At 39.3% G+C, this 72,089-nt stretch overlaps 1 long non-coding RNA gene across 1 annotated transcript; it reads right to left on the bottom strand.

Annotated features, from left to right (window-relative positions):
• Window positions 1-49,577: 49,577 nt before the first annotated feature.
• Window positions 49,578-70,080, bottom strand: LOC118501120. Its single transcript, XR_004903713.1, has 3 exons — window positions 68,352-70,080; window positions 67,597-67,663; window positions 49,578-49,592 (listed from the first exon to the last, which is right to left on the bottom strand). It is a non-coding gene; the product is annotated as an uncharacterized LOC118501120 (long non-coding RNA).
• Window positions 70,081-72,089: the final 2,009 nt, after the last annotated feature.

Here is a 72,089-nt window from a genome sequence, read left to right as displayed (position 1 = left end):
TGCTTTTATACATGAAAAATACCAAAGAATCTATTTTAAAGCTCCTAGAAATAATAAATGAGTTCAGCAAAGTTTCAAGATACTAGGTCAATAAACAAAAAAAAACTGTATTTTTGGTAGTCACAAAATACTCACAGGGATATAAAGCACAGCATAGGGAAAATAGTCAATGATATTGTAATAATAATGTGCAGTACCAAATTGGGACCTGAAATATTGGGGGGACCACTTTGTAAAGTATATGATTGCCTAACCACTATGCTGTACACCTGAAACTAATATGAAATAATATTGATTAACTGTAATTGAGAAAATAAAAATAAGTAAATCAATTATATTTCTATATCCTAGCATTGAACAATTAGAACAGAATTTTTTCAAAACATTACCTATTACAATAGCTCAAAAAATAAAATTCTGAATATAAACATAAGCAAATATCAGAATCTGTATGCTGAAATCTATAAAATACTGATTAAATAATCAAATAAAAGCTAAGTACTATAACTAGAAAGATAGGCTAATATGGACACTTTAATGGGGGTGGGCTGGGATGGGAGTAAAACACAGAAAACTGTACTTGAACAACAATTAAAATTTAAAAAATGAAAAAAAAAAACAGAAAAAACACAATAAGGCATTAAATCTCCAAAAATTGACCTATAGATTCAATGTTTTATAGTTTTGGCTCACACGTTTCCTAGGCATTACCAAAGTGGGGACCAATTTCAACTCTCCACAACAATAAAAATGTGGAAAATCATCTAACTACATGCCATACTTTTTAGGTTTACCTCTATATAGCTTGACTTCAGTTTATCAAGCTGTTATTCACTGAGATTTATCAGCCTCTTCAAGTTTATTATTAGGATCATCTGGCAGGAATATACTACCTGCCACAGCACAACCTCGGTGGTTTCCAAGGTTCTAAATTTTTCTGTCTTGTTAATTGAAAACTTGTCTTCAGTAGCTGTGGGGAAGTTTATGCTCCAAGTATGTTTACATTATTTAATATTTAAAAGGAAAATGAAGAATAACATGTAAATGCCAAATTCTAGAATCACCAGTTTTTTGTATTACTAAGAAACTCACTGCGAAGGGAAATACAACTATGTATAGTAACAGGTTTGTAAACAGATATTTGAAATTATAGCAGAAACTTGAACAAGTGTGTGGAACACATTTTGTATGTGTAAAATCAAATTTAAATACACTAGCTCTCAGAGGACAAATTTATATTTCCAAGATGCTAGCCATGCAACCTTCCTGGGACCAATCACCCTTCTGGGTGGTTATATGAGGAGAAAGAATGCTTGCCCAACGAACCTATGTCATTAGTTCCATGTCCTCCCCCAAAGTCATCCTTAGTTCTTTTTGATGGGTCTATAACACTAGCAGTAATAAGAGGATAATGCCCAACTACTAAACATTTAGTACTGTGCAGCTATTCCCTATGCTTTTGTGAAGAATTCAAATTGTCTGACATGGAAAATGAAACTCTGCTAACTTTTTCTATATATACAAAACCACTTTTACTCCCCCAAATTTTTCTCTCAAAGGCTCAGATAAGATTGATTCTTCTGGGCACATCGCCATGTTTATCCCGTAGCATTACACAACACCGAGCTCTTCCTACTCAGCACACCACCCAATCTCCAGGGGGCTCTTGGGTCAACATTAGAAGCAAAGTGATACTCCACACTTCAGTGACAGATGCCTGATTTCATGTTCAACCACATCATTAAGATGCCCAGTGAGTCATGATTAAATATCTCAAATAGCACATCAATAAATTTCTATGCAATATCATATAAAGGCATTTGGTTTCCAAAGTGAGATAGGAATAAAAGTAACTCTAAAAAGATTCAGTTGTTGAGGCAAAAATTACTTTCAATACATTTTTAATGAAATCTATAAGGGAGAGAGATTTTTGACATGTTTGTAAAATCAATAATTGAAAAGCTTTGCACATCAAGTATATATGTGTATGTATTTTGCCTAATTGACAAATAAGTTCATACTGAATATGCATTGCCCTAAAACCAGCACACACTACAATGAAGGGTCAAAACAGGAACACCAATAAGGTACATTAGAGGTTACATGACAAGGCATCTGTGAGTAGATACATGGGAAGTAATTACAACTTATTTTAAGAGATATTTTCTATGCTCATGTTAATGTTTTTTTCTGCCCTGTGATTACTGAAAGCTTTAATTTTGTAACTTTGTTTCCCTTTAGTTTTCTCTTTTCTATTCACTTTGCAAACTTTAAAAATAGCACCCTCCCTTTTGCCATTTTATTGTAAAAATGCCCTCATTGTTAATTACTAAGATATAACTCCTTTTGTTCCCTTGCCTTGTATCTTTCCACCCAACTTTTCACTGCTTTCCTCAAGGTTGACCAAAGGTTAATGTCAGACTTCCCCCTAAGAATTGCACCTGCTCTGATTGTGTCTCACTGACTCTTATCCCTAGTGCTTTCCCTGGGCACCTCAAGTCCTTGTCAGGCCAAAGATGTGACTGACGACTGAAGACAGGAGCAGGCCACAGGCAATGGAGACACAAGAAGTACTCCTCTGGTTTTCCCACAACACATCTCAACAACTAAGGGCAATTGCTTTATAGCTGCCCACATCTTCTTGCTTCTACCCTTCTCTTGGCTTCAGAAAACATGATTTAGCTATCTATGCCTCGAACGCCTCAGGAACTACTTACAGATGTCCATCCAATTTGTTCCTATATCATTGTTCTAAGCTATCCATGATATAGCCTACAAATCGGCCCCTTCCTTTCATCTGGCATTCCTCAGTAGTGATCTGAGCCCTTTCCTTTCAAAGCATCTTCCCATGAGACGGAGATCAGACAATTCCTCTTAGTCACAAATTGACTGCTGTGTCTTCTGTCTTCAAACTCATGGCAAACTCTCTTGCACCTCCACCTGCAATAAATCAAGAGCATCAGAGACTCACTTGATAGCCCTGCCTCTAGTCATTACCAGCATATTCAAGATAAAATAAAAACAGCAATACATTTCTGATTACAAATGAAATGAAGTGGACACATTTTTTTCCTATTCCTCCTAGTAAAGATAGCTCAAATTCTCAAATGTTACACATAAAACAAGCATAAGAAAGCTTTGAAAGGTGGAGAAAAGAACCGGCTAGGGTACCTGAGACTCAGGAACCGACATGGCAGTGTGTTCCCTGCATGTTCTTTTTGCCTCGTCCATGTCCCGGATGGAGTACTTGAGAAGTCTGTAATACAGTGTAGCTACACTGGAAAAAAGTTCTGGCAGTTGCTTATAAAACTATACATGTATGCCTACCCTGTGACACCTCAATTCCTATCCTAGATATTTATAAAAGAGAAATTAAATCATATTGTCACAAAGGGCTTATAAAATAATGTTCATTGCAGTTTGATTCATAACAGCCCAAAACGTGGAACTGTCCATGTGTTCATTAATATAAGAATGAATAAACAAACTGTGATTTATTCATACAAGGGAATGCTACTCATCAATAAAAATGCATAAACTCTCAATACATGCAACAGTGTCAATAAATCTTAAAGATGTCATGCTGAGTCAATGAAACTAGACTCACGAGTAGAACATACTGTATGATTCTAATTATAAAAATTCTAGAACATGCAAAAATCTATAGTAAAAAATCTGTATTGTTGACTCTGAGGAATAGGAAAAACATTGGCTGGGAATAGGCATGACAAAACTTTCTGGTATAATGGAACTATTCTACAATTTGATAGAAGGTGGTGTTACATAGCAGTATGTATTTGCCGAATTTCAGCAACTGTAGAAATAATTGTTCATTTTATTGTGTATAAATTTTATATCAGAAATAAAAAACTGTAAAGAAATATTGAACTCTTGTTAATGCTATTTATGTTGACATATTTTGAAGGAAGTATAATAGCATTTCATCTGTAATTTACTTTCAAATGCAACAACAACAATAATGGTGGAATAGATGAATAAGCATATAATAAGCAAGCACTGTTAAGTGATACTGGTAGAATCTAGGTGGTGAGTATAAGTATTCACTGTAAACTTCTTTCAACTCTGCTTTATGTTTGAAATTTTTCATATTAAAAGGTTAAGGGGGAAATTGACGATATTTGTGTGTATGTATGTGTCATATTTGTATGTGACGATATTTGACTGTTAATTCTATTGATTGTTTATCCCTTAGTTAATACCACACTGTTTTACTTACTCTAGCTTCTATTATATTCTTCTCCAAGATCATCTCATTTCTGGCCCTCTGCTTTGACTATAAATTTTAGAATCAGCTTGTCAATTTCTACAACAGTTCTGAGGTTTTGATTGGGGTTGAATTGAATCTACAGATCAATTTTGAACAAATTAACATATTTACAATATTGGATCTTTAATGTGTGAACATACTCTGTTCCTATATTGATCTCTTTAATAGCTCTCAATAACATTCTGAAACTTTCTGTATAGATATATTGAAACTCTTTTTGGTACATTTTCTTCTAGGTACTGGAAAATTTATTCTGCTGAAGTGTTATTTTATTTTGTATTTGCAATACATAAAAATACAATTAAAGGACCAAGGAGAAATGCCTAATTCTAGGAATGGGGTGAGAAATATAAGTGATGACCCTGGAAGTACTTAGAGTGCCAGGAAGTAGGAAAGTGCTAAAAAAAACATTAATGAGAGTTTGTCAAAGAGACACATGAGACAACTGCAAGGGCTCCCAATGGCCAAAGCTGGAACAAATGGGGTAATAAAATAAAGCAGTATTGGATTAATACCTAAAGCATAAAGTAAATACCCATGTGTTCATACTTATGCCAATGAATGCAGAGTAAATAAATTAGGGGGAAAAGACAAATCTGTCATACAGAAGAGTTAAAAATAATTTATGTAGCTATCCAGTACTCAACAAGAAGATCATAAATTCCCATTCTTTAAGTGTGGGCTCCCCATGGTGACTTTCACCCAAACAGTACAACAGAGAAGGGGGAGGGGTTATGACTTTACAGTGAGTGCAGAAACCTAACAAATATTCTCAGACAAGTGATCAAGGTCAAATCAACAGTGTTCAATTGTGTCAATAGTGTGTGCCCTTGACATGTGATTAAAATAGCAGCTTGCCTCTGTGGTCTTCCTTCCCAAAAGCCATAATCCAAGTCTAATCAGGAGAAAATCATGAGCCAAATTCCAGTACGTAAGTTGTCTACAAAACACCTTACCAATATTCCTCAAACTTTCATAGTTGTGAAAAACAAGGAACATTAGAGAAATTGTTGTAGTCACAACAAGCCTTAAAGAAACATGACATATAAATGTAACATGATTATCCTGAACGGAATCCTAGGACTGTGAACATTTTCTATTTCATCTTGTGTCAGGTCCGTATGTTGTGCATTTTTAGTAATTAATTTAATCTGATTCTTCATTCTTATTGTTTTTGATACCTAAAGAAACTCTAACAATGTCTTCTTTTTAATTCTTGATATTGGTAATTTATAATTAGTCTTTTTTTCTTAATCAAATTTACTACAAGTTTATCAATTTTTTTTTAAGATTTAGCTTGTGGTTACTATATGACATTACCAAATCTGGTTGAATGGCTATGAGAAATACAAGGTCTGCCCAGAAAAACTCCAGCCATTGTTAATATAATGAGAATGGCTTGTATAACATCAATATAAACTGGCAGCCAAAGACAGTGGACTGGAATGTACATGTGTGAACAATGATGACTTCACTGTACTAGTCAGTGGGGGTAGCAGACACTGGGGAGTGAGCATGCATACTGTGTGACCCATTACATTCAAAATGACTGAGCAAGTAGAGCAACAAAACTGCACCAAATTTTTCATTAAGCTTGAACATTCCTCCACAGAAACTATTTCAGTGATTTAGAAGACTTCAGCTACAGGCAAGTGGTGATTGGCAGGTTCATCACAACAAGGTGCCTGCTCATACATCATGTCTCATGCAGAAGTTTCTGGTGAAACATCAAATCACTCAGGTGACTCAGCCCCCTTACAGCCCAGATTTGGTGTCCTATGACTTCTGACTTTCCCCAAAACTAAAATCACCTTTGAAAGGAAAGAGATTTCAGACCATCAATATGATTCAGGAGAATACAGTGGAGCAGCTGTGTGAGGTCCCAAGGTGCCTACTTTGAAGGGGAAGGAGGTGTCATTGTCCTGCATACAATGTTTCTTGTATCTTGCTTCTTCCTCAATAAATGTCTCTATTTTTCATATTAGATGTCTGGGTACCTTCTGGACAGACTTCATATATCATTTTCCATATCCAGCATCATAGAATTCCAAGTACTCATATGCAAAACAACAATAGAGTTTTGTAAGAGACACTAAGAATTAAAATCAAATCAATAAAATCCTTTCTAACATTGAGCATTTATATAGAGCTAGCACTGAGCACTTATATAGAGAGTAGTAGAAGACATGGGAAGAAAAAGACTAGGCAGAGAGTGTATTTGAAACTCATATGCTTTGAGGTAATAAAGGATGATATTTAGTAAAGATGTTTTCTTGCAGGTTGTCCAGTGATCCCTCTGTGCTTCACCTGATGTGAGATGGTCTGGCCAGGAAACCACAGATACTCCTCAACTTACTGTGGGGTGACTACCCAATAATGCCATCATAAACTGAAAATCTTCTGAGTTGAAATACATTGCATACTACACAGTAGAGTGTGGTTGTTTGCCCCGGTGACAGTGGCTGACTGGGAGCTGAGTCTAGCTTCCACTGCCCAGCATCACAGGGGAGTACTGGACTGTGTATCACCAGCAAGGAAGAGATCAAAATTCAAAATTGAAGTATGGTTTCTACTAAATGCATATGGCTTTCACATGTCCTTAAAGTTGACAAATCATGAGTAGAACTGTTGTAAGGTGGTGGACTATCTGTACAATAATGATGGAGTAGTCATCCCTGAAACCAATCACTAAACTTTGGTGGGGATGGCGAGACAGAATGGTAAATTTCCTTGGAAGGAATTAAGAATAGAAAGCTTTTAACTGGTCTGTGTGGGAGCTGGGAGCAATGGATGGAAATAAGTGAACCTCTTAGGTTCCCTCTAGCATGATTCATTCATAATACTGAGAATAGAATCTGATATTGAAACACTTGGATTTAAACATGTGTACATTGAAGTTCAGCGGTGAAATTCCCTTGACAAATTCAAAATTCTATTAATGGATTATTGCCCTGTTATACAAGCATAGCAAAATACCATATAAACCTCACTGAACAAGCTGAGCAGGAATTGGAACTTTTAGCCTGTCTGGTATAACCATCATATATAAAAACATATATATTTGAAATCCCCATATGTGCTTCTGTTAAAAATAAAAATTAGTGTTTAGGAATAGCTATTTCCTGAAAAAACTACCCATTGACTTCTTTGCCAGAAAATTGCAGCTCCTAAATTGACACATTTCAGTCCATCTGTATGTACAGCCTGCTCCACATCATGGTTGTAACACAGACATCTTAACTTTAAATGACACCAAACAAACATAAAATTAGCACTGGCGGGTACCCCCTGCCACTCAATTTGTGTTGGGTTTAACACCTTCTGATTTTATATGTCCTTCCACAGAAACAGTTTTATATTAGCCCCTGATATGATGCCTCCCAACAATTTGGTGTGGAGCTGTTCAAAAACACTAATTAGCAGCTTTCATACAGAAGGGAACACATTTGTTAGAAAAATCCTGTAAACCCAGAATCCCCTTTGGGCCCTGCCATTTGTGTGTGAAATAATTCAATAAAAAATGTACTATATTGTTAATTCCAAGACTTTCCAGGAATGTAATCAATCAGAGAAGAAATATAAACTGTATCTTTATAAACAAAAGAAAAAATGATAACTGGCTTTAAAGCTGAGCTCAGGAATCATCACAAAGAGCAGATACATTTATTAAACTAAGCACACTTCATAATAACAATAAAAATATTATAACTGTGTATATATGCAATTGACATGTATGCATTGCATTCCATTTTAGCACAACTGGCAACACATTTATTAGATTAACACTTCATTCATTTCTTTCTATCACTTCCAGCAATACCAAAGCCATATATACATACATATTAACTTTAGCAGAAAATAAAGTAAACAATCTTCTAGTATTTTGCACTCTTTTGAAAATATAGAAGCATATGTAATTTTCAAAGGATTCAGGGAATACATTTTTCTAGAATTTGGTATTCCACATAGTCGAATTATTTCTCTTTAAGGAACATTTAATATAGCTAGCTAGCTATTTATAATGTCAAGGAATGTTGCTTTTTTCTCCAACTTTCCTCATACCTTGATCAGATGGTTCTAGTTAATATTTCTGGTACTTGTAAATAATTATATCCTTGAGTGCTATAAAATCACACTAATTCCTACACCATTAAGAAAGGAAAATGTTTCTAGTTTTTGATGCATTATAAGTGGGAGATATTAATTTCTAGATGAAATTATGCATAAGCAGGGGGAAAGCTTTGTACCAAGATAATATTTAAACATAAAATGTTAAGCACCTTAGGAATTATGAATGATTAAAAGCAAATAGGACAACACAACCATATCACATTTGGATTGTGTGCCCCTCTCCCAATTGTGCATTTTTCTACCCCCAAAGCAAAAAGCATCTTTATATATTAAAATTGTTTAGCTGTCAGGATAGATGGTTTGAACAGTAGCAAATACTCAAAACCAAAGAAATGGCATACTTCAGTAAATATGTTTATGATATGTCATATAACTGAATTATATACAGCAGAGTAGTAACCTTTTTTGTTTTTATTGTCAATACTTTGTCATTTGTGCAAACTGCCACTAAGCAATGTAATTTCTAAAGCAAGTTTTTAAAACATAAAGGAAATTAATTCATACCAATTTATAGTATTATTTACTAATATGGTACTACACATACCTTACTGTTTGAGGTGAATAGCTTTGTAAAATTATAGAGAAATGATGAAATTGTTCCATTTTAAATAGAAAATTCCCCACTCAATGGGTTAATTTCAATTCTTTCCAGTTTTATTCCACTATTAGAAACATATTTAGTCAAAGACCTCACATATTTTAATATATTCATATTTCATAAAATATGAATATCCTTTCATGTATTTTCTCCAAAGAAACAAAGCTGGGTGACACTTAGGTTTGTTTTTCCCCCTCATGCCTTGGTGTAAAAGTGTTTTATGTTGTAGACGAATATGTATTTTATAATGGACTTAATGTACTTAGCATACAGTTTTCCACTAAATACGCTGAGCATTTCATTTTGGGTAGCCGCCATGACAATTGATGAGCAGTGTTACATAGTCTGGGAGTATGTTTATATTTCATCAAGCCTTTTAGAGACAAATTCTCTGTTTCTGGCAAATATGGAGCTATACACCTTCACCATTTGTGACAGGTGACACTGTCTTTTAGTAAACCTGTTATCTACTCACTGTGATGGAATTGAGATAAGACTGTAAGAGTTTAGGTCCCAGAAAAAATGGGTATTTCCAGTTCTTCGTAGGCCTGCAATGTTAAATCATACGATGACTGTGTAAGTTTCCTAGAACTGACAAGCCAAGTACCACACATTGGATGGCTTAAAATGGAAACCTATTGTCTCATAGCTCTGGAGGCCACGAGTCTAAAACTGCAGAGTCAGTAGGGCCTTGCTCCCTCTGCAACCCGCTGGGGAGAATCTTTCCTTGTGTACTCCTAGCTAGGCCATCAGTCCACAGCGTTCATGACTCCAATCTCTCCCTCTGGGGTCACGTGGTGGTTTATCCTGTGTGTCTTCACGTTGCCTTCTTATAAGAACACTGGGCCTATTGAACTAAGAGCCACTCTATTCCAGTACAGCCTGATCTTCATTAATTCACCTGCAGTGACTGTATTTCCCAATGAAGTCATCGTCTGAGTTACAAGGGGTTAGGACTTCAGCATATCTTTTGGAGAGACCCAATTCAACCCACAGCAACCATTAACCAATATCAGACGTAAACCTAAACTGGTATGGCCAAGTCTTAACAGCTAGGTAGAATCTTTCTCTAGATCATCACCTATCTACTTGAAGGAGTTCCATTGCCTGGAGATGGTGTTAGAGTGGTGGTACACTTCTCCTTTAAACACCAGTCAGGTGGAGGAAGAAAGGAAAGTGAAGAGGTTAGATGATAGATCTACAAATGTCTAGTCTATAATACATATATCTTTTTTGGAAGAATTTAGATGTACTGACAGACAAAAAAAAGGAAAGAACTTCCTTCTCTCTTGCCACTGCTACAGACTGTCTTAAAAGGATCCTTTGGGGAAATACTCCCTTTGTCCACTAGGGGTGCCCTGTTTCCCATCAACTTTGTCCCCTGGAAGTCACTACTCTCCATCATTCACATCCTCCAATTCATCAATAGAAAACTGCTATTGAAATAATAATAATAATAATAATAATAATAATAATAATAATAAACCAGTGAAGAAAGCATTCAAAACAAATTGGGGAGGTATTTTCCATTACCCCCCACTTTAGCCTTTGCCTTCAAAGTCCTCTCTGAAGAGTATTAAATGGTGTTTGGTTTTTTCCCTTTTTTTATTTTACTCTTTTCGGAGCGGATGAGAAGTCAATGAGATTTTTGAAAAGGCTCAGAACAGAGAGGTCACTTTTGAACAAATGACATGTAAGGCAAGATAAATTCACATTTTTCAGGCCTCATGAAAAACAAGGCCAGCTCTGTCTGGGATTCACTGAGAAGTCATTGAAGGTAAGCATCAGCTGCCCACTGGTCACGACAGAGTAAAACTCAGGGAAACATGAGCTAAAGAGTTTATATGTAACCATAGGTTGATCATCCCTAACTTCCCACAAAGCCCTTTCATTTCCACTTGGAATGAGTATAAGATAACCTAGCCAGGCCAGCCCCTCTGTCCGTCACCAAGCAAAACTCTCTCGACATTTGCCTAATTATCTGTTCTCATCATCAGTCATTTCTTGAAGTCTCAGCTTCATTCAGATGCCAGGTATTTCTGAAATTAATCATGTCATTGAAAGCGGCATCTTTTCATGTAAATGGACTTTATTATCTGGATCAGAAAGCCCCCCCTTTGAGCAGTGAAAGCCCATTTGTAGGGAAAGTGTCTGAAATCTGACATGCTGCCTTCCCACGAAAGACTTTTAGTACTGACCTCCCAGCAAGCACCAAGCATTTGTCACTGGGAGCTTGTGTGTGTGTGTGTGTGTGTGTGTGTGTGTGTGTGTGTGTCTAAGAGCCTTGGGCTGGCTGCATGCTAATTTGCCCCATTGTTTCAGGGTGGCTGCCTTTGCAGTATTTAAGAACAAAGCTTTTTTGCATAAGCCCTATGCACAATTATTTTATGTTTACTTTGAGGCCCATCATCCTATCTTTATTGCAACTATATTAGGGGACCACAGAGCTGCTTTGTCTCCTTGTAAGGCTGTAGATTACAGGCAGGGTTTAGTGGGATACCAGAACACTCCTCTTTCATTTAAAAGCATTTTACAAACGCTTGAGGACCTTGGGCTGGATCAGCACCACGTGGCATTGCTCAGCCTCTGAGTTTGGAGAGGGGGGAGGAAAATATTTCTAAGAGCTTGGCAAAGTGCTGTGTAATCCACTTTTTAGGTTATGACATTTGGTCCATGAAGGATAGGCAAATGAGGAATAGAAAGTTACAAATTCCCACTTGTGGAAGTATCACCAAAACTGTAACAGAGCCTCTAAAAGGGTTACATACTCAGAGTCACAGCACTGGCTGGGATGTTATCTAATTAGCAAGTAGGTGTGCCTGATGAGGAGCCAACCCCAGTAACACTCTTCCAATGACAAAGCACCGACCACCCACCTCCTGTGTGTCAAGAACACGGAAGGAAAGTGCTTTCTACATCTCAGACTCTCTTTTCTTTTGTTCTGTGCTTTAACAACTAGGTGTTAATGATGGAGTATTTTTCCTCTGGGAGGAGTAAAGAAAAGTAATATTAATTGCCTGCAACCCTCCCTCCTATGTGGAAATAAAATTAATGTTGTGGCATAAACTGGAAAAAAAAACCCAGGAAATTAAAAGTTAAGGCTGACTTGACTTGAGGTGGTGAACACACAATACCATATACAAATGATGTATTCTAAAATTGTACACCTGAAACCTATATAATTTTATTAACTCATGTCACCCCAGTAAATTCAACAAAAAAAATTTAAATAAATAAAAAGAAGATTAAGGCTGATGCTTTCTTCATGATGTTTTTACTTTTTTTTTTTTTTGGCCCTTGTAAAATGACTATAGTATAAGATAATTTGCTGGAGGAAAGACCTAATCATGGAGTTCATCAAGAAAGGGAAAACACTTTGAACCTCATTTTGCTCTCTTAAACCCCAGCTGAGAGCTGGTTTTAAAAGTACCCCAGTTTCTCTTATCTGCTTCATTTTCCTAAACCTGAAGACTTTCTTTAAATCAAAGAAAAACAGAAACCTCTTCTTCATAGTCTTCAAAAAAGTTAAGTAATACTTTTCTCATTCTTTAAAACAAATAGACACAGGACTCAAGAAAATCAAGAATGTCCTACATCAGAATGGGTGGACAGCATGATTTGTCTGGAATTTAGGAATACAGTTTAGAGTATTCCATTATCATCCAAAGGTCTATAAGGGGAAAAAGCAAATATAAAAACTCAACTCCTGAGAGTCTGTGTTTAAGAAAGACCTCAACCCCTCCACGCTTTTGTAGTGTTTGAAGATTAGCCAACAGGGAGAAAAGGGAGTGTAACCTCAAGAAATGAAACTCTAGGCTGTTGGCCAGAAACTCAGAACATTCATCTTTCCCCCTTTGCTGAGAAGAATGTTTCTGGGGAAGTTCAGTGAGGGTCTTGAACTTCTCAGGGCTTTTCTGAACTCCAAAAATAAAACGACTGTGAACCTTACCTTTCTCTTTGCATCTGCCTTTAGTCATGCTAACCGTGGCCTCCTTTAATCTGTTGAGTTCACTATTATAAATACAAATGACTTATTTTGGTGCCCAGGAATGCTCTTCAGTGCCATCCTTTCTGTTGGGTATATCATTTCCACTCTCTCTTACTTTGCAACAATACCACCACCTCCTGGGCTGCTCATGATTTCCACAGTTGTTCACACACAGCATTTCAGAAATTGTCCAATCTCCTTCAGAACGGTTAACTGTAGTAACTACATTATAAGCTCCTTGAAGGCAGGGCTCTGAAATACAAAGACAATCTTAAAAAATCAAAACACAGACCACAGGGTCTGACAAAGGGCACCTTTCTTCTGTATGAATTTATTGGTATAAAAATGAGTGGGGCACATTCTAAATTAGTACTATGTGACCAGCTTTGTGACCAGCTTTACTGTGGCCAATCCCTGTGTGTTCACATTGTCTGTGATAGTGAACCCAGTAATACAAAGGTGCTTAACAAATTTCTGTCAAAGTGAATAGAAATCATCAATGCTAAGTCCTGTGAGATGTCCACAGAAGACCATACTTCTCCACTAGCCAATGTTTTTTTAATCTATTTCTTAGGACAATATGAACTGAAAAGTTTACCCTTGCTCCCCTGACCATACAGGTGTAGGCACGCAGCCAGGGTTCAGCCAGGGTTTGATCCTCAGCAAATGGTGGATTCAGTCTATTTTTAAACATTTGCTTCTCTTTGTTAAGCTCAAACCAAACACTGATGGGCAAAATAAGTTGTGTCTTTATAGAATTGGCATACCTGGGATTTTTAGGAGTTGGCAGTATCCTGGATAAAGAGATATGGGGGGAGGGTGGCTATGACACACAGCAGGCACAGATAATCTCTTTTTTAAAGATTTTTTTATTTATTTTTAGAGGGAGGGGAAGGGAGGGAGAAAGGGGGAGAGAAACATCAATGTGTGGTTGCCTCTTGCTTGCCCCCAACTGGGGACCTGGCCTGCAACTCAGGCATGTGCCCTGACCAGGAATTGAACTGGCTGAATTTTCAGTTCACAGGCCAGCACTCAATCCACTGAGCCATGGCTAGATAATCTTAAGGTAATCATCAAGAAGGTGCTGTACACAAGGAAATCAAGAAAGCAGGGAGCAGAGTAGAATTTTGCTCTAATGTCAGTTAAATTAATCATTAAAGATTTCAAAACTTTTCTGATTTGAAATCCTACTCCTGGCCTGAGTTTTTTAGGGGAGGAAGTTTGCAAACGCTGGGTCGTCTCTCTCTCTGCTGCACTGGAAAAGTTCAAATTTTTTCCTGCAAAGTGAAGTAAAGACATTAGAATTAGAACTGCAGATCCCACTCACAGTGGCTGGGACTTGAGGATCCTACTGTGCCAAAGTTCTTGGTTTTGAAGAGAGTGCAGAAGATGGACTTACAAAACTGTGCTAAATGTTATCGAGAAATTTAATAGTTCAGAGCTAAAAACCTATGTTATCACTTTTGGCCCCAATTTCCTTCCTATGAGATCCCCCAGCTCTTGTATTAAAAAATAAATTCTTGCCCTGACCAGTGTGGCTTAGTGGTTTGGGCATTGTCCTAAACACCGAAAGGTCATTGGTTCAATTCCCGGTCAGGACACATGCCTGGGTTTTGGGTTCGGTCTCCTGTTGACGAGTGTACAAGAGGCAACCAGTCAATGTTTCTCTCTCACATTAATGTTTTTCTCTCTCTTTGTCTCTCCCTTCCCCACTCTCTAATTAATTAATTAATTAATTAATTATTAAAAATAAATACTTTCTTATTCTTTAGAAAGGCAACCATATTCCTACAGCATTTTGCAAGCTGCAAGAATTCCGCTGGAAGAGTTTCTAAGAGAGCTCCTAGCTTAAAGTGAATAGCATAGCATCTGTCTTGCTTCTCAATCATCTGTAGTCACATTATCTATCTTAATATCAAACGAATGACAATCTCAGACCCTGGAAGGAGTCACGGGCTGCTTTGCTTCTTCCCTAAATTGGAGTGATCTAAGCAGTCTCAGAAACCAATTTACAACTCTTCCCATTCCCTCCCAAATCCATTCAAGTTTGAGCTCTGATTGCTGCGTTAGAAAATATTTTGTCTACCTTGGAAGAAATATTCCATATATTACAGTCAGGACACCTAAGTAATGACAATGGGCCTATTTTCGAAATATCTTCTATCTGGGGAAACTTGGAAATATGCATCATTTTATAGCTTAATGGTCCATATTTTCTCTCTCACATTTCCTCAAGAAGAACTGCAGAGAGAAATCGTGTAGCTTTAGTTATCAGTGTATTCTAGCTCTGTAGTAGTATGCATTGCTTTACATAATACGTATGCTATTAATATATATATGAAAATTCTTCCCCTTTTTATTTTTGCTAAACTTGATCTTGGCTTTACATTGTCTTATACTGAATTTCATCATTCCTAATGATCTTTCTTTGTAACAATTAGCCAGTACTTCAGGGTGAATTCAAGATGTTTAATTCATCAAACATTTAACTGTCTAATATGGACACAGTTCTGTGCTGGAGAATAAGACAAGTGGTAGCCTGAAGGAATATATGCTCCAGAAGTAGAGCTAGAAAAGAACATACACACAAACACACATACACGCTCACATATTTTTTCATAAAAACTGTGTGTTCGTAAGAGTGGTCTTTGGGGGTATGGGTTCCAGAACCCGAATACCTGCGTTCCAGGCTCTGCTCAGTCACTTATTGGCTGTGACTCCTGGACAAACTTATTAACATCTCTGTGTGCCTCATTTACTTCAAATAAATAATGGACATAATAAGAGAACCTTTATCAAGGGGACTCCATGAGAATCACATTCAGAGAGAACAGTGGCTGGCATTTAATGGACATTGAGTAAGCATTAGCCAATATTATTGGTTGTTTATCTGTAAATAAGAATAATTATAGTACCTTCTCTGTAGGTACTTGGGAGCAAATGACTTAAGGCATTTAAATGCTTGTAGAGGCTATCATTATTATAATCAGCATTGGAGATGTACTATCAAAATGCTATAGGGAAGCACAGGAGACAGGGGTGGGGAGGGGTCTGATTTAGATCTCCAGTGTTGTCAAAGGCATCAAAAAGGAAAATCCAAACTACCTTCTAAAGGATGAGTAGGGTTTTAAAAGACAAAGACAGAGGAGGGCTTCCCTGACAAAGACAAATAAAAACAGGCTGAGCAAAGGTCCTAAAAGAGAATCGTGGATTTGGAGCAGATTGCAAGGGATGAATGTGAGGGCTATGGTGAAGGAAGAAGAGAGGTGAGGGAAACTTTGTGTGGAAAAGTGTATCTAGAACATATTATTGAAGGTGTTCAGTAGCCCTAAAAAATAGATAAATAAACACAAAACAAATAAATAAGTGAGTTTCATCCTGTAAACATTTCAAAGCCAATGGATTTTGTTTTAAGGTAAAAGTATCACATAATCAAATCCATTTTATATAATGTCAACAGCAGTATGAGAAGTAAATCAGAGAGAACGGAACGTGCAAACAGGAAGCCAGGCTGCATCCACAGTGTGGTGAGGAGGTTAATTAACACGCCGATGTCGGAGATGTAAAAAAGATTGGGAGGGAAGCTACAGATCCACAGAGCATAATGTAAGGACCTTATGTGGAGTCCAACTAAAAAAAGCACTTCAAAAAACACTTACTACATTTATGAGACAACTGTAAATATATACACTGACCAGGTATTTGTTAATTAAGATGTTACTGCTGTTTTTAGGGATGAGTGTGGTACTAGAGTTAATGCTTTTTTAAAAAAGAGTTCTTACCTAGTAAAGACATATATTGAAATAAATATGGATAAAATTTCATAATGCCCGAGATTTGTTCCAAATGTGATTTGGTCTATGAATAAAGAGCAGGGTTGGTCTGGGAGGCTGAGCAACAGCCACATGGGGTTTGTTATAATCTTCTGTTCACTTCTGTACATGTCTACATGCTCCATTATTTTTTTAAAGTTTTTAATAGAAAGCAAGCATCTGGAGAAAAGAACATAAGGTTTTCAGAGCCATGACAGAGGTAAAATCAAAGATGCTAGTGGCCCCATGAAGAAAGAGACAGAAAAGATGAAGAGACAGAACACAAACTTAACCCCAGGTGTCCAGGTTTGGTGGCTAGACTGGTGATATTGATCATAACCAAGAAAATAAGATGATCTCACTTATGAAATGTCTTTATCGGTTGCAAAATGCTCTTGAGATTGCTATTTCATTTAATCCTCAAAATGGCCCTATGAGAATACTTTCATTTGGCTGATAAGAAATTGAAACTCATGAATATGAGAAGTTCAAATAAGGTGTAGCCCTGGCCAGGTAGCTCAGATGGTTCAAGCATTGTCCCAGTAAGCCAAGGTTGTGGGTTTGATCCCCAGTCAGGGCCCATGCAAGAAGCAACCACTGAATGCATAAATAGGTGGAGCAATGAACTGATGTTTCCTTCTCTCTCTCTCTCCCTCTCTCTCTCTCTCTCTCTCTCTCTCTCCCCCTCTGTCAAATCAATAAATTTTTTAAAAGCTTGAAGAAGGAGGCAGATTTGGGGGAGGAACACAGTGAATGGAGACAGGACCACATTATGATTTTCATGGGCCCTAAAGGCACTTGAACCTTTGTGGACCACTTCCTGTGTCAAGAACACTGAATTACAATTTATGACTGTGTTGGTATAAAGAATATATTGATAATACACATTAAGATATTTTCTTTGACCTAGAAGTTCACCTTTGTTCTTTTTTAAAGTAATTAAGATATTTTTGCAAGCTCCTCAAAGTACTGTGGGCTCTTGACACTGGGAAAAATACCTGAACCCTGAAAGGAGGGTGAAGGACCTCAGGGAACTCTTTATGGAAAAACTTACATTTCCTAACATCATCTCCACAAATGGCTCACAACCTGACAACAAAAGTGTAGGCAAACTGGAGGAGCTCTTTGTAAAGATCTCATTCTTGGCTGCTTTAAAGAGATAATTGCCTTTGTGATGTCAAAAACCTGCTAAGAAGGTTTGTAAGTGTAATTTTCTTGACTACAGAGTAATCATTCTCATTCAATAGCGTACAACTTTAAGTTTAAATGCTGGATGTCAGGATAAATTTTTTTTTGCTTTTAAATACTGATTTCTTTAGCAGTGTCTTTGTAACCCTTCCCAACCACCCAGGTGCACATTGGACCATGTATGAAGGAAACTCCAAAGAATGCAAGAGGGATGAGACATCAAACTAAAGTACTGATGTTTATTTTTTGGCAAGTTAATGTTGGAATATTGACATCCAGTCCAGAGTCTAATTGGTACTTCAAATTCTCATTCAAAAATTTTCTAAACCCCATTAATAGGTAGCTCTGCCTTTGAAGATTGTCCCCTCTTAGTCCTACAGAGGGAAAACAAAGAAAGTTTTGATGGGGGAGGTATATACTATAGTTCAGTAATATATACAGAACTATACTGACTTCTGTAACAGTGGTTTTCTTCAAAACAATCTGCTTTGCTAAGATAAATCACTGCATAGTCAAATCAGTTATTCATCAATCTGGACTACAGATTTTATTTTAAGTGTTCAAAACATCACATTGCTTGAATGAGCTCAATTAGTACTATGCTTTTCATTTCCGAAAAATTCTGTTATTATAGATTATTCTACCCTGGTGGAACTATTTTTCCCTTTTCTTGTGGTATTTCTCATGACCATACGCCACTCTCTGACCCTTCAGCAACCCCCAAGCATGCACACACATACACTCACCCTTCCTCTCACACATTTCTTTGTTATTTTTTTTAAAAAAACTTCACACATCAAAACCATTCCTGCATGTTTAACCAGATGAGAAGATTCATTGACTGTTTCTGGTTTGACAGCTTAAAATGTCAAATTCTGTTTCCCCATATGAGATAAGTTTAGTTATTTTGCTTTTATTATAGTTATTTTCCCTTCATTGATGTAATGATTTGTCCAGTCATTAGTTAGTGTGGACATGGTAAGCACCACCTTACCCCTTCCCCTTGTACATGAGCCACATGCTCTACTGTGCAGCAGGACACCCCCTCCCCGCCCCGTGAATCAGCCATTGTTTGTCTTGGGCCCCAAGACAACTGATGTCACCCACAGATCTTCCTGTCTGAAGGGACAAGGATCCAGACCTCGTCACCAAGGACCTGCTTGCTGCTCGGGGAATGAAAGAGTGAGGGCAGGCAGAGCAAGCTTGCCTCCCACTGAAGGTGGCTTTCTAAGAACATGCTGACATTTCTCAGAGGTCAGAATGGGCAAGATCCAAGCAGGAAAAACCATGAACCCATTTAATTTATCATTTGTTCCCTTTCATATCTTTGCTTTGTTACATGTGGAAAATGAATTCAACCTGAGTAGCTTGAAACAATAAAATGAGTAATGGGGGGTGGGGAATGCTACTAACTTGAACAGAATATATTATTGTACACACATACCAAAAAAAATCCTCAAAACTATTGCCTATATTGGGAAGTGAAAATTTATAAAAGAGAGGAAGACATAAAAGAAGAAATTGTTTATTTGTTTGTTTGCCTTTATAAAACCCATTTGGGAGAAACATCCGTATATGTACATCAGTTATCTGGCTTGTCCCAGTTACACTGATGTTAGAGATGTCCTTTGTTAGAAATTAATGTGTGTAATAAAGTTTTACATTTTTCATATGTTTTGAAGTATATGAGCTATATTTCTTTTCACTGCATAATTACTTTTTGTATACAAGAAAAATGAGGTGCTTAGCCCTAAGTAAATAACCTCAAAACAAACCAAGAATAATAGTTACATTCTTTTCATCTTCTAGGCTGTATACAATAAATATTTCCAGAAACTTTGTAAGTTACATTTTGTGACTTTTTGCAAAAAAAAAGAGAGAGAGAGAGAGAGAAACTTTTATTGAATCAAAACTAAGTTTGAACTAAAATATGCCTCACCCCCATATTCATATTTTGTTCTACTTTACTGAGAATATAGACTAATTAAAAATACCAGCTCTTCTCCTAGTTCATAATAATTTCCAAAGTGTTTTCCCTTTATAGTCCAAAAGCACCTCTTACTCAGAGTAAACCTTCTGAAAAATAAGATCAGATTTAAGACATTTTAAGTAGTTTAATTTTCTGGATAGGGGCTTTCAGTAACTCCTAAATTCTTATAAAAGAGCATGTTATCAATAAAATTATATATTATATCAATAACAGTTCCTTTTCTTTGCATAAACGGTGTTTTTAAGGCTAAGCATTCAAGGATTCTAAACGATGGGACTGCTTTTTCAAAAATAAAGGAAAGGGGCTCTGTCATTCACACCCTAAAGAAGCAGTTTGGGTCTTTAAAAATATTTATGTGGAGCTGCACAATTTCAAACTGGGGAGAGGGTTAGACAGTGCTACAAATGCTAACAGACTTGTTAAGAGACCCCTAACCCCTCCTGTTAGCTGGCTCCGGTGTAATTACCAGTCTGTCTGTTGCTTTCTTTTCCCTCCCCAGTAGCACTTACTATGGCCTTGATTTTTTAATGTATTATTGAGTCTGGTAAAGAAGTTCTAAGTTTTGGCAAACTTGAGTAAACCAGGGAAATACTAATATTTCCAGTTGCTCATGATGGGCTCTCTTTATAAAGTATTCATGCCATACATTTCTCCGTCATCTTGGAGTATTTATGACTGAAACTCAGGGTTTTTCTCTAAAAAATAGGAAAATAAAGGCATGGTGTTTTTTTCTCTCTCCCTCTTTTTCTGGTTTCTAGATTGAAAACTGTGCATGTGGTGATGGCAGTTGCGTAAACATTTAGATCAAGAGAGCTGAGCCCGGGCATCCACAAATTAATACGTTGTCTCTGTAAGTGAGGATTCTGCACGGTTTTATTATTTCTTAAACATTCTTGTTATTTACATTTTTCCATGATAAACAATCATGATTTTTATAACAACCAAAATTATTATTTTTTAAACATTGGCTTTGAATTTCTAGTAAAATTTGTAAGTGAGTTAAAGGAAATTTTTGATCACTTTACAAAATAGAAAATACTACTTTTCTGCTAGAATTCTGCCTTGGGCACAGAGAGAGCTGACGGGGCTACTGGTAAGAGCAAAAAAGTGAAGATAACAGATCAGTGCGGATTTGTATCGGGCAGTAATCGATCTGCCTTAGGGAATTTGGGAAAGAGAGAGCTGATTCCAATAATCAGAAAGGCATTGATCTTAACACATGGAGAGAAAAGAGGTTGGTGTGAGGAATGATGGTAAAGATATCTCATTAATTCAGGAGTTTTGCCTCCTTGTTCATTTATTCATTTGTTTGAAGAAACTATCTGCAAAGTATCGCAGTAGAATACCAGCAATCAACACTGAGGGAAGTGCAGAGACTAAAGAGAAAGACAACTTCACATTTCCAAGTTTCCTGAAGAAGGGTAACTGTCTGCAACAATGGACAAAAGCCTTAAAAGTAACCATTACCCCTAAGGAACGTAGTCCGTGTGGCGGTGCCTTGGGATAGAACCTGAGAGGAGGGTTAACTCAGTCTCTCCCTTTGCTCCCCGGTGCCTTTCACTGACACAAACACTTCTGGCTGATCTGGTGGGTTATAGGCGGTCAACAGGCCATATTTGTTTCCAGTCACTATTGCTAAAACTCACCACTGGGGATGGGAATCCTGATTATTGGATTCTAAATTTTCTAGGAGGTGTCACACACATCCTGGTCCACATCTTCTTACATACTCATGTTTAGATGCTGGTTTGAAAGTCTTCTGCAGCTGCCAGTTAACACTAAAGTCAATCCAAGTGTCCTTACTCTCCACCTTTATAGCTCCCATCACTCCCCAACCCAAACCCTTCTCTGCATTCAGGGCCATGTTCTCACCATGTAGAAACACTCTAATGTATTTCTATGTTTTCAATTTTGCCTATCTTGCCAGAGATACTTTTTCTAGATTCATATGAAAAGTTGGAAAAGAGAGAGCCGATATAAAGTTTAAAGTTAGCCCTGGCTGGCGTAGCTCAGTGGATTGAGTGCGGGCTGGGAACCAAAGTGTCCCAGGTTCGATTACCAGCCAGGGTACATTCCTGGGTTGCAGGCCATAACCCCCAGCAACCACACATTGATGTCTCTCTCTCTCTGTCTCTCTCTGTCTCTCTCTCTCTCTCTCCCCGCCCTCTCTCCCCCCTTCCTTCCCTCCCTAAAAATAAATAAATAAAATCTTTAAAAAAAAAAGATTTAAAAAAAATAAAGTTTAAAGTTTATATGAAAGACACTCAAAATTCCATACCACATGGACCAAGCCCTTCCTCAAACCCTCACAAACTTGTGGTTCAACTCCATATATTAGCGTCACTATATCCAGACTTCCACGCAAACTTCCCATCTCTCTGCCTATTACCTGGATCCAGTCCCTTGGAAGATGAACATCACTAGGATGGAGAAAGAACACAGAGTGTGGATGCTCTTCTCAGACACATTGTACCGACTATTTGTGGGTTTTCCTGCTTCCCTCTCATCCTCACATCCTGCCACCATGTAAGGGAACTGGGACCCAGTTCTAGAATTGTGACCTAAGTACTCCCCTGTGGCCAACCTGTCCCTTTGGACTACAATTCTTGCAAGCCTGGGACATTTCAGGGGAATTAAGGTCAAGCTTTCTGCAAAAAGACACTCCTTCTATTCTCATCCCACCCCCAACCATGTCACCATAGGCTGTTTGTTCCAAGTGAGACTTGAATCAGTTTAGCTGGATGGTTTCCCCTGTGCCCTATAGCAATTAAAAAATAAATAACACCAACACTGCCTCTCCTTCTCATAATGTAGGCACTCTTCTGTTTCTTTTAGTAAAAAAACAAGTTTCACACTTTGGGTTTGTTTATTGGATAGAATCCAAAGACGGAGTCGTGAGATGGAGGACAGAGTTTGAAATGATCACTTGTCTGTTTATAGATGAGTAAGTGGACCTGTGGCACTGGTGCTGTGGGACGGTGACTTGCAGGTCTCATATTTATTTACATAATTCACTGAATGTAACAGATTTTGAATTACAGCTTATAAATATTTAGAAATATTGTTTCTAAGTATCTGCAGCTTGTTTGCAGTGTGTCAGGCTATTTATTTTGAAACTGTATCTCTTTTTATTGAGAAGTGAGGTTAGAGAGCTGAGCAGAGACTCATCAGCATGGAATATAATTAATAGTGTGGAGGAGAAAGAAGAGGAGGTGGCTGTTAGGTGGCTGACAATCAGTCCTCCCTCACAGGGAAGACTTCTTGAATATGCAGATGAGAATGTTGCCCTTAGATGTGCATTTGAACTTTCTACATTAGGTTGCTTCTGTTCATGATGCTTTAGTGGAAGAGGCACTAACTAGGATCAGCAGATCCTTCAGACCAAAACAGTGAACACTTGGTGATAGATTACAAAAGTGGTTACAAACTTTTTTCTTTCTTGGATTCATGTTCTTAGAAGCAGGATTTGCAGTGCAGTCATTTTAGAGGTAGAATCTGTTTCTCCATCCCTTGAACCTGGGTTGCCATGATGAATGCTTTGGCCAATACATTGCAATAGACATCCATTGTACGGGTTTTGAACACATACTTCAAGGGGGTTTCACCTTCAGCTCTCTCTCTCTCTTTTGAAATCATGAGCATCTGCCATGCCAATAGCTTGGCTGTCCTGCTAGATGATGAGAGACACTCCCTAGTCACTCCAATCACCACAGGTGACAGCCAGCCAACCCTCAGAATCAGAGCCGCCTAGCTGACTCAGAAGCTGACCACAGATGCATGAGTGAGCCCAGCCAAGACCAAAAAACCACCCAGCTGAAAGCCCAGCACAAATTGCAAACCCACAAAATTATAAGCTAAATAAATAATTGTTGTCTTGAGCCACTAAGTTTTGGGGTGGTTATTTCAGCAGCAAAAGCTGACTGATGCAGGGTTATGATAACACAGTGGGTCATAACCAATGACCAGCGTCTCAGTCGTGTGACCACAGGGTAACTTCATTTCTATATGAACAAGCCAGCTATTTATTCAACCTAAGTTTACTGAGCACCTAATTTAATTCACAAACTGTATGTTCAAGGTGCTGTGAGTATGATAATAAATAAGACAGACAAAGTTCCTGCCCTTCTTGAACTTTTGTTCTAGGGACTCAAGGACAGTAACAAATAAACAAGTATATAATATAATATGTGATAGCAAACAGTGTTGTAAAATAAACAAAGTGAAGAAAGAGGATAAAAAGTAAACGGAAAAGGCTATACTTTATAGGACAGTCAGAGAAGGCTTCACTAAAAAGAAGATTTGAGCAGAAAATAAAGTGCAGGAGTAAGCCATGTGGAAATCTAGTGAAATAGCACTTAATGTTTGATGGGACATTTTAAATTAAAATATTCAAGTGACTTCCATGAAGACCTCAGTGCAGGATTCTATTTTGTCTCTTTAACCTGATTCAGTAATCTTACCTGGCACGCACATCTATGTCATTATCAGATCTCCACATCTTAGACTGAATGGTTTAGTCACATAAGTTGCTAAAAAATACTTCTGGTAGTTTGAAGGATTTTCTAACATTGAATTGATGATGCTAGGCAAAATCATATGTCCATGATTATACATATGAATTCCTTTCATGAAATAGAAGTTATTTTCTAGTAACCTTGCATGCAATTTTTTAAAATATGTATTATTAACTCTCTCTTCCTTTAACCCCTAAGAAATATCTCTAAGGTGAGGCAGGATTTTTTTGTTGCTATTGTTGTTTTGTTTATTTGTTTGTTTGTTTTAATAAAGCATACCATGTAAGCTGTTTGAGATTTTGCATAATTATGTTTTGTTGTCCATGGTGAAAAAGAAATTAAGAGAGACATAAAGACAAAACTTTACAACTCATGATCTATGTTTGATTATGAAACAAAAATATTTAACCTTTAAATTTATTTGCAGAATTCTAAAAGCATCTTGGCACAGGCCATAGGAAAAGAAAAAGCAAGTAAGTTGACTTTCAGCAAAGATGAACATCCATTTAATGATCAAGCAAATCATGTTCTACAAACTTGAACTAAATCCAAAGAGGAATTCAAGCAATGATTTAATAAAAAGTCAGGTTTGGAGACACATTTCACCACATGGCTGTGTATGGAGCAATGTGGCAAAGACTGCTGGCAGTTCTTTTTTGTCTTTCTGGCACAGAGCTAGGCTACAGTTCCCAGCCTATCTTTCCTCTACATATTGTCACGGGACTGAGTTCTGGCAGATAAAATGTGACCAAAAATACCCTAGCACTATAAAAACTTATATGCAATCTTCTATGCATTTGCCTCTGTTTAGTCAAATACTGGTACCCAGCATAACCTTGTGAGGACATACTGAAGCTGGCTCAACCTCAGTCAGTCTGGGTTCCTGAAAAACTATGGGGGTCAGAGCTTCTATTTGTCTGTTAAATGAAAGATAAATAAAATTCTTGTTCCCTACGCCATTATACCTGGTGGGGGGGTAGGGAGTTGAAAGGGCCTATTGTTTCTGAAGTTTCGCATACCTGAATTAATATCTACCTACAATATCTACCAGCAACATCTACCTACACAAGGAAAATAAATGCACAATATTCTTCAGTGAGAACACAAGGCAGACAGCAGTTGAGTGAAAACAACTATGAAAGATGCCAACAGATATTTAATTAACACATATGTCTAAAAAGACCATGTTTTTATGCAGGGATCTTATTCCTATGTTTTTGACTCCTAACAGGTGAAAACTGTTGGCTTGATAGTAGGTGCTGGAAAGCACTGAATGAGTAAACCGAGCAAGTGAGCGAGTGAAACACTGCAGCGTTAGAAGACTTGAGTAATTTTCTTGTCAGAAAAATGGTTTTCACCAAATGTTCTGTTTTGAGATGACTATGTGAATTTAGACATGTTTTTTATCTCTGAGCATTCATTAGGTTCTCTGCTGTGAAATTATGAGATTGGACTAAATTTCTCCAAGCTGGGAAGTTCTGAGCCCTATTCCTACAGTTAACTGGGTCCTTCCAGTAACTAAATGAGAAAAACACCAAAGGTCCAAGGTCACTGTGATCATAGAGTTGGGCGGCCTGGGGAGCCAATGTCCCTTAGAATTCAGGCCACAGTATGAGCCACCCTTCCTACTTCTGTGGTGTTCCAGCCTAAGTATCTACAAAAAAATTGTAAAAAGAGATTGTTAAAATCTATAAGAGGCCCTAAAGAGTATATGGTCTGAACTCCCCCATGTGACAGATAAATAAAACATAGGCCCTGGAGGCTGACACACAGCCACTCCTTTCAGCCACGTCTAGAATTTAGGCTTCCTCACGTGCAGTCTTGGGCACTTTCTCCAAATTCTCAGTTGGTTGTAGCAGATATTGCCTGTGCTTAGTCTTACCCAGAGTTCAAATTATATCTAACCCTTATACTAAGAACATATTTTATGTGTGTTCTTTAGTTGCTTAGTGAAAAATATTTTGTGTTATTAAGACCTCAGCCCATGTGTCTATTGTTCCTCTGTCCACTGTGCACACAGTAAGGCTAAAAATCAGCTCCATTTGTTACTTTCCCTTTTAATAGCATATTAAATATAATAACCTTAATAATCTCAAGGTCTTTGTAAGAGGCTTTCTTCTCATTTGAGGAGGGTTTTTTTCTTTGCCCCCAAATACACGATTTCATAAGCTTTCTTCTAACAACTTCACCAGGCTGGTACCACCAAACTAGCTTTCAAATCCTGACACACAAATTTGCTATGTTTACTGGGTGACTGTGGCTGTAGGCAGCAAAGCAGGAAATATAAAAAAAAAATCACTGGGGGACATAAATGCTACAGAGAGTGCCATGTCTCAGTGGAATGGCTGTCACTCAAGCAGAGTGAAGGATGCTGAAGGGAAGACATATCTCATGCATGGACTCAGAAATCCTGATAGAGGGAATAGACACAGAAGAAACAAAGGAGAAATGCAGCTGAGTCTTTAGCCCATTCACTCATTCAGTGAACATTTACTAAGTAGTAGAGACATGTCAGATCCAACAAAGTAAAACAGTTACATAGAAAAATAAAACATGGCCCATCTCTGAGAAACTATAGAAGAGAAAAAGTAATCAGAGTTGCTGCAAAAATACATGTAGTTTACTACCCACATGCACACAGACACACACACACCCGCCTGTCTCAACTTGCCTCGGAAAGCATGGCACCACAGGTGGCCAACCGTCTGGTCCTGGACAATCCAAGTGTGTAGCTGTTGTCTTGGTGTAACTATTAATAACACCTTCTTTCACTTCACAATCATCCTCATTTGGACAGGACAATATGTGGCCATTTGACTTCCATGTTCTATAGCAAGGGAAATTGCCACAGGTCTTGGAAACCAAGTAAACTATGACTTCACTATATTAAGGGATATGGGGAAAAGTTACTTAGAGGAAGAGACATGTACATTGAAAGGGAGCTCATCTCAAGTAGGTGAAAACAGACCACAGCCCTTCTTTATCTTGCCCCCAGTGAATACTGAGGCTTATGTAGAACTTCCCTTTTTAATAGGCTTTATTTTTTATAGCAGCCTTAGGTTCACAGAAAAATTGAGCAGACAGTAGAGTTCCCATACACCTACCATCTGCACCTGACAAGCCCAACCTCCCTGGCTATCAACACCTCCCACCCAAATAGTACGTTCACTGCCAATGAAAAACCTACACTGACACATCATTATCATCCAAGGGCAGGCATGGTCCTTGCCCTCGGCAGTTTAACTTCTAGTGTGGGGGACTGCCATTCAGACAAGTAATTGCACAAATAATTGAATGAGAAGTTGTGGATTGCCTGGCATATAGCAGATGTTTAGAACATTTATTCTGCTAATATGTATTGAGTGAGGTTGCCGGACTTAACCAATAAAAGTAAGGGGTGATATTTTATATTAGGGTTTACATTTGGGTTCACTCATAATGCTGAATGCGTATATTCTATGAGCTTTGACAAATGTAGTAATGACATGTATCCATCTTTATAGTATCATACATAACAGGAAATAGTAACTATTCTATATGATACTACAATAGTCATAGCTATCTTCTTCTAGTTATCTTCTAGGAGTTTTACAGTTTTTCATATTACATGGAGAGCTAGTATTCATTTTGAGTTCACTTTTGTGAATGATGGAAATTCTATGTTTAAATTAATTTTTTTACATGTGAATATTCAGTTCTTCAGTATCATTTGTTGAAAAGACGATGTTTTCTCCAATATATTGTCTTTGGCCCTTTGGGAAAGGTAAGTTGACTATATTTATGTCAATTTACTTCTGGGCTCTGCAGTCTGTCCCATTGACCTGTTTGTCTGTTTCTATACCAATAACACCCTGTCTTGACTACTGTAGCTTCAGAGTAAGTCTTAAAGCCAGGTAGTGTCAGTCCTTCCACTTTGTCTTCTCTTTCAATATTAATTGGTTATTCTGGATGTTTTGAATTACCATATCAACGTTGGAACCAATTTGTCAATATTCACAAAGTAGGATTTTGATTGGTATTATATTGAATTAATAGATTAAGTTGTAGACAATATTGAATCTGTGTATGACCATGATATATCTATTTTAGTTATTTGATTTCTTTTATAAAAGTTTCAAAGCCCTTCTCGTATAAATCTTGTGCATATTTTGTTAGATTCATTTCTAAACATTTATTTTCCAGGTGGTAACATAAAGTATATTAACCTTGCATCCTGCAACCTTGCTATATTGCTTCGTAGTTCCAATTTTTCTGTCACTTCTTGCAGATGCTCTACCTGGACAATCATGTCATTTGTGTTCAAAGACGGTCTTATTTCTTTCTTCTCAATATTTGTGTTTTATTTCCTTTTCTTGTGTTATTGCATTAGTTAGAACTTTTAGCATGATGTTGAGAAGGAGTGGTGAGGGGAAACATTCTTGTCTTATTCCCGATCTTAGCAGGAAAGCTTCTAGTTTCTCACCATTATGTGTATTAGCTGTAGAATTTTTGTAGATGTTCTTTATCAAGTTGAGGAGCTTCCCATTTATTCCTTGTTTGGTGAGAGGTTTATTTTGTTAGTATAAAATATTATCTCCTTTAAAACTAAATTATTTGGATTTTGTTGTTTTAATATTTTATCATGATTATCCATACTTTAACATTTCACATGGTGACTTTTTAAAAAATTATCCATATTCATCATAATTGTTTTAAATACATGGTCTGATATGCTTACCATATTTGAGTGTAGTTCTGATTCTTTCTCTGTCTCTTAAAATTGTGCTTTGTATTTTTTAGCATGCCCTATAATATTTTCTTGAGTGGTAGACTTACATACTAGGTAAAAAAACACTGTAATAAATAGGTCTTTGATGGAGAGGAAAAAGATTCTGTAATCCTATGACTGAGTCTCAGTTTTTGGTGAACCTGTGCCCCTGGGCTTCGAACTCCACACATATTTCTTAGTTTTCTCTTTTATTTTTAGTATTCCTCTTGATAGTATGCCAGACGGAGTTGGGTATTTCCCTTCCCGAGGTCAGCTAGGCCTGGGGCCTTAATAATACCAAGAAGAGTAAGCTCATACAAAATAGTTTCTCTTGAGGGTAGTCTTTGTTAAGAAGAACAGAATGCTCTGGCATGTTTTAAAATGGTTAGTCCCCCTCAACACCCAGCCATTCCACAAAGCCTGAGCACATTGTTTTTCTCTGATCTTCCCTATGAGAACTAGGTTGAGCTCCTAGAGGTAAAACTCACAAAAGTGTGAAGGCCACCTCATGAATTAGTCCCCTTGGAATTTTTATCTCTCATATTTGTCCATACTCAGTCTCCAGTGATTTGTTGATCCCAGTTCAGATTTCCCTATCCCTGTACTGGTTCCCATGGAAGATTCTGCTCCTGGGTTTCTGTCCCGTGGAGTTGTGTTTCTCTGTGTCCACCTCTCCAATTTAGGCCTCACTTCTCTGATGGACATAAGACATGTTGTTTTTTTTAGTTTGTTCGGCTTTGTACTTGTTATAATAGTGTGATGACTTTTAAGCTTGTTACATGTTAGACCAGGAAACTTCCTTTTAACAAAATAACCACTATGGTCAAATGAGAGAGAAAGAAAGAGAATCAGAGAATGAGTAGCCAGAGTGAGATGTAGGTTCAAAACCCAGTGTTTCCTCTTGCTCATTATTGTTCTCCGGGCAATTACTCCACCTGGTTGAGCCCATTTTCCTCTTCTGTAAAAAAAGGAATATTGATGCCTACTTTTGAGAAGATACACATTTGTACAAATACACACACACATACACATTCTAGTCTAGGAAGGATCTGGTGAGTCATAATTCTTCTATAATTGTGAGTTTCTTTCCCCGTCCTCTTATGAATTGCCACAATAAATCAATCTCTCTGAAGATATTTCTTCAGCATTCAGATGAGGATAGTGATGTCAAAGCTTAGAAACTCTCAGGGTTGTTTTGATAAAGTGTGTATGTTATCACACTTAAAAGAAAAACAGAGTATAATTTATTAAACAAAGACAAGGCAAGAATATTAGAACCATAATAATAATAAGTATTATCATTATAAATATTCAAGGCTGTGCCTGACTCCCCCATCTGTATGAAATTTAACACTGAATCATAAAATTCTTATATGACATTCCAGCCTGAGTTATTTTCCAAACCAAATTGGTCATTTACTTGCTTTAATTTTTTCCTTCAATAATCAAAACTCTTTGTGTCCAAGAATTTATAAGATGTGTCCAAAGAGTTTTCAGTTACCTTTCCTGAATTTCATAAGCCTGTGTATTGGAGAGCTGCAAACAAAAGTCTACAGTTCTTCCCCTCCACCACCCCAACATAGAGTCCTTTAGTCTCTTGTTCACAAAATGCCAGTATTTTGCCCACCCTCGACTCCCTGCCACTGAGGATGGCTTTGAGTGCTTAAGCATGTAAACCATCTACAAATCCTCAATACCAGGGCATCACAGGGAGCATTCCAAGAAGCCCTGTAGAGCTGGAAGGCAGAAATGCATCCCATGTTTTTCTCTACCACCCTGTTTTATGGCTATTCCTCTTGATATTTCTTACTTTCCAGATTATCCTACTCAATATTTTCACCCTGCCAGGCTTATAAGCAACCAACCCACTGGTTGTTTCCAATATTGCAAGATCTGAAAAAAAAAATTATCTTTGTCTCACTAGTCAAAAACTTCCATACACCATTCTCCTGGAGCCAATTCCCTGAAGCTAACAAATTAGATCTTTTTCCTGCATGTTAATCTTCAAGGCGCTACAAAACAGCCAGCAATTGCCTGTCGTTTCTCTGCATCCTTTTCTGCTACTTCCAGGGAAAGAGCTCTGCATTGTCAACTAATACCAGGCATCTTGTGTGATTACCTGTCACTAAACTGTAGCCACTGAATGTTGTTATTTCTTAAAAAAATAGTAACTCCTGCTGCCTGACCTCACAGAGCAGTTTTCTTTATGCCTTGTTCATTACTGTCCTCACATTAATCCTGTGCACTGTGATGCCTACCCACTACATGGTTTCCCTTCCTCTTCATCCAGTTTGCTTTTCACTGTAGCTGCTGAGCAGCATAAATCAATACAATGCTCACCATAAACACCACAAGTGCTAACCCTGCCAATTGGCTCTCTTTAATTGGTTTCAGCTAAAAACCTGTAAACCTATTTGAAGTGAAAAGGCAGACAAATCAAAGGCAAGACAAATGACCTGAAAGCCCGGGCTGAGCCAGGGGTTGCGAGCTCCAACGTGGTATTTGTCATCTCTGTCGTGGGGTTTCTCCATTTCTCTCTGGATCCTATTTACTTCCCAGGTATTATGCTTCGGCAGCCTCCCTATTTCTAATTACAGAAAGGAAAATGTAAATACTCCAGGGGCTGAACAGTGCATTTGCGCCATTGTGCTCGAGGAAAGAGCAACTTGAAGAGAGTAAATATTTCCCACAGTTAGGGATATATTGACCACTTTTCACAGTTACCTTCTTTACAGTAAACTTAAGCCCTGACGAATTCTCCCTCAGAAGCCACACACAAATGGCAGATTTGCTGGGCATTTTTACGACAGTGTTGAGTTTTCAAAACCTATAGCTTAGCTTGTTTCAAAGTGCATTGCCTTTTTGATTTGCATTGCTGCAGGCAGAGCCTGTGGTTCAGAGAGTGTGCATTTGTTTATCTACAGTGACAACAGTGCCTCAGGTATGGCTCAGTTTCCAAAAGTCTGTCATTCTGTTGGGGCTCACTGAGGTGACTGCATGAAGCCATTTCACCGCAGGGGCTCCAGGTCAAAGGTCTGTGGGAATGGCCTCTTCTCTGAAATGTACTTCCCCTTGCCTTAGGTCAGTACTCTAGTCAAGAAAATTGTCTAGTCCATGAACAGAGCCACTGAGACAGGGCCCCTTTTCTAGAAGGTTCCAAATCGAATCAAACATGCAGTGGTACTTGAAAAGGAGAGCTCCTGTGCTCAACGAACAATAATGAAAAGTGTGTGTTAAAGCAGCCACCGAGAAATCCCTTGGGTAGAAACATACCAAGATAGACACTCGTAGAAGGGCTTGTCAAAGAGTAAAACATGTGCACACACTCACACACCGTGCACACACACACGAAACGGTGGAGAAAAGGCGTTTTCACGGGGCCTACATTTCAGCAGTGCGGGCTGTGTCTCACAAGCAGGCCCATCTCTTAGGCAGTTTCCACATCTAAATTAGCATTTCAATAACACAATCCTTTCATCACACTCTTGGAACCACTTTTATCTTCCATTTTATTTAAACAGGGGCTGCAGCCAAATTTTATGAGAGGCTGGAAGCTAAGGCAGCCCCAAACTCGATTCATAAATCTTACACCCAATTCAGGGAGCACAAATGCAGTCATCTGGCTTGTTCATTCAGATCTTTCTTTAGTGTTATTTTATGGTTCTCATTAGCAGACCCCAAAATGCCACTGGCACGGTTTTCAGGGAGTACAGTGAGGCTGAATTCCAGTCCTACCCTAAGGATGAGGCTGATGGTAGAAGGTCTCTCCCACTCAGGGCTTAGACACATCTAGGAGGAAGATCCCTACTAGGGCATTTTTAAGTTTTATTAGCCACCAGGGCATGCCCTTTGATCAGAGACTCAGAATAGGATGCACAGAGCATCTCATTACAGCATATGCAGATCAAGCTAAAGTGTTTTTGACACACAGAGGCAATGCTCCTGGTTCTGACTGAAGTCATCAGAATCGTCTCTCTCCCTGAGGTTTTGCCTCTTGTGACGGCACACCAGTCCTGCCTCCTAACTCCCCTTATGCAAATAACATGGCATACTTTCATTTATTGTAGGCACTGAGTTGCTCCTCTTAGGAAGCTTTGGAGAATCTGTTTTCAAGCTGATGGATCACAGAATATTCTGTAATACTTGCATGCTGTTCACTGTAAAGTTTTTCCCAGTATATGTAGTTGCAGCTCTATAGGGGAGGATGGGGGCAGGTAGGGAAGCAGTTGAGTGTATAATACCTAGCAATAAATAACTGAAAAGACTTAGAAAATATAGCCTGTGTTACAAATTTACTAGAAATAATTTTTAAAATCACCTCATCAAACTTATTTCAATGAGTCGAGCTATTCAAAGTATCCTGCAAGGGGACAGCCAGGGATTTCCCACAGATGAGCTCCCCTGGATGTTCAGAGGACTATCAATTTTCTTTAGTTTGTTCACAAACACACAGAAAGAGCTAAGTTTCCCAGCACAGAATTTCCTTCCTAACTTAACTTTCTTTTTTCCTAACATCCCTACCTCCACTAAATCTGAAAAAATAATTGTTAGGCTTTGGCAAATGCTGTGTTGACAATCCTCATCTAATTGTAGGCTCATTAGAAGATGTTGAAAGTAGAATTCTTCTGATCTGCCGTTCCACTTTTTCTTTTTTCTTTCCATGGCTTATTTCATGTTTAATCTTTAAAGTGAAGATAAATCTCTACAGGAAAAGCAAAATATCCCTTTAATACAAGCATATAAGTAGCTTAACCTTTCCATAAAAATAATTTCCATTTAGCTAAATAGCTTAAATATTAATGCTCATTGAAAGAGACTAAATGCAAGATTGCAGAAGGTAGAATGACTATGCCATTTTTTAGCTATAATTAAGGTCTCAGTATGCCAGAGTCACCAACCATACCACTGAATTAGTCTACCTTGTGATGGAATGAGCTGGCAGTCTGTGTCCAGGACGTAGGGCTTATTGAGAATATAATAATGCTGCTTTTTTGGTAGCAGATCCCATTCATGTTCACTCTTATAATTGCCGTGAATCAAAATGGGTCCATGATAGCACAGTCGGAGAACATGTCAAGAAGCCTGAACAACCGCTGTTGCTTCACAGCTTCCAAAAAGCTGACTGGGAAGACCTTTTCATTTCCTAACACTAATACATTCTAGCCAAGTAGCCCCTTAGATGGAAGTTCTTCTCCTCATTAACCACATGATTTGTTTTGCAGAAAATTAATCTGTCCACCTTTCCCTTCTGATTTCCTTACTCTGTTTCTATTTACTCCATAGATCTGGATATTGTCAAAGAGAAAGCGTCCCAATCCCTTCTCCTTCCAGCCTAAGTGGTATTTCTGTGCCAAATGTCCCACCGCAGCTCAGAACAACCATCAATATATAGATATTTTGGGGTGTTGTGCGTTCACAACTCAAGTGAATTTGGAAGCGTTTCCCGTGTCTCCACCCAGCAAATGAAAGGGGCAACTAGATGTGTCTGTGTTAGTCCAGGTGCCTGCTGTTTGTCTTCTTTTTGAATGTCAACCAAAGGCATATTTTCATTTTTTAAATAAGAATTGCACAGGGACAATGAGGATCCTCTAAAATTTGGGGCAGCATTCCCCAATAACTTCCAAAATAAATGCATCAACATTCTTACTTAGCACCACCTGCAAGAAAAGTCTGTGGTCAGCACTCAGGCTCAGTAATGTGAAAATGGAAATTAGTGGGGACCAGGTTTCAGGATCAGGTCTACAGAGGATAACGTTAAACAACAGAACAATTCCTCTTGGAGAGAGTCTTCAGAATACCTTACAAATATGCTATGTTTGGAATTTATGTATTAGCATTATTCCCCTTTGGGTCACACTCATTCTTTGAAATCAAATGGCTTTCAAACACAACCTTCACTTTGTGAATTATGGAAATCTATTCTTTATCAGCTTTTCCCAACTGAGATTCCTTGAGAGAATTAAGCCCAGTGCCTATTTTCTCAGTTCTCCCAAGGAAGGTACTTAGCTAGTACTGTTCTAGATGCAAAGGAAGTAAGTTAATTCATTACATACAATAGATAGATGCCTTAGGGCATTAGGACTTAATTTTCTAGTAGACCTTGAGAAGGGCTGCTGGATGCTTTAAAAAGAGCAGAGGAAGTTCATAAAAAATTAATTGGAGTTATACTGCAAGGTTCTCTGTGTCCCCAGATATTATCAGCATGACTACCGCTACAACAACTACAGCTACTATACTACGACTAGTGCTGAGAAGATGAAGAATAGTTTCCATGTGCAGACCTGTCCCTGGACTGACTCCTCTGCTCATTTAACCAACACAACACCAGTATGAGGCGAGCATTATCACTATTATCCCATTTGAGAGCTAAGGAAATGATAGTTAGAAGGATTAACTGACAAGCACCAAATCTGAACCCAGAGCCTGTCTGACATTTAACTGCCGGGAGACAAATCAGAAAAGGGCTGGGTTGGGGACCTGACAGGCCTGAAAGCTCCCCACCCCGACTCAGCTGCTGGAATAAGCAGGAGGATGGGGAGAAGTCAAGATGAAAGTCCAGGTTGGTTAATGACCTCAACCCAAGAGGTCAATGAAGAAAAGAAAAACTATGCCGAGAAAAGGGCTGGAGCCCCCAGAAGAAGAAATCGGTGGGGATCAGACCAGGCACAGGGGTGCTCAGAGGAAGTTACTCTACTGACCTGGGCAGTGGGCAATAGTGCAAGTCAAAACAACATCTTTAAATGGCAATTACATCCAATTTCTTCCTTTCGAGTAAGTATAAGGATTTGAACAACCTTCTTCCCTCACTTCCCTCCATTGCCTACCCAGCCTCTTTTTGATTCCCAAGAGACAGTGTCTCTAATCTGACTCTTCAAACACCATGTATGGAGCATAAGGAAGGAAGTGGGGCATGGGAGTCAAAAAAGGATGGAAGCAGCACAAAGTTGACTGAGAATTGACTGCCTGGAGTTGCAAACCTTGTTCTGGAGTTAAAAGCCACGTTCACATTAAAAATGCATGGCTACAAACCCAGTGGTTTCCTTTAGTGTCTTACTGAATCTGTTCTCTTACTTTTTCTTTTCCCTCAGATCAGATCCTATTTCTAAGATTTATATAAAAGTTATAGAAATCAACTAACTTCTAAAAATAATAAAGCATCTGGATGCTCTGAAGATCAAAATCAAATGTACTGGATAGACTCCCATCTGAGCTACCTCTTCTTTGCATTTTGTAAAACTATTTCAATGATAGGTGAATTGTTTTGATGCTGACAAACTCACTTGTCTTAAACTTCTTCTTTCCAACATCAGACTTAGTGGTATTGGGTATTGGGGCATGGTATTTTTTTGTACAGTATTCTATTGGATAGATTATAAGATGCACCATTATTTTGCATTCTGCTAACAAGAAAGTGCTGCTATTTAAACTACAACCAACCACTAACTGTAAAAGCCATTCTTACCTTTTACACGGAAGTAGGGAGAGTGTGCTTCAGAAACTGAAATTTGGCAACTCCTTGTTCTTTATTGCAGCTGCCCCCACAGTCCCTATACCTCTCAGGAAGATTGGGAACCACTATATTAAATCACACATCTGCCCACCGCTCACTGGGACAGCCCTGCCAAGGGACCCAGCCTTGTTGCTGCTTCTTCCTGCTTGGTTAGCCCCTCAACCTCATGAGAGCTGAGGGCCATAATCTGTAGCTCTTGGACATCCCTATCCCCCCAGCCCTGCCAGAGAACGTAGCCCAGGGCCAAGCACAGAGAAAGCACTGACAGAGGCTCTTTCAGTTTGCAAAGTACTCTTAAACCTATACTTAAAGTGGCCATGTTCCCTATGCCACCTGACCCATGTCACACTCCTAAAATGGGCAGGGTGGGATTGCTACCCATGCTTTATGGAAGAACACAGATACAGCTAGATTAAGTGGCTTCACTTGCCAAATTCACATCATGAGTAAATGGCATTGCTCTAGTGAAGCTCAGAGATGCTGACTCTCAGAGCAAGACTTTTCATTTTTTTTCTGTTACTTCTCTCCACTCCCCCAAGTAAAATGCCAAGTCTGAAGGTTGCATCCGGTGTTTTCTACCCATCTGGAGACCAGGGAGCACCATGAGTACCTAAAATTAGTGTCTAGGACCTGGTGCTTGTGGCTGCCCAGGGCACCTCAGAGCCACACCCTCAGATGCCTGCCTCGCCACTCTACAGACCTTGCCTTCATGCACACTGAGCATTACCACCTCATCAGCCAGGAAGCAAAGAGGTCACAGCCCTTGGTTTAGAATTCGTATTGCCTCTCTGTGTATTTTCTGAAATATACATTTTTAAGTTATAAGAAAAGTGAATCTCAAATCCTAGAATACCTGATTTCTCCTTGTTGAGGAATAAAAGCAATAGTAACACCATAAAAGGGGAACGATTTCATGAGCTCAGTAGGCTGTTCTTTCTAGAAGGGGAAAAAACAATTAAAACATATATTTTCACTGTTTTTTCCTTGATGCAAAAGGCAAGCTTCCTGGCAGAAATCAGAACATTCAACTTGCAAAGATTTATGGGAGAAGAGGATTTTTCTGGGGAATAATTCTCCCTTGATTCAATTCCCCTTTATTCCCTCCACCCTCCCGCCCTCTTTTTTAAGAAAATGAAGAAAATAACTTTCTTTTTTTCATAAAGGGAGTCTCGGGCAGGATTGTGAACGTCATGAGTGCCTCACTGTAATGACACACTTTCTTTCCCATTAAATAATAAAATATGCCATAGAGTCGCACAACTCCTCAGACCCAGGGGACATTAAACCAGCCTCATCAAGCACCATCCATGTGGAAAAATATGAATATATTTTTACCTGGCACATACGTATTTCCTCTGCAGCAGCCTCAGAACACTTGCTTTTTATGGACTCAGACTCACTCCTTCCCAAAACACAGGGGGGAGAGAGCGAGGGAGAGAGAGAGAGACAGAGATGGAGACAGAGGTGAAGATGGAGGTGGAGACGGAGAAGGGATGAGGATGGGGGTGGAGGTGGAGATAGACAGAGATAGAAAAAAAAGAGAGAGAGAGACAGAGATTGAGGAAGAATTTTAAAGACCACCGAAAAAGAGACCCGTAACGTTTGCAAAGAACCCTGCATAAAAGGGTATGTAGGATTCTAAATAATTCAGTTCTAAATATGTCTTATTTTGTTTTCACTTACAAAGTGATTTTTTCAGAACAAGATTTATTCCATGCCTCTGTTTTTTTTTTCCTGCGGGCTGGGTTTGGGCTTAATTTCTGTTTATTAATTGGGGATGATCAGATATTTTATCTCTATCTGAATTGCATATTTCTTGCATGTTGGCCCAAAAGAACCAAAACCTTATGCTTATGAAGGACCTGTTGAGATTTGTATGGTGAAACCAAATAAAGATACAAATCATGAATTTCATCGCAAAACCCACTAATTGTCAGATTTTTGTGGAAGACTCTAATTAAACCCCATAGGAAAAGAACATCAAGTCATGGAAAAAGAAAAATCAGTCATTTAAACAACTCTGCTAAGGGTTTAAAATAGATACAGAAGAACATCCTAAAAGTGCTTTTTTTCTTTTTTTTTAACAGGCAAGGATAAGAGAAACCAGGAACAGAGAGAGTGATGTTGGGCTAGATAATAATATTCTGAGCATATGAAAGGTAGCATCTATAAAAACTTTATGAGATGCACTAAATTTATTCCAGACAAAAATCTTCATCGACTGACTGCCTATTAGATTGTCTTTATTGTCTTTCTTTATAGAGCTGTCACAGAAAGATTCCTCATGCTCAGCCAATCATGGAAGATTTCTTCAAAAAAGCCCTGGAGAAGAAAGAGATTGGTACATGCACCCAATCCACGCAGATGAAAACCCCTCCTCCAGTTCTACCGATAACAGCTGCCAAAAAACCCAGTGTCTTTTATGAGATGCTCTTCAACCGAAAAAGTGACAAATCCCCCAAACATAAAACACATTTCTCACAAAGAGAGAGCACTAAGCTTGAACCACAAGGTTTAAAAATAACCTTCTCACAGATGCGGATGGGAAAAGAGACGTCGAATTCTTTTCCTCGTGATTTAGATGTCCCAAGATTAGTAAGGTCAACTCACTGATTTTATATTCATGCCTGGACAACACCCACAAAAAGTCCCCTGTCTCCATTCAAACCTGATAAGAGACACTGATTTCTTACCCTCGCCCCTACCTTGGACATGGCACGTCAAAACGGCCAGGGATTTGAAAATGTATTCGAAGGGTAACCTGGTTCAAGAGAACTTCCTGTACTCCATTACCCTCCTGTGTTGTCCAAAAGCAGGACCGTGCTCTGCAAACCTCTCCCTAAATGCCACACAACTATCCCCAAATGGGAAAGGGGCATCTTTTTTTTTTGGCAAAACTCTGTGTGCCCTGGGTCTTCTCCAGTCTTCCTTCCCCCTCCAGGTGAGTTTCCCACATGATTATAAAGCCAAGTGAGACCCTCAGAGTGGGCTTCACCCTACAGTCCCACCCTGGCTCATTCCCATGTGGCTCCAACCTTCCCTCCCTCCTCCTGTTGGGGACTAAGGCTTGCACCTGAACTCAGCTTCTGCAGGTGCCTTGCCCCAGCAGCAGTACCATCGCCACCTGCACCATGTACCTTTCTCTCTGCGCTGGTGCTTTCTCCTCTACCTGTAATACAGATCTATATACTGTATATAGATCTGTCTCATGGTAGCAATTTTTAAAATTCCTTGAGATTATATTCTATCATCCTACTCACCCCTTTCCTTTACAGATTCTTGGAAAGCAGTCTGTCCCACAGTCCTCTAGCTCTTGTTTCCCTTCTACTAACAAAGTTCTTGCCCAGATTTCCCCTTCTGTTCCTCTGGCTATTTGTGCACTGCCCTGCTCCTCTGCCTCTTCTTCCCCCCCGCACTTCCACGGGCTTGTCACACTCTACATGCTTGTTCTTCTTCTCATTCTTCTTTCCTGGCCCCCTCCTCCATGCCTGACTTCCACAGTGACCAATATGATGATGTTTACCATCCGTGACTTCACCATCTCATGCCAGGCTCTGCCATATCTTGGTTTATGCCTGAGATAATTGCCCCAGAAAACATAAATTCCATTTCACTTTAGGCCAAAAATATAGATAATCCCTGGAGAAGGAAAACACCAGCAAATTCTTTCCTAAGAAATTACTTTGATGGGAGGAGGAGGGTAGGGAGAGATGCAAGTCAAATATCTTTTCTCTTTCACCTTCTCACCTATCACAAGTGGGGTAATAACGATTGTTTCTCCTATATCAGCCATCATTCAGATGAAAGTGGCATGAGAGTTTTAAAACTGAGGTTGTATTATTACTAACTGGTCTAAGTACAACTGGTTTATATTTGGGGAAAGCTTTGTATCTCTCACACTTCCACTTAAAACAATTGTGGTTAGAATATCTCTCACAATTTTCCCCAGCGTCTCTCTCTGAACACTTAGTCTTTTTTGCCTAACCCCGAATTCATCACCAAACTGAGGTTCAGGAGATATGAGGAGTGAATATAAGCATAGAAGGGCAGGAAGATGAAAATTCCCAGTATAAGCACTGTCTCAAAATTCACTTTATATCTATCAAGAATAATAGGGTAGAAATCATTAATACAAGAAAAGACACCTGTTTCTTACACTGGTCATAGTTCTGTGTACTTTCCAATATCAAATAATAAGTCATGTGCTTGCAGTGAACCCTTACATACTTCCTCAGAATCTGGGACGAGAAGGAAGGCGCTTGTATGTAAATTAGGAGGTAGGCTGTCACTGAGCCATTTTCTTGTTTTAGAATCTAAGATGAATATTGCACAATGAATAATGAAATTCACCAAATAGTTCTGGTTTGTTCCTCGTATCCTTCAAGTGAGGTATACCATGTGACTGACTCTGGCCAATGAAATGTGAGTAGAAGTGAAAAGTGACACCTTCAGGCTGAAGCTGTAAACACCTTCATACAATTCATCATATTCTCCAGTCTCTCTTCTGTCATGGCCATTGGCAACACTACAGAAGAGGGGCACATCAGCCTGGGGCCTGTGGTCAAGATAGTGCAGAGAAGCACCCCAGTCAACCTGCAAAGAATATGGAGCATAAGCAAACCAGACATATTTTTACATAGTGTATTTTGATCAATGCTGAATAGTACACTCTCATTAAATATCCAGCATCCTAAAAAATCCTCCTTATTAGGTCCCTCACTAGCTTTCGTATCCTTTATCAACATGCTCCAATATGAAACAGTCCAATAAAAGGAAGTGTATTTATTTCTTTATTGTTATGTAACAAATTACCAGTAACTTAGCAGCTTAAGACAGCACCATTTATTATTTCAGTTTCCATAGGTTAGAAGTCCAGGCATGGCATACCCAAGTTCTTGGTTCAGGGACTCCAAAAGCTGCAGACACAGTGTCGACCAAGGCTGTGGTCTTATCTGAGGACTGAGGACCTCCTCCCATCTCATCCATGTTGTTGACAGAATTCTGTTTTTGATGGCTATGGGGCTGAGGTCCTCAGCATCTGAAGGCCACTCTTCCCCATAGGCAATTCACAATATGGCTGTGTGATTTCTTCCAGGCTAGCAGGAAAGTCTGTCTCTTCCAAACGCTTACCTAACTAGGTCAAGGTTACACAGAATAATCTCCCTTTTAATTAACTCATAGTCAGCTAATTAGGGAGCCTAATTACATCTGAAAGGCTCCTTTTACCTTGTCCTATAATGTAACATAATCACAGAGGTGACATACCATCATATCCCAGGTCCCAGCCACACTCAAGTGGAGGGGATCACACAATGGTGTGCACCACTGAGCATCATCTTGGGATCCTGTCTACTCTAGGAGGCCATTCTGCTGTAGCTCCTCTAGCGGATTGGCTAGTACAACACCTGCTTAACTGCAGTCTTTTCTGTCCTCTATGTCAGTCCAAAGTTTCTCCATTCTTTACCTTGAGACAGCCTACCATGCCCCCAACCACTAAGGCCTTCCTTAAGACTGCCACCCACATGCAGAGAACACTTACAGCTCGCCACCTCTCTCAACACTCAACTGATCACGGTACAACAGATACACAACAGGCCCTAAGTTCTCATGACCTTAATCATCTATACAACACATGTAGCAAGATGATAAAATGAAAGTTAAGATGAGACACAAAAATTCAATATCTATGAAATTCGAACATCAGGTGCTAGATGCAAATTTTCAAAAGAAATAACTAAGAACATGATTCTCAAGTCAACAAACTTCTCTCCCACAGGGAGGGTATAAAGGAATCAAGAGAGCTTGATGGTGAAAGAACATTTTAGTAACAGCTGTTCTGCAGTCTCAAACTGATCCCCATGGTGGTGACACGGGGGCTTCCCTCTAGGCCCAAGGAAAATGGACATCAGGGCACGACGGTCTGGAGAGCTTGTTACAGCACAGTGTTAAAATAGCCTGTGGGCAGACTCAACCCCCTCCGATGACTGGTCAAATGTGGTAAATCCTGGGGAACAAATATCCATCTTGTCCTCAAAAGAATTAGCCTAGAGTCATTTTAAACAAGAATTATGTCCCAAAGAGGGCTTGACTTGATGATATAAGGAGCTCCAGCTATAAGAGGCTGTAGAGGTGGGGGTGGAACTAAATAAAGGTGGGTATCAGGAGGGCAAAACAAAAAAAAAAATAAACAGTGCTTCTGTCATGAGAAGGGCATGTCCAGCAGGTGATGTCTGCACAACTTTGAACTTCACCATAGGAGACAGAGTTGTCTTTAATCTCCCACTAGAATTTCTAGTCCAGAGAAAGCAAAGTCAGTCAGCTTACCACGGGATCAGTTTCAGAAGGATTTTCCCTTTTCCCTGACTTCTCTCTACAATCCCAGAGGGGCCAGAGACAGCAGATAGAGGGGGAAGGGGAGGAGGCGCACAAGGAAGACAGAAGGAGCCAGTGGGCAGGTGGGCAGGTTGGAGACGGCAGGCGAAGACTTACCACTGCATGAACACTGAAAAGCTGATTCGAACTGGCCATCATAACTTCTAATTTGAGACTGTGTTTTGGGGTCTGTTTTCTTTAAAGTGGACATTAGACTTTTATCATCTGCAAGTAGGCAGAAAGTCCATAGAACTCTGAATTTTTACCCAATGGGATAAAAACCTTTTCCTCATTGAGCAGGTTTAAAAAGAAAGGTGAGGACAAAAATAAAGTTGCTTTTAGGATTCTGCTCCATAAGTCCTGTTTGTTCTTGTAATGTGTTCTTATCCCGCACACCTGTCTCTTCATGTGGTTGTAAGTTCTTTTAGGGGGTGATGTGTTGATTTGAAAGTTCAAAGTCATGGATTAATATCAGTCTTGTCAGCCTCATGGAAAGCCAAGATGTGGTATTTCTCATCTTTTCTGAGAAGAAAGAAGCAGAGCAGATTTCAGGCACTCCACACACACATGCGTGCACACACACACACACACACACACACGCCCCTCCTCAGGTCTTCTTACAAGGAGGCAGCACAATTCCTGGAACACCGTGTGTGGAGCCATTTTATTCCTCAAGCAGACAACCCCCTGATCTCAAAGTAAAGGCTGCCCTGGGTTCTTCTCTCTAGTTATTCAACTTCAACATGGGGTCTAAAGAAGACTTTCTGGGGAGGGAGATCAAAAAGGGAGGTTGGGGATCAGTGGTTTTATGCAAATATACTGTGACTCAAATTGTGAGAAGGCAATCTAGTAGAGAGATCTCAGTTTTTTTTCTTCTGATATTTGGGGAGTGAAAAGAGAAAAATGCAATAGATGTTCCAAATTCTAAATATAAAGAAAGCCCCCAACAGTTGATTTGGTTGAAGAACTAAATAGGCTACTTCATCACTCACTAAACAAATAAATTAAGGGAAAATGTCACTATGTGGCTCAAAAATATCACAAAGGAAATACACACAGAGCTGAATTGATGTGTGTCTATATGGATATTCACATTATGAATTCATTTACTATAACCCCTACCACACCCAAACTCTCAAAATCAGAAAAATCAACTCCTGAAATCAGACGTTGTTTCTAAATGTCAATTTTGATTTCCACTTACGGATTCGAACAAGCCCTCTGTTCTACTTTTGTACATTTGTTTGGTGTGTTTTGGATGGAAACCCCCAACCACTCCAGCTGGGTAAAATGTACTAACGTTTGCCACATTGTACCATAAAGGTAAACCCAAAGGATTCATTTATTAAATGGCATTCTACAGAGCATTTCCCTGTGTCCAGGAGGCAGGAAGCGGCGTCCTGCACTGGGGTGCCTTCCACAGGCCGCCTCGAAGTGGGACATGCTCTCCGGAAGAGTCCATCAGAGACACCGGCTGTGGGTGAACAGGCCTTGTGTTTCAATCACATGCCATCGCACTAAGAAATCAGAGCTGGGGGAAAACAGGAAAGTGATCCCGGATAGACTGGGAGACTAATTGGGAAAGAGGGGCCAAAGAGCAGATTTATTTGTTTTGTGAATTATCACCAAATGCCTTTGGGGTGAAGCTGATAACGTGCTACAGATCCCAGTGTTATGTGAGAGGGAAGAATCTGAGACAGAAAGAGACTGAGGGGCATAGAGAAATATTAACACCCCCGTTAACAAGGCCTTACACGTGCCTTCCTTGTGCGGAGACCTCAAAAGAACCTGTGTCTCAAAATGGACTTGAACAAGCTCCCTGCTGAATCATCATCCTCTAAAGGCTGACAAACTGCTCTCTTCTGGGAAAGGAATAAACTTCAAAGTGGACATTTCCCAGGAATAAGAATTTAGAGGTTAAAAATAATTTAATTAAAAAGGTTTAAAAAGCAGGAAACTATAACTCTACAGATTGTCATTTACTAAAGTAAAATTAAAACCTGAACCATACATTGAGGCCAGAAAGTCAGACTTACATATTCAGCTACGAATTCCTTGTGCAACTCCGTCACGGTGCCTGCTGCACTTGGGAGTGTGCTGAACTGGTAAAGGAGCAGTTACACCTAAGTGACTTGCATGCACTGTCTCATTCGAGTTTCCCAACACAACTCACATACATTCTCTTACCATCCCCATCTTCCAGATGAGGAAATCAAGTGTCACAGAGAATAAGGAACTCCCGTGCTCCAGGTCAAGCAGATATCTGTTGGTGGGGCCAATATCAGAGCACATTTTAGCCTAACTTCAAAGCTCAGGCTTCCCATTACAATATCACTCTGTGAACTTAAGAGACCTTGGCTTGCAGTGAGACTGGCGTGGCAGCAGTAAAAGTGAAGAAAAGATCACAAGACTAGGTAAGAGATTGGTATGAAGGAAGGAAAATCAATCCATAATTTCCCCAAAGGAACCGTAGCCACCGTGTCTCCCCCCAGAGTGAGGGCTGATTCCTCTGCCAGGACACCCTTCCCCCGTCCTTGCCCATCTCCCGTTCCATCTTGCAAGTGGGCAGTCTGTTGCCTTTATCCCTAGGCTACTTACTTCCTCCTGTGGGTGCTTCTCATCTTGCATCAAAAATACTTCTGTTACAATATGTTGCTTTAAAAAGGGTGATTACCTATGTCTTTGTCTTTAGATGGAGAATGTCTCAGGGGCAGAGCCAACAAAGATGGATTTTACTTAGTTACCCCGGCTTTTAGCACCATGCCAGCACATAACAGGCATCTATAAAATAAATGAATTAATAAATTATGATAGGAATATTAGAAGTTTTTTTGTTGTTTTTATCGAATGACAAAGCCAAGTTTATTGCTCTGGGTTAAACCAGTGGAGACAGGACCTTGAGGAGGGGCACACAGGAAGTGGGTGAATATATCCTCCTGGTCACCACTGCATTCTCTGAAGCCTGGGGAGCCACCCTGAGCACGCTGGAGCCACTGATCCCCTGCTCATTGGCCAGGCCCCACTGAAGTTCAAGGTGCAACCCGAAGCTAGGGAGCAGCACTCCTCTTCCCCGCCATGCTGTCTGTGGGCTCACATTCACAGGTGAGCTTAGAGGAGCAGGTGGCCCTGTCTTCTCCGCAGGGGCCTTCAGCAGTGCCAGCTTCCTGGGCAGGGTGTGGTGCTGGCTTTCATCACCAAGTCATGTTGATTTTCCTGTGGATACCAACCTCCAGGAAGTGTGTGCCACATTTGTGTTACAATGACAAAACTAACGTGGGCAAAGGAAAGTAACCTGAGAAGAAAAGGTCAAAAATATAGTTTGTGGTCAAATCATGGAGGTCATTTATTAAGTGCAAAGTTAAGGTGCTTGGACTTTATATGTTATGGGCAAGGAGTCAGTGTAGGTTTCAGGGCAAGGGAACGATGTGCTCTTTGGGGCTAAGTTTACCTAGGCTTTTGCCACAGAATAATTGGGAAGTAGAAAACCAGTAGGGACCTCACTGATAAGGGTCAGACCAGGTGTCATCAGTCCTAAACTGCAATAGGTTTTATTCTCTTTTTGAGATTTATACCTAATCAGTGTAGGATCAAAACTTGGGCATATCCCCTTGAATAGTGGTATGTATTTTATTCATAACTTAGTACTTAGACACTTGTTTGTTACACTTAATATCCTGCACAACAATTTAATGAAAGAAGCCTTATTAATTTCCTTATTTGACAAATAGCTTAAGAGACTGTCTCATGATGAGACAGCTGGTAAATGGCAGAGGTGGGACTTGATCCCGGGCAACCTCCCCCCAGATCTAGGAGGGGTCTTCACCCCAGGACAGCACTGTCACTTGGATGCCTCATGGGTATTTAAAACTTAGTATCTCCAAAAGAGATCTCTCAATTTCTCTTATCTGAAACTCACTCTTTCCCAGCCTGCCTTATTTCAGTAAATGTGACCATACTTCACCAACTGCTAAGGCAAAAAAAAAATTACAGTCATTGTTTATTCTTTTGTTAACTTCACTCCTCTCCCATCTTAACTACCGACAAGTGCTAGCAGTTCTGCCTCCAAACATGTCCCTGATCTGCTCACTGCTCTCCATTCCCATTGCCTCCACCCTGGTTAAGGCACCGTTTGATATCACCTGCACACTTGCCATCACCTTCAGACAGGTACGCCTGTTTTTTGTTCTATACAATTCATTCCTGAGTAGCAGCCCAAGCAATCTTCTGAAAACTGTACAGAGTCACATTACTACTTAATTAAAATCCTCCTGTGGCATCTCTTACTCCTTTTGGTTCTGACCAGTGGTGTTGGGTCTTGTTCCCTGGAATGTTCTTCCCATCACTATCTTCTCATCATCCCAGTCTCAGCTATTGCCTCAGAGAGGCTTTATGTGACCTCATCTAATGAAGTCACATCACAGTTTCACTTTGTTTATAACTTCCAGGTCAACCAGAAAGTGTTTTCTTTATTTATTAGTTAGCTTTTATGTGCTACCTTTTAGCTTTTAAACGAGTCTTTCATTTAGAACTAAACTCTGTAAGAGTAGTGGCCTTTTATTCCCCTCTCTTTTCCTCCTCATACCCGGTAACTAGAACAGTGACTGGAATGTAGTGGGTGCTGAGTAAACATTTGTTGAATGAATGAAACCCTGATGCTGCTCCTTATCCTCTGTACAATATAGGACCAATGATTTGGCTCCCTAAAATTTACCCTGTAAGGGCAGTCATGACATCTACATGATAGGAATCATGGGAGGTATATAACACAGTACTTTGCACATGTCAAGGGTTCCATCTGTTTCTGTTCTTCTCTCAAATACATAGAATGCATATCTATGTATTACAACATTTCCTCTAGTTATTTATTCCACCACTTGCTCCTGTTACCCATAAGCATCCTTCCTGCTCCATCAATACGACCCTTTTATAAAGCTCTGGTACGCTTCCTTTCCTATTGTCTGAAACAGCGGTGGGAGAAGAGGTGCTCCTAGGGCAGAGCCATGTGATCAGAAAAGCAGAATTTGCTATTCACAAGTGTCCAATAAAAATGGGAAGTTGCTTCCTAAATGTCTCTGGAAGTCTGTGGTTTAGTTCACAATATCTTAACAGATTAAGTTAATGCAAATAGCAGATGTATTTTGTAGCAACAAGACAAATGTTCAGCAGAATTAAAGTTATTCATGTGTAGTCACACTGGGAATATTTGCATGATATTTCGCTAATTGCTCCAAAATCTGACTTGTAGTGAATAAACAAATGGGAAAAAAATAAACCAGCAAAAATTAGCCCCAGGACTCTCTGGTTTCTCTTGAGCTCCCAAGGTCTTTCTTCAACCACTCAACATTTTGCTCTGAAAGCCCCATGGCATTTCCCAGTCTCCTAAGTAGTTTTGGTCCCATTATCTCAGTGGAGACACTCATGATTTCCCCCTGCTAATGAGATGTCGTCCAGAACCACTGGGTGTTTTTCTCTCCCTCACTCCCAGTGCCCCCCTTGGACTTCAAGTCTGCCTGCTTAGGTTTTCTAACTGAAGAATCACACTGATAGATTGAACCACTTGGAAACCATATAAATTTGTCAAGTTTTCTTAAAATAATTCAAATGATTTTTTTGGTTAATAAATACTAAGTGAATTCATTTCTATGGGCTGATATAACAAAGTACCACAAACTGGGTGGCTTGACACAGCAGAACATGACTGTCTAATAGTTCTGGAGACTAGAAGTCTGAAGCCAAAGCACTGGCGGGGCGGGGAGGTTCCTTCCGGAGGCTGCGAGGGAGCATCCACTCCAGGCCTCCCTGCCGGCTCGTCGTGAGGGCTGGCGCCCCTTGGTCTGCCTTGGCTTGTAGATGCATCACTCCAGTCTTTTCTTTATCTTCACATGGAACGTTTTCTGTGTCTCTTTTTTCACCTGGCTATCTTCTTATAAGGGTTAGATTAGAGGTCTACCCTACACCAGAAGGGCCTTACTTTAACTAATTATACCTGTAATTATCTTACTTCCAAATAAGGGCACATTCTGAAGTAGGAGGAACTAAGAGTTCAACATATACTTTGGGGGGGTGGGGTTGGGGAGAAGGAACATAATCCAACCGATAACACTCGGGGTCTCCAAACTTAGCTTGTGTACACACCTCAATATGTCTGTGTGTGCTTGTATGATAGATATATACATATGTGTGTGATAGATGTATTAAACATGTACACACATGTGTGCTATATACACATATAAATTGTATATACATGTATGTATGTTTTATATAGATATGTAATGCACTAATCTACTCATATGTCATATATATTATAAAGCAAACACAAAAATTAGAATAAAAAGTGATGAGAAAAACGTGATTAGAAGTAACAGTATTTAGTTTCCTCATTCCCGGTGGAGCACCTCACCCTCCCTTTTCTGAAGATCACTTCCTGAATACCATGAAGGGCGTGGATCTAACTCTGTGAGGTGGAAAAAGGAAAAAAATAAATCATTAGGCAAGAAAAGCAAGGTGATAGAACTTGAAAAATCTGCACTGAGACAAAATGAAAAAGTTTGTGCACATTTAAATGCACATTCTGGGTTTACATTCATCATAATCAAAATAACCCACCATATAACTGGAAGTCAGAAATTCATTCTACACAAATCAGAATCAACACTTCCCACTTACTCTATTAGTATGGTGAAAGAGTAAGCAGGAAGATATTCCCAGTGTCAGCAGTCCTCATTCCTCCTGTTTTATTTCTTTTTTTTTCAAGAAGTGACTTTTCCCCTGTATTGCTGAATCATCACAAAAGATAGGGAAGCAAATGTAAAAAGCAAAAGCCTTGGTGAACTTAGTTGTGCATAGTCCAAACAACTTGGGAAAGTGACCTCTCCTTTCAAGGTCTCAGCTTCTTCTCCAAGATGAGGAGGAGTACCTGCCTCACCTCACTCCGGGTCGCCCTGAGACCAAACGTGGCTCTGAATGGAAACAGGCTTTGAAGAGCGCCATGCGCCCCACAGAGACCAGCATGCTGGGCTCCCTTCATGGAAGCAGATTCACGTAACCACTCTGAATCACCTCTGTTTCTCTACTTGTAAATGGGTATAAAATAAAAGCCTATTTTGACTATTCAGAAGGGTTTTGTAAGGATAAAATGGGCTAGTGCACCAAGAAATAAAAACACATTTTACTGTAAAACTGTGAGGTTTTATATTGGTGGGTTGAAAACGTAAATGCAGCTTTCTAATTCACAACACCATTTTAGAGAAATGGTGTTTGGGGACGCCATTCACAGCTAATTTACAACACCAAAGTAGAAGTCAGGCTCCAGCTTTGAGAGACCAAAGAGAAGAACTTTAGTGTCCCTCGGCTGATTAGTTTGTAACTGCTGATCCAACTCAGAAACATTAACAAGAAGCCAAGTGCAAGGGCAGTCAAGCTCAGCGCCTGGAAGCACTTTCCGCTAGGAGGGATAAACCCACATTTAAACTAAAACATCAGAGTAAAACCTACCAACTTAAATTTTCATGTTGTCAGTACCTAATAAAATGTTGGAGAAAGGAAATTACAAGAAAGCCCATCTTTGCTCACTGTCTGTGAGTTCTATTGAAGATCCCCCTTCTTTTCTCCTCACATCCATCTCACTTGCTCCTTCTTTTTTCCTGAGATTTATGCTTTCATTTAAGATTTTAGGACCTAGAAGGATTAAAAACATGGAGTTCTGAAAACAGACCTGGCTCCTCCCACAGCCATCACTCAGAATACTGAGAGTTCCTCTATAGACGTCACCAAGGCCATGCACCCAGCAAAAGGTCACATTGCATCTTGAGATGACACACCATCAGGGTGTCACCCAAGGGCCCGTAGCTAGAACTCATCTGCCAAACAATTTACAGGGGCTCTACCACTTAGATAAGGAGCAGCCAGGCCATGGTGTGCCCACACAGGTCGGGGGCGGGGGTCCACCATGTTTGTTCCACCTGGGAGTTCTGCTCACTGTCACGCCCCTTGGCTTCTCCAACCCAACACACCCACTTTTCTCCTGATAGCAAACAATTTCTGTGATTTCCCTTCTTTTTCCCTCACATCCACTGCCAATCTCACTCATCCTCTCCCCTCACCATCTCCAGAATTCTATTTCAAAATCCCCTTTCCCAATATTGGTTAAAGAAGTGATTTTCTTTTTCACCCACCCTTCCGTAATCAACCAAAGAAATATCTGGTAAGTCTTCTTTAACCAATATTTGTGCAGATACAGGGGCTGAGGCCACCTACCTCCACTCTTACTGCCCCTGACTCTTCCCTTTCCTTTAATTATCAACCTTAGTCTCAATCTGTATCTAAAACAAACTATTGCTGCCTGTTCGTACCTTAGCTTAATATTCACTCTGCTGGTTATGCACCCCCAACACATTATGAAAAACTGCTCTCCATCCTAGAAGGCTTGTTAGAGGTGGATAAATCAGTGCCTACTCAGCTTTATTTCAGCATATAAAGGTCCCAGGGCTTTGAAGCTGATAGCTGGCAGCAGAATCCTAACTTTGTAATTAAAAACTGTGTTTGAGGGCAAGTTCCATTCTTCACTGAGACTCTGTTTTAGAATTTACAGAATGAGGACAGCAATATACCACCCAACCCACCTCATGGGATTTTTGTGCAGATGAATTTCGGTGAGATAACATGCCAAGCTCTGGAGACAACAAGGACATTCATTTCATTAGTCTCCACCCTTCTGTTTTACGCAGCACTGAATGCAGATCTACGGTCACCAAGCAGTTCTGATGACAAAGATGAAGTTGGCCAAGATGTAGTTTAGACTTTCACAACCCTAGATGAGCAATTAGTTCACCAGGGCAAGTTCAAATATTCTGATGCCCCAGCCTTATCCCAGACAGGCAAATTGGCCTCTCTCACGTGGGACTCAGACATGAGTATCTATAAAGTTCCCCAGATGGCTTCAAAGTGTAGCTAAGGTTAGGATCCCCTGCTTTAGATTCAGGTATTTCCCCCCCAAGTACAGAAGATGAGAAGCCCTCAGCTTGCTAACTTTGAGGATGAAAATGGGGAGAACAAAGTAAGAAATTGCCTCAGGAAGTGTTCTGTTTAATACAATTGCACTCAAAAAATACAAATTTCTTGTCCAAATACACACTTTTCCATGCAGGTGTCAAATGTCAAAATGACCTGTTTTCAGTTACCATATTTTGTTGAATAAAGTTACCCATGCTAAGGCCAACAGTAGACATCAAGACAGAAGTTCTTTATCAGACTTCACAGAAAGCAAATAAGAGTGTAAACTTCCCTTCCCCACCCCCTTCTCCCCTTCCCCCAGCACACACCTATAAATCTAGAATGTAGAATTTGCTATGTTTTCTTTGTCTCTATAACCTTGAGACTGAAATACCCCCAAAATAAGTTTCTTCCTAAGCCAAATACACAAAGTCATTATTTATATACAAAGATACAAAAACCTGATATTTCAGAAGTCAAATAATTAAACTCAGCACATGCACATCTTCATTTTTCTTTAAAAAATCTAGAATGGTATTCTTGCAGGGAGCATAAAATTGCATTGCTAGAAGTAATAGCAATCTCCTTAGCTATATCCCCTAAGACTCACTTCAGTCTCTTCTTAAGTGCTGTATTTTTAAAGCTCTCTTGCATACCTCCTTCTCAGACATACTGAACTGAACATTCTAAATTCTGAGCACTTTGTGGTACAAGCTTGGTTGGAAATGGCACTCTTAGAAAAATGAATCCCTTTATCAGTTACTAGTGCTACGTGAGTCCCTGGGGAAGAAATTATCTGTACATTCACTGGCCTCAATATAGAATAGCTCATGTTGTTATACTGAGTGGTAGATTGATGATTGCTCAAAAAAAATTTACTCCTGACCACCTATTTCCATAGGAGAAGTAGATTTCTCTGACTTTAGACTCAGTCAATAGGATATCCTATCTGTGAATAGGATATTAGCATATATGATACAAAGGCTTAAACTTGGCTTGTATAGGTGAGCTTGCCCCTTCTGCCTCTGTCATCAACATGAGAATAGCTTGGGCCCAGAATGAGTGAACACATATGGAGAAGACCCGAACCCAACCCACCAAAAGGACCTGAGCTTAGCCAGACCTGCAGCTTAAATCAGCCAAGCCCAGCCTAGTTTAGACGACTCTCACCAAACCCACAGTTTTGTGGATGAGAATAGATGATTATTTTAAAGCCATTACGTGTTTGGAATGGTTTTGGAAACAGTAGTGACTGACTTTGCAAGACAGGGCATTGAACAAACAAGAACCCATAGAGAAAAACTAGTTCAGAAATTCACTTCTTATAGCCAGTTAAAATATATTTTAAAGTGATGTCCTGGCTGGTGTGGCTCAGTGGATTGAGTGCTGGCCTGCAAACCAAAGTGTCTCCAGTCCAATTCCCAGTCAGGACACATGCATGGGTGTGGGCCAGGCCCCCAGTAAGGGACATTCAAGAGGTAACCACACATTGAAGTTTCTCTCTTTCCCCCTCCCTCTCCCTCTCTAAAAATAAATAAATGATTTTTTAAATTAAAAAATAAAGTGAGTCGTTAGGGTGAAAGATTCACTTTAAGCTACAAAATAATCATGTTATTGCAAACATCCTTGAATGTCTATTGTTGGTGCATGTAAGTAAAGCAAATAATTATTCTTTTCTGAATAACTATTTTAATTGGTGCAAAATTCTACATCTTTGAAGTGAATAGAAAAGTTGGCCACTATTTCACAGTGGTAAATATCAGTTTTACTATTTCTTGTAAGTGATAACCATTATAGCCATGATTCACTGAGCAGTTACTGAATATACTTGGCAAATATTATTTCAGAATATTGCACAAAGTTGGTTGTGACTATATGTCCCCATTTTAGAGATGAAAACACCGAGTCTTAGAATGTTTAATAAATCTGCCCAAGGATACCAAAATAGCAAGCAACAACTTTGGGATCTGTCCCAAGTCTGTCTGGCTCAGGAGCTTAGCTGTCACTACTGCTTCACAGAGGTAAAAAGACAAGCATTTAAGAAAAGTGACACAATAAGAACAAGGTTATTAACATGGTCCTTTTTTAATGAAGGATAAGTCATAAATCTCTATAACAAAAAGTAGCTTTCTGGTTCCCCTTTTCTACTAACCAATCTGAGTTAATGTCTCGTGTAAACATTCAATGCAATTGAACCAATATTGTTTTTGGCCCTAATAGGTACCAGTCCTGTGCTCAATATCAGAATTACAGTTGTGTGGAGGATGCAGTTTTTTCTTTTTAGGAGCTTTCTGTCTAGTAAACAATTGATGTAGAAAAGATCCTAGCCAAAAATCCCAGTGTGAGCTCCATCATGTTCTAAATGCAGGGAGAACAGATGTTCTGACTAATGATTGCTGGGGTGGGAAGAGGGCGAGGGTTGGGGAGTTAGTTACATTTACTCACTGAGAATGCTTGTTCCTTTCTGAAGTCAGCCAGCAGCCAAGAAAGAAGACAAATTCTAAATTAAGAGGAAGATCAAGCTGTGCAAGACTGCTGACTAGAGAGAGAGCTGAAAGATAACGACTGTACCAAATGCTGAGCGTTTTGTTAAAGTCCGTGGCGGATCAACCGGAGGAGCCGCGCCCCTAGGCCAGCTGACTCATATGGGAGTGCCGTTGGCCAGCAAATGACACATTAAGAGGGGAAAAGATCATGGCTCTATTGAACGCTATAAAACTAAAACTCTCTCTTACATAAAAGGATTCAAAGTTTATAAATTGAGATGTATTAAGTGACAAACAAAGTGCACTGACCAGGTAGCATCATCTGGATTTGCCAGGATTATGGGTTTGCTCTCTGGTCAGGGCGCATAAAGAGCAACCAACAAATACACAACAAGTGGAATGACAAATTAACATTTCTCTCTCTCTCTCCCTCTCCTTCTCTCTCTTTCCTTCTCTCCCCCACCAACCCTCTCTCCACCTCTGTCTCTCATAAATAAATATTTTTTAGTTATAATAGTGTTATGATGCTGCCATCCAAATGGGCCAATTCTAGTGAACCAGTCACTAGAATGGGACATGACTGTGCCCATAAACATCCAGGTCACCAATACCACAGGTCCACGCTGCCACTGGAGCTGAGGAATACTCCTCCCTGAGCCGAGTCATCACCATCCTCACATCTTAGCACAAGTGAACGCATCTTATTGTCTGTTAGCTTAGCCTGGAAAACCTCAGGCAAAAGGCATTTTGAGTAGTTGGAAAACTAATCCAGCTATATTTTCTCATGATGAATGGTATCAAAAACACTTTTTTTCATTGAAACACCATTTGTCTTTTTTTGGAAACCAGCATCTCCTTTGAGTCTTTCTACTGAAGAAAGAGTCCAGTAAGTCAAGGAGTTTGAAATGTGTTGTTTTCCTCCATACATCCCTGCCCTTCTTTCTTTGGGATCATGTACATTCACAGAGGGTCCATCACACAAGATGCTGTGACCACCAACAAGGGACTCATCTGTTCTCTCGTTGATGGACACTTCAGTCATTCCAGGTTTTTTGCTACTGTGAACAGAGTGACTGTGAATAATCTTTTTGGGCTTAAGTTAACCAAAGTGGGTTTCTGTTGCTTACAGACACAAAATACTGAGTGATGGGTGTAAGAATACAGAAAATCCCCAATTAGCATGTATCATTATTTGTAGATATAGTTCATTGTTTTTTATTAGGCACACATTACTATAAAAGTATAGGATTTAAGGAATTCCCAAGGGCACGTTAGCACACAGCTCTGCTTTCACAGACAGAAACGATCGCACTCACCTTAGCTTCTAGTCATCTATCATCTACGAATTGGGGATTTAATTACAAAAGACTTTAATCAACTGACTTCTCTTTCTCTCCTAATGAGGAGTGAATATACTGTTACCGTGCTAGTTCAAAAGAAAAAAGAAAAAAAGCCAGAGGTGACACAAATTGCTAATAAATATTTGCAAAGATGCTCAATCTCATTAGCAATCAGGGAGATGCAAATTAAGAGCATTTATACACTAGACTGGCATAAATTAAGACATCTCACAATTTCAAAGAATGTAGAATGTGGATCTATGAGAAATCTCATTCATATATACTGGTGACAGTAAAGCGAATTGGTATAACTTTGGAAATAACTTACAAAATACGGTGGTATGTTGTAAGGCTAAATATTCACTTACACTACAACCCAGGGTAATACTCAGAGAGACTTTTGCCATGTGTACCAGCAGACATGAACAAAAAAACATTCATAGCAGTTTGGTTCACAACAGAGAGAAGCAACTGGGAAATGACTCAAATGCCCATCAACAAGAAAGTAGACAAGCAAACTGTGGTATAGTCACGTAGTGGAAAGTTATAAAGCAAGAAAAGTAAATGGGTTAGTATTTCACAAACAACGTGAGTGCTCCTTAGACTGTTGAGTAAAAATAGCAAGTCCCAGCAGACTATGAAAGGTGTGTTATTTTTGTAAAGATCAAAAAACGTGAAAACCAAACAATTCTCTATGTGGATATATGTGTGTGCATGCACATGTGGTGAAATGATTTTTAGTAAAACAACCAACGTTCAACACAAAGTTCATCCCCGGCCTGGGAGGGGACAGAAGTATGAGATGGGGGAAGAGTGAATTGAGTGGTGAGTTCACAACTGTTTATTTTATTATTCTGCTTCCTTGCTTACATGTAAGTTGCATATACCCATCGGTGAAGAAACTAATAAAGAAAAATAAGCCAGAAGTAATAGCTTCATTCAAGGACATGACAGGAAGAGACTAGTGCGCAGGTTTCACAAGGATGACTGTAGAGGTCTGGGACATATTCTGAGTTTCTAATCACTCAATAACTCAATAACCTCTCTTCCTTCAACTTTTTGTTTTTTTATCTAACTCATTGTATGTCTTTTGTGGACCAGTTCCCACTGAGCAGTCTGCAGCTCTCTAACCACTTATGAGTCCTGTGAACTGAGATAAGTGGAGTGAGAAGATAACCGATCTCTTATGATTCCGCTAGTCACACATGTTTAACGTGTGCATTTTCTTCATAACAGAAGAGGCCATTTCTATCAGAACCATGAGGTTAATGCATTCCTTCTTTTCCAATCTCCCACCTTCACACACTAACCATCCCCTCTGGGAAAAAAGCTTTTATCTCATCAGAGACCGATGCTTTGGGGATAATGGAGCAATATTTTATTATTGCTGTTAATGTGTGCATGTGGCTATAGATGGAACAATAGGCAAAGAACATTGTTTTGTTCTATGAAAGCATAAACCTACATTGGCCAGTTTAAGTGGCTCCTTTCTTTCAGCTGCTGCTCTCTCAAAGGTCTCAAAGTAACCTGGCCTAACAGAAGCCCTTTGGAAGAGATTCTTGCCCACTAAACAGTCAAAGATAGAAGAAAGATATCTCTATGCAAGACTATTACAACTAAAACTGTTCAAGTACGTAAGTTGCAAAAATACAAGACGAGCCTTAGTCACTCTGAGTTTATTGTTTTTAAAGATTTTATTTATTTCTTTTTAGAGAGAGGGGAATGGAGGGAGAAAGGTAGAGAAAGAAACATTGATGTGTGAGAAACATCAATCAGTTGCTTCTGACACACGCCCCAACCAGGGACTCGGCCTGCAACCCAGGCATGTGTCCTGATCAGGAATCGAACTTGTGACCTTTTAGTTTGCAGTGTGATGATCAACCCACTAAGTTACACCAGTCAAGGCAAGTCACCCTGAGTTTAAAAAGGTGATAAATTGTAATGCTTGGGCTTAAAAATGAGTGTAGAAGTGAATTAGGCAGCCTGGCATACACACATACAAAATAGTGTGTTTTTTCTGGCTAAACCTTTGTTTCAGCTAAAAACTTGGACTGGAGCAATATGTTACGTTATGTTATGTTACATTATGTTGTTGCATTACATTACATTATGTTATGATATGTTACACCCAAGGCAACTAAATTTGCTAATAGCCTGTTGCTCTCGAGGTGCATTGCCCCCAGGCCTAATACCATTCAATTCTTTCTTAGAGTTGCTTTCTCCAAGGGATGTTGACTGAAAACTGGACTGCATTTCACACATTCAATTTCTAAAGCATTCCTTCAAGTGTCTTCTTCCTTGGGAATCACATAAACAGGGAACAAAACAGCAGCAACGACAAAAGTGAGCAGACGGTATGGAGTGTGTACTGCGTCCCAGAGGCATGCGATATGAAGTCATTGACTAAAACACCATGCCAGACATTCACATAAGTCTCTTTGGAAAATAATTGATTACTTCTCCATAGAACTAACCCTCACTACTGAGAATTCAAATCATATTTTAAAAGCCATCCCAGACATACCAAATCTATCAGGAAGGATCACGTTATGCTGCAGTAACAGAAGAAACTACATATTTCTGTGGGTTATACCACAAAGGTATCCTCTTACTCTGAATATACACTCTGCACAAGTTGACTGAGGATTCACCTCCACACCACCCCACTCTGGAACTCTCTGTGCAGAGGCACTGCTTTATGAAATGTCGCGCTGATCGCTATGGCTGAAGAAAAAAGGAAATGATAGTAGCAATTTGCATGCAGGTTCTTAAAGCTCACAATCAGGTGACACTCAAAACTTTCTCTCACATTTCATTGGTCAGAGTGAAGGCCATTTCTAACATAAAGAAAGCAAGTAAATACTACCAACTGCCTGGAGCTAGAAAAAGACAAATTTTGGTGGACAATAGATTCAAAAATAGATTTTTTTAACAGTCCCCATAAATTTAATTTTCCCAGGATGGAGGTTGGGCATGAGTATTCAAACAGGCTAACATGTAATGCTTATTAGAGCCCATGCTCAGTGCTGATGAAAAAGGGTGGGGCAGGTAGAGAGACTCATGGATTATAACCCGCTTGGGGGGTTGAGATTTGAATGGATGGTTACTATGTCCAGAGTCCTGGATAAGAGTCACAAAACGATGTGATGATATGAACCCAATGACACTGGTAATTTTCGAATTATAGCTAGCAGACTTTTCATTTCTAATATGCAGACAAAAGTGAGCATTTCCCAAAGAAATTTTATCTTCTGAATTAGCATATACCAAAATATTTCAAACTATGGATACAGAGCAAAATTATTCATTATTTTTAAGGGGCCAAGAAAAGAAAATGTTGTAACTGGGAACTTTAAAAGATGAATGTGAAAAGCCAAAATGCTATAAATGTTCTCTTTATGCCAGAAATGCCTGAACTTTCCATTTTTACTAAATTACATCTAATGTAAGCACATTTGGCCTTTTCTTTGCTTCCTCATACTATGATATTCCAATCAAACCATTTCAACATAAACTAAATCTTGATCCAATACTATTACCTCAACCAGAAGCTCATTTTAAAGCAATATAACCTTTAATGAGATATATGTACAATGGATATGAACAGTGATATACCTAAAAAGCTGTTTCCAGAGAAAAGAAAGATACATTTAACACACTATTTAGCATCACCTTCGTCTTCTACTTGCCAGGTGTGTGAGTTCTCAGGGGATGGGAAGGTTATGCTATGATCTTCCTCCCATGTCTTCCTTTATCTTTTACACAATACGTACCCAATTCCCCAGGAGAGAAGGGAGAGCACTACAGCCCATGAAGTATCAGTACAACTTCTTTTTGGCATTTGAAGTAGGCAGCGGGAGAGAGAAAAAAAGCAAATGCCAGGCAGTGAAAACACCTTCCTGCATCAGTACCAGGCACGTGTCTTCACTGTAGGATCAGTAAACTTTTTCTAAGAAGGGCCAGATGGTTGATTTATTTGGCTGCATAGGCCATGAAGTCTCCGTTGCAACTATTCAGTTCTGCCACTGTAGCATGAAAGCAGCCATGAACAATACGTAAACAAATTAGCATGGCTCTGTTTGAATAAAGCTTTATTTGTAAGACTGGAGACCAGCAATATTTGGTCCATGGGATATGATTTGCTGATCCCTGCTCTCACAAAGAAATACAGTCTGCTACTTGGATCTTAGGTGTGGCCATCAGGCTGCCTGGCTTCTAATGTTCTTTTATGCCCACACTACTACTTTTCTAAAAATCAAACCTGTTTCTCCTTCCAAATATTGCTTTTTTTTTTTCAGATCCGTGATTGCTCTTGGGTTCTGTAGGTAAAATTTCAAGGAAGGAAGGTGTTTCCCCTTATTGTTTAGAAATTGATGCATATTTACCTGTAAATCCCATCAGTCAACATCACTCAGCTAATAATGTGTGGAATGTTCTATACTAGGTTCTGAGAGCAGCAAAAAAGGAGGAAGCAACTGGCCTTAGCCTCAAGCAACTAATGCTTTTATTGGAAGTGTCATGAGAAGAAGTAGCTATATTTCTTTGACAGAAACATGAATATGTGTATAAGAACAAGTGAAAGAAGACAAATGACAAAGAAATGTCTGGGGTTAGAAAGGTACCCACAGTGCTCAGAACTCAGAGCAGCAGGAAAGCCTGAAAGTCAAAGGCAGCTGGAGAGCCTGCAGGGAGAGGATTCACATGGAGAAGGAAGCACAGACTCCTGAAGGAGAGGGGGACATGGCTTCTCCCTGCTGCTAAATTATTTGCCCATTAGTCTGACTTCCTTTTGATAACAGACAAAGGTCAACTTAAAACTTCCCGGCATCCACTCCTTCTCAACTTGACAATCTCCTCCTTTCCCCACCCCAGCTCCAAAGAGGGAAAACCTCAGATCCAGGCTCAAGCAGGGAGTAAAAGTGGAGGGTAGAGGGGGGTTGGGGAGACCTCCTGTGGGACTGGAAACGATGTTTACACCTCATGGGTGTCCGTGGCACACTCCCGTTCAAGTCCTGCGTTTGGCTCTGACTCTCTGGGCCTCTCTCTTTTTCCACAAAGCCAATGTGTTGTGAAAGACACAGACTTTCTTCTACATTTAAGGAAGTATCTCTAACTTCTGCTCAGATTAGGACCCGGAAAATTAAAGGCACTGATCAGGCCATGAAGTCTCCCTTACTCTATAGCTAAGGAGCATCTAAGGCTCACGTGAGACAGCCCAACATGCTGAGGTTCCACCTCACTAGCCACACAGCCAGACTAAAGCTTCCACGCAGCGTTTGGTTTCAGGCAAAGTCGCATATATCTGCTACGAGCTGAGGGTTTGTGCCCCTCCCCCAAACCCTCAGGTTTATATGTTGAAGCCCAATTCCCAATGTGACGGTATTGGAGGTAGAGCTTTTGAGAAGTGGTCAGTGTCCTTATAAAGGAGACTTTAGAGAGCTCTCTCTCCCTTTCCCACATGTGAGGACACAGCTAGAGGATGGCTGTCAGGAAGGAGGTCCACACCGGACGCTGAATCGGCCTGTGCCTTGATCTTGGTCTTTCCACTTTTTAGAACTGTGAGAAATGAAGGTGCTCTGTTTAAGCCCCCCATCAGTGGTGTTTCCGTTATGGGTCCCAAACAGACTGAGGCAGTAGCTCAACAATGGGTTTTGCCCCAGAACATCTCCCAGGAGTAGGAGGTTCTGTCCCTTTCAGAGACAGGGCCAATATCAAAGATGTGTTCATTACCAAGGAAGGACACCTCAGCATGCTTGCTTAATCAGGTTAATGACACAGCATTGTGACAATGATGCTGAACTGGTAGGGAAAAGTCTCGGCCACGCCACCAGCTATATCACCTTGAATCTCCCAAATCCTCATGTTCAAAATAAGCATTATCACTCCGTGTACCCACTTCACAGGAGTGTTAGGAGGATTAACTGAGATAATGGCTGTGCTAGTATTCTGTAAATGGAAAAGCTATTTACAATTTGAAGAGGTCATAATTACTATTATTGTTGACATTACAGATTTAATCGAACTAGAAGATAACATTTTTGTTTCAAAAATTCAATAGACTGTCCCTAAACCAGTATTAATGTGCCTAATAGATTAGGATAACACTTACCAAACCAGGGCCCTGCAGAGTACTGCTTAGTAAGATTTTAATAGTAATACTCTCTGAAAGTATTCCAAGGGATTCTAGAAATATGTCAGTGGTGGTAGCAGCAGAGTTGTTAGCTCTTCTAGAGTTTTCACATAAAAATTGGTAGACCTGCCCTGGCTGTGTGGCTCAGTGGGCTGGAGCATCATTCCATGCATCAAAAAGTTGCTGGTTTGATTCCCCATCAAGGCACATGCCTAGACTGCAGATTGCCTGGTTGGGCTGCTGATGGGAGGCAACAAATAGATGTTTCTCCCTTATATAAATGGTTCTCTCTCCCTCTCTCTCTCTCTCTCTCTCTCTCTCTCTCTCTCTCTCTCTCTCTCTCTCTCTTTCTCTCTCCCCCCGCAAAAAATTGGCAGACCAATTAGATAGCAAAACCAAAAACTCACAGACAACATTCACAACAAAACAAGATAACAAAGTATTCCCACAAATCTCAAAATATGAGCAAACCATCAGTAGCCTCAACAAGCATGCTATCACTTATGGGCAGGTAAAAGCCAAAGGGATCAATGGGGTGAAGAAAACCCCAAAATATAATTAATAGATATTCACTGGAAAGTGCAGCAGACTAACATAAGAGCAGCAGCTGAACCTAGGAGAGGCTTTGCCCACTTAACCAGGCTGGGGCTGTCTGCTCACCATGAACCCTTCAAACTAATCCCTCATAGCTTCCTTACCAGACAGAAATCCACACTGAAGAAAAACTACCAGTGTATTAATTAAATTTGAGCCTGCCAGGAATGACAAAGGTGAGGAAAAGAAGATACAGATACAATGAGGAAGGGGAACAGAGTCAAGAAATCTCTGGAAACAAGCCACCACAGTTTTTTGACACTACACAAAAGCCACAGAAAAGGGGGGTCTGTGAAGCTAGAAAAACTATCTGAATCTAGCTGCCTTCTAAAAGTTCAAGAAAACAAATTTCACATTAAAATGATCCACAGAAAAGTATTCTCAACAAAGTTAGTACAGAAAAAAGAGGATAAGAATGAGAATATTTTTTGCTGCAGAAAATAAAACAATGCCAGAAAGACGTGCTCAACAAATAGGTCAGGGTTTAGCATCTTATTGTAAAATGAGCTAAAAGATATTAAGAAAATGATACAAGACATGAAAGAAAAATCACAAATCAAAATAAAAATTCAGAAATGAGAAAAACAGAACTCAAAAAGGAATTAAAGAATCTTTTTAATTATGAAGAATAAAGAATATTTAAAATAGCTGATTCCAGGAATGGGGCAAGAAATGTATAAAATGAGATCAGTAATTCTTAGTACACTGTAAAGCAAAAAAGATCAGCAGGGTGATGTCAAAAGGATTGGGGACGCAAATGGAAGAGACAGTTTTTGCCGAAGATGCAACAAGTTGAGGTGTGATGGTATTAGAATGGCAATGAGTTAAAACCGATCACATATGTTTTTGCTCATGATTTCATAAATATATTTACCCAATAAGAGCATGTCATGTTATAAAATTTGGGGAAAGCTAAGTTAAACAGATTTCTTTTTTGTGGGAATTTTCGGAGCTATTGAAATGTATTGAAAATTATTAAAATAGAAGATACACCAAATGTCATCAAGTCAAAGACCCGTATTTGTTTTTTAGAATTTGATATCAGTGGAATCAGGCTATATGTTCGATGGTATGGCATAATTTAATTGGCAGTGTTCTTTCTTCCTTAGTAGTATATTAAATAATGGTGCATCTTAACAATCAAAAATTTTTAGACTCTGTGAAATGCTTTCCTTTCAGTCACCAATTCATTCAGTCACCAATATTTTCCTATAGCATGCATATAATGGTTCTCAGAACCATGTTCTGTACAACACCAACTAAGAAAATGTTATATTTGAATAAAGATCCAGATCACAAATTTCTCTTCAAAATCTCCCAGGACCCCTCTAGTACACAGACATTTCATTTCTCCATCTGGAAAGCCAAACTATCATTTTGGTTGTTTATGTATGACAGCTCCTACTGCATCCCCCACCCCTCTGTGGGCAGTGCCACATCCGATGCAGCTTTTAAATTCCTCTCAAACCTAAGTAGCCTTTTAAAGGTGTCCAAATTTTGCTGGCTGGTGCAATTTATTTACTGTTGAGGTTTCCCTTAAAAAGGATGTTTTGAAAATGTAGACTTTATCTTTCTTCTTTCAGAAATTTCTATTAATGTTATACACTCCAGGCTCTAAGAGACCTTGCCTGAACAATTTTTGAATGGTATCTGGGTCATTTGTTCCAAAAAATATCTCCTATCACCAGAGCAGCTTGCCAATGTGGGAGAAAGCCCATCCATAGGAAGAGAATATTAACTTTGGATTTTGTAGATTCATAATGAGAAGAAGAAAGACATTTTCAACCAGGCACCCAACAGATACCAAAATAGGGTAATAAAAACCAAACCATAGCTCCTGACATACAACCCACAATTATAAAAACATAACGAATAGAACACAGAGGAAGCTGACCTCTGCCACTTCCTCACCTACTCACCAAGCTCACTGGCAGCTGGCACCAGTGTGGGCACCAGTGCCAGCCACAGGGCCACTGCGGGAACAATCAAAGCTTTCTCTTTCAGAAAGTCATTGAAGAAGATTTTTTTTTTCAAACCACAAAACCATGTCCGACAACATGCACACAGCATAAAGTATGGACTACTGCCACTGGTTTCCGCCCCAGGCACTGGGTTAAGCAGGAGATTGTCTTAATTCCAAGCCAGCTGTGGAGGTTAGAGGGAGCAAGGATGAAGAGCTAAATGGATGGATGGATGGATGGATGGATGGATGGATGGATGGATGGAAAGAAGTAAGTTTGGCTAGACAGATAGGTAGACAGGTAGCTGTAGATAATAGATGTAAATATATCTCTCTTTCTGCTCCATCAAGCAGTTCTACTCTATGCCTTGCAGATACTACCAGTTTCAGAGGAAATATTTCTCTTTGCTGCTCTTTCTCCCAGCCCCTTACCCTCTCCTTTACTTCTCTCTGATTCTCTCCAAACTAAAAGGGAAGGGGGTCAAAAATTATGTTAAAGGTTTGAGATAAATGGCCAGGCTTGATGGAAAGTCAGTTATTCTAGTTCCTTTTCCTACTTTACTGACTATTGTAGGAAAAACTCAAAAACTGAATTTTGGGTGGGGTGGGGGGGGAATGAAAACATACAGTGATGAATATGTGAGACAGGAAAAGGTACTGAGCTAAGAGGGTCCCAATGTTTAGTTCCCATGCATTTTCCATCAGAACTTGGAAGTAGGTTGGTACCTTAGACATTTCTAGGTATGGCCTGAGCAACACGAAATCCCACCTTGGCATGAGCACACAGCTCCCTCAGTGTGGCCTCACAGCATTCGTCACAAATTGTCTTGAGAGTGCTTAGCCCAAAGTGGCTTTGTGGGTTCATGGGAGTTGGCCCTACAAAAGAAGAAGAGCGAGGGGGCCGGGTGCACACCATGCAGCCAAGTGCCCACACCCACACAGCCCTGGAAATGAGCCCAGGGTCATGGAAGGGGGTGATCCCAGAGTTCCAAGCAACATGAGAAGAGAGGACATGGGACTCATGTGGCACATACACTTGGGGGAAGGGGTATGACAGAGGGCAGTCAGAGTGATGCTGTCTAAAGCCCAGGGCCTGGCCAGAGCCTGTCCTGCATTAGTTTAAGCAGGACAATTGAACCCTAATCTCTAACCTCCTAAACACATGTTCTCTAGAAGGTGTCCTAGGATCACAGACAAAAGTGAATTCCCTCTTTGTCTCTCTCCCAACCCCCTTTGAAATAAACACTACTTTACTAGATTAGTGATTTTTTTAGGGTACTTACCAGAGTTTATTTATGCTTTCCTGAATGTAGGAACAATCCCTTGTACTTTTCACAGCCTTTCAAGTTACCTAATACAGTCCCACGCACATTAGCAGACATAAAAATACATGTAAATGAGGGTTGACTTTAGAACAAATACTCATATATCTTTGCCTATAATGTGTAACAGTTGTGCCACATACATGCATATGTAGAAGACTGCAGGTAAGTTTCAATCCAATTGCACTGGTTGGTTAGCATGCACACTCTTGCTTCCCTGGAATCAACCCCCTCTGCCCAATACACCTTGTGACTCTGGTGGTCCATTTTTTCCCATCAGGATTCACAGTTATCTGGTACTTTACGAGCATTGGAAATTGGATGATTTCAGCCATGCAACAGTCCCAAACACATGAGTTTATGTACCAATAAGAGGATCTTATGGTTCCTATATTTTCTGGTTTCACAACATAGTATACCGGTTTCAATGAATAATTTTTGGTTTTTAACAAATTGGTCTTTTACTTAAAGCTTCTTTATATATAAAACTCTGGAGAACTGTTTGTGGGAAGAGAAATGTGCCCAAAAACTCAACCACATAAATGAAAAAAAAGTCGTCATGCTGATAGGAAAAGCATGTATTTCCAGGTGGCATATCTGAATGAAAAACACAAACAAAATAAAGTTTTCCAAGGTAAAAATCTCTGCATTTTGGACATGAGCAAGCCAATTTTCTATCGCTAACATTTATGTTTTGTTTTTTTCCTTATAGGTGCAGAATCTCAAAGCACCGAGGCACTGCTCCCTTTGCAAAGTAGAATTAGCTCTCCAGCCTCTCCTCCCTCCCCACACTAACCATCTCCCCAGCGGCTACACACAAGAACCATTTATATTTACATTAAAAATGATTTGGCCTATGTACACTGCATTGTTTGACAGGAAAGATGGATGTTCGCTCATAATTAAGTTTCAGCATAAATGACATCATTCAGGAAGATAAGAGTTCCCTTATTCCCTCTCTGCTGGTTTTCTCATAGGATGTTGTGGGTTGTATGCAGACTGATGATTTTTCTAGGCTTTCTCATGAACAGACAGTTCACAGCAACTGAAAACCCGAAGGAAATTTTTCCTATTCATTCATCAGCTACCTCTGGGTTCTTTGCTTTTGGGTAAAAAGGAGGGGGCTCAGAGCCTCACCACTCAAAGTATGGTCTGCAGACCCGCAGTATTGGCGTCACCTGGAAGTTTATGAGAAGTGAAGGGCCTTATGGTCCCTCACAGCTGTGGAATCAAGATATGCACTTAAAAACATCCTCTGGTGATTTTTCTGCATGTGACAGTTTGAGAAATGCTGGTGTGAGAGACATAAATATGTGCAATGGGCAGCTTTGTGGATAAGAGGCATTGTTTGAGGGTTTTTCTGCCTTTATACATCAGGCTTTGAGAACTGAGTTTTCAAACTCTATATATTCTTTTCCCTTACTATAGTAGGAGAGCTATAAGATTATTTTTTGTCTTGTATAATTCTCACATTACTTTGTGTGCACAACCTAATCTTCCCAACCAAGTTAGAGAGCAGCAGTCGTACCAAAATAAGTTATTCCACCTTTATTGTGTGCTGAATAAATTTAAGGCATTATACTAGATATTAAGAAGAAAGAAGATGGTGTTACAGAGATGTATAAGGTATCATACCTGCCAAAAGTATCTGTTTGCTTGTTGTTTACTTGTTTCTTGTCCTCCATCATCATTGGACTATAAACTGCAACAAGGCAGGGATTGTGTTGTTCACTGTTCTACCTGTCCCCCTTCCACAATGCCTAGCACATAGTAGATGTTCAATAAATACATTTAATAGATGGAGGACTTTGTAGTATAGTAGGAAAAACAGAATGCATATACAAATATCTAAAAGCCTAGCATAAGTAATAAGTACCATACAACCACATTGTTCAGACTTTTCCTCCACTTCTATAAAACTGACCTGCCTAAGAAAGAACTGAACCAATTCTTTACAAACTTTTCCAAAAAAAACAGAAGAGACAGAAACACTTCTAACTCACTCTATGAGACATATTTTTGTGACAGAGAATTATGATTGAATAATCAATAAAAGGCTTTACATCATAAAACAGTAAAAATATAAAATTTCATCTTTTAAAGAAAAACTTATTTGTGTATTTTTAATAAAATTTATATTTTATTATAGTTACTGAAGTGTAAAAACTTAAAATAAAACCTTTTTATTATAAAAGTCCCAGACTTAAATACCTCTGTTAGCCTGAGACAAGGGCTTATGGTGTTTAGAAATGACCATGTATTGTTATGTATTATGTATGTGTTAAAATTATCAGAAGGACTTGATGCAGGCAGTTTCTCTTAGAAAGTACTGCTAAGGAATAGGAGAGAGAGACCAAAAAGAGTGTAACAGGGAAGGAGGAAAGACCCACCTAAGGGTATGTTGTCAAATCCATTCCACTGGGGGCTCCACTAGGAGCTCTCTGAATCATCATGGAAGATGTACCTCAGAATTGTCCAGCATTAATAAAGGAGGTCCCAGAGAGTATTGACTTCCTCACACTGTCAAGGTGGTTTGTGCATCACGATGACATCAGAGGTTCTTGCAGGAGAGATACCTGGTACAGCCGACGCGAGGTACTGGTCACACCAGGTACTGCTCCAGCAGTTGCTACCACAATGGCTAGGGCAGACCCAAAACGTGTGACAGGCATGGGAGACGTCCAATGCATCAACTAAGGGAAACAAAAAGGTACAGTAAACACGAATATGTCCAGCATTCAGCATTAACAATTATCTTGCTTTATCTATACCTCCCCCCATATCCCTAACTCTCATTGCATTTTGAAGTGGATCCCAAAGGTCATGTCATGTAGATGGAATATTGTATGTTTCCCATAATTATGTTTAACCTTAACCAAGTCCCAATGTTTAGGAATTGTTGTCCAAATACTAGCATTTCACATTTTAGATAATAATACATTTTTTATAACCTATTTGGGATGTCTCTTAAACTTCCAGTTCAAATTCTGTGGAACATCTCTGCATATATGTACTCAAACATATATAGTCAATGTAATCTTTTAATGAATTGTGATGCATTTGGGATTTTCTTGTGTCTTTGTTGACATTCATCTGACTTTTGCTTTCTGTATGAGGCCTCAAGCATCCCTCTGGAGGTACATCCAACCATTAGGGATGAGAACATGTGTTTAATCCAAGTTTAGAACCCATTAGTGCTCCATAGGTATAGGGTTACAAACCAACTTGAATCTTTTGGTGTTCAACTCCGTTTGTTCTTGGCAAAGCTCAGAAAACTTAATAGGGCTCAAAAGATTTCTTGGACATGGACTTTAAGAAAAAAGTATTTTGATGAGTAAAGGATAAATGAACCAGAACCCATATGGATCAAATTTTCCTCAAAATGCACATGGGTTTAATAATTAATGGAAAAAGTGCTTCTTGCATGCATTTTGGGTTTTATCAAACCCCAAATATTTGCGAAAAAATAGTTTGATATGTTCAAAGAACCCAAACTCTGACTTGATGCACCCACATTAATATCTCTTGATGTTGAATAAAAAGGAGAACATTTAGGTGTAATAGAAAACAGAGGCAGAACTTGTTCAAAAATTATATGAATGAAAGAAAATGTAATGCTACAAAGTTCATCTTTGTTCATATTTGTTTTCTTAAATCCTTCTTTTGAGAATTTCCAACAATCTTTTAACTATACTCCATCTCAGCATATTAAGAGTTTTGAAAGAAATTATTGATTGCAGTTGAAAAAGAAAAACTGAATGAAATCCTTTGAGACGCGTAATATGTCATGAAATTTTCTAAGTTATTTGCAAATGTTTCTGCCAGTATCAATAAATCCCTAAAATTACAGGATAAACTGCATTAATTAAAGAATGGTACTATGTATTTAGAAGTTCCTGGAAGTTATGTTTTTGAATTCACAGTAGTGCTGCTGTGTGTCTCAGCAAAATTTAATTTCACCTCTTTTCCACTAAGGAAATTACAGTCAACTAGAGGGGCATTTTTCTCAGCAGAACCTGAATGTTTAAACTTTATGTACATTTAGTTGTCTATATCTCAAGGATCTCCTACAACTTTGAAGAAATTTATCTAATTTCTATTGAGTACATGGACCCTCTATAAGTGTTTAATCAAACATAAATAAAAACAGCGGCATGTTTGCTTTGTGTAGGCTTGAGTATTACTCTACAAAATAATAGTTAATGAGATTTTTAGGTAATGCACATGCAAATGTAACGTAAGTTCTGGCTAATTTTGAGCAGAATATGTCAGACCAATAAAATTAATTCTGAATCATCTCATTCTTTAGATTCCTAAGAAGCTATTAACATTTTAAAAGTATTATAAAATTTTATAATAATAAAAGTTATTATATGTTCAGTTTAAATTCCATAACAAATAGTAATGATCTATCCCTTTTGTTTATACTTCTACATGTATAAAAAGTCGCACGAAGGCAATAACAATGTTGCATCAAAGACAGTGAACTGGAAGAAATTTCTTAATAGACAAAATACTTTCATCATGAAAATAAAAATTTAGATTTTGTTGTTATTGTTGCCATGACTTTTTTAAAAAAGTAAAAGGAGGGAGAAGGAAAATTTTCTTTTACCATCTTTCTTAATTGAAGCAACGCATGGTGTCTTGTGAAGAATGCATGTTTGGATATTTCTCTGCCACTTTCTTTGACCTGTGGCCAGCCAGTCAGCTATCACATGCCTTTAGAAGCAGCTCTTCAGAAAGGATTTTCTTGAGGATAGAGAAGAACTGCATGAATGGGGGAACAGTGTATACCAAGCAAACACAGTTGCTCAGAACCATTTATGGAGGAGCCATAAATGGAGTTGAATGCTATCGCCACTCCAATTTTTCTTCCTCCTTATGTTCCTGCTACACAGAAAAAGGCGATTGTAGAAGGCAGTCGTGTAGGTTACCAGAAACCCAGCAAAGCCATATTAACGATATGACCCTCTATGATTCGTATTTATTTATATTCAGTGAAGTAGGTTACTGACAATTTGACCATTAATTTGCTGTTTATAAATCGTATTTTCCTCTCGGAGTAACCACAAGACTTTGACATTCACAGTCGTGTTGAAAGAAACAAGTTTATTAAAGAAGGTGAAAGAAAAAAAAAGACTGCCCCTTTAAAGTTCACCAAATTGCACATGTCAGCCATGAAGTAAAATTCTGGGCTTGAAAAATAGCAAAATGCCTCGTGTATGAAAAAGAGAAGGAGCACGCAGTGTATATTCAATTCACATGTTGAAGGGAAATCAGACCAGCAAAGAAAAGTCTAAGTATTCCAACCCCTAAAGAAACATAATCCGGAGTTTATATCAGATGGTTTATGGGAGTTTATTGGAATATACAACAGGGTTCATGTCGTGTGTCACAAGGTGAAGCCTGTTCACCGGTGATTTACAAGCCGCATGTGCCGGCGTTACTGTAATTTATAGAACGCAGATGGTCCCGGGGTGCCCCGCTGACTTGTAGCTGAGTCAGGACCTAAGCCCCGTGTATCATCTGCTCTGGGCACCTCAGGCTCACTTCCCAAAATTACACACCAACATGTTTCTGTTCCAAACCGGAAGATTCCAGAGATCTTCCGTGTAACATATGCAACTTTAAAATGTGCCATTGTGGCAGAGAAGTAGGGGAAGATTTAGACTAGGAAGGGACGTGATTTTTTTTTCCCCCTCTGCCCAAAGAAGGGTGGTTTCAGTCTCCTAACTTTCTTGGGCAATTTTCCTCAATACGTTTGTCACTGTTGTATCAGCAACAAGAAAACAAGAAGTTGCACACATTTTTCAGTGTGTCCACACTGTATCTCTGCTACCTGCCTCCACCGCAAAACACATTAAAAAGGAAAAGAGGAAGGTTAAGATATTGTTAAATTTTGTCTTTTCCTGATAGAAAGCACTAAAAAGCTTCCATCCCTAGCCACCTTCAAAACTATTACATAATTATGTCTTCATTACAAATTCTCTTTATTACCCTCCCAGGATGTGGTTCAGAAAGATGGTGTAATAACATGAAATGGATGTTTACAGAATCTAATATAAATAGACTGACCTTTCCCAAACAATTGTTTTATCAGCACTTTAATTCACAAATTAAGGCACACA

Source organism: Phyllostomus discolor, chromosome 6 (genome assembly GCF_004126475.2).
Source record: "Phyllostomus discolor isolate MPI-MPIP mPhyDis1 chromosome 6, mPhyDis1.pri.v3, whole genome shotgun sequence".
In the NCBI taxonomy this organism is placed as follows: Eukaryota; Metazoa; Chordata; class Mammalia; order Chiroptera; family Phyllostomidae; genus Phyllostomus; species Phyllostomus discolor.
The sequence above is the reverse complement of the archived record's forward strand: the minus strand, read 5'-3'. Positions and strand labels throughout refer to the sequence as shown.